This window comes from Rattus rattus, chromosome 5 (genome assembly GCF_011064425.1).
Source record: "Rattus rattus isolate New Zealand chromosome 5, Rrattus_CSIRO_v1, whole genome shotgun sequence".
Classification (NCBI taxonomy): domain Eukaryota; kingdom Metazoa; phylum Chordata; class Mammalia; order Rodentia; family Muridae; genus Rattus; species Rattus rattus.
This window is the reverse complement of record NC_046158.1, coordinates 70,474,155-70,546,243: the sequence shown is the minus strand read 5'-3', so window position 1 is coordinate 70,546,243 and position 72,089 is coordinate 70,474,155. Positions and strand designations below refer to the sequence as shown.

Sequence of the window (72,089 nt, the reverse complement as noted above, 5' to 3'; positions counted from 1 at the left end):
CTCCTTTTCTTTTCCAGAGATGATTTTAAAACTATGAAAAACTAGTTCAAACTTGCATACTGTGGACAGACTACTGTGTTTAATATAGTCATGGGCCTTTCACTTTGTAACTGATGGTGAGAGAGTCACACAAACTCTGGTGCTTAGACTCCTCATTTTTAGATGGATTATATGACCAAGCACAATGGATGCATACAGGAATAAAATGGACACATGGAGCCCAGAGGTCAGCATTTTGTAAGTGTTAAATGTAATGGCTGTTAGAGTGAAAACTGTTCCTTTAATTTCTTCCTTTCTTTCTCTCTTCCTTTTTTCCTTCCTTCCTTCCTTCCTTCCTTCCTTCCTTCCTTCCTTCCTTCCTTCTTTCCTTCCTTCCACCATCAGTTCCTCCCTCTGTCCCTTCCTTCCTTTCTTTCTCCTTCCTCTTTTTTCCTTCCTTTCCTCCATCCCTTTTTGTTTTTTTTTAATCCCTTTTCATACTTCTGAGTATGTTTCTCAAAAGCTCTTCAATTGTTACAAAATTTAAAAAAAAGTTTCTTTTGGCTTAAAACTAGAAAAATTAGAAAATCACTAAATGAATATTTTCTATTTTATCTAAGTAGGACTTTAGGTTTTCCAAACACAATCTCATCGGTCTAGTGTACTAATGTTCTTATCATTCTATTTTTTTAAAAATAAATTTAGTATGCTTTGAGACTGTATAAAATGTATTGACAGGATCATAGAGATGGAAGTGATTCTCCGTCCTACATAGTTATTGCTTGAAAAGATAAAATGTGCTCCATCTACAACCACATCTTGACATACAGCACAGAGAAGAACACTAAATATTAGAGTGACTCAAGCTATTGATCTAATTATGTACTCTATCTGCCACACCTTGACCAAGTTGCATTTCTCTGTGTATCTCTGATTATCCTGGAACTCTCTCCTTAGACCAGACTGGCCTCTCATTCACAGAGATCCATCTGCCTCTGCCTCCCAAGTGCTGGGCTTAAAGTCATAGGTTACTATCACCTGGCAAGACATGGTTCTTTTGGAAACAAAAGTCACAGAATAATTTTCAGGACATATGGACAGATTAAGTTGTTCCACATATGAAAATGTGGATTTGTAATTTTAATCATACATGTATAGTGGAGTTAATGAGAGAAGTTGTGTAGCACTAGCTTTATTTCCATATCTTCTAATCAATTATCTAAAAGCTTAATTTCCTTTCTAAACTTAAAAAAAAGTGCATTTACAGTTTTTATTTAAAAGTTTTGCCTTCAATACATTCTTGATCATATTATTTTACTTTTCCCAGTTCAGCCCAGGTTCTCCCTACTTCCCTGACTATCCAACTGTCTAGGAGAAGGAGAGTTGGTTTTGTGGGTTTTAAAACTAGATTTTCTACTCTAAATTTTTTTGACACTATTAAAAAGACAAATGCTGAAAATAAAACATCTCTACTCACTTCTAGGTTATAAATTACATGTAAAATATCTACATTAATTTTGTTCTACTTCCTCAGAGGTACTTTTAAATGTTTAATCATTCCCTCCTCATAATGTGGATATTTTACTTATACTAATGATTTGTAGTTTAATAAAATTCTTGTTCGATTAGAAATCACTATTATTGAATGCTTAGATATTTCCATTTTCAATGTATTCATGACACAGAATGATATGATATAAAATAATAGAATTTGGGTTACTAATATGAAGAATACAATTGTGTTATGATCATGGAATTATATACTGATAAAGGATCATTTGGATGACACATATTTCATAGTAAGTATAATACTTAAAGTATGATTTTGCAAGAACATATTATCATTTAAATCGTTACATTAGTTTGTATATGCAGGCACTGGGTAAGTAATGTTGACATCAGTATTAATTTGTTCCTTTGGATTGACATTCTTCTGAATGTTATTAAGAAGTATTATGCCCATAACCTTTTCAGAACCAAGGACCTTGAAGTGGAGTAGTTTGTTCACTGATATTAGGCAACATTATTATTTAGTATTTTTTTAAAAAATATAGTTTTATTTTGGGGTATTATAACTGAATTATTTCCCCCCATATACTTCATCCCTCCTAAACCTCCCATAATACCTTGTTTGATCTCTGTCAGATTGATGGCCTTTCCCTCCACTATTGCTGTTTTTTGCTAATATGAAATGAGAACATTTAAATGTTCTCTTCAGTGTTTTTTTTAACTTGGAGGAACATGAATATGATAACATTCCAGCACATTCCCACTGAGCTTCATTCCATAGTGGCATCATACACCATTATAGCACATTTGTCACCATTATGAAATAATATATTTCTCCAAACTAAACATCAAAAGTTGTATTAAGACAAATTTCCACTATTATGTGTATTATTCATGTTTCCTATTTAATTAATTGTTCAATTTCACATTATTTTCAGCAAGTTATGTGACAGTAATTCATATGGACTTATAAGTACTTATACACAGAGTATTATAATATTTCCATCACTGTCTCCTATTCCTTTTAAATCCTGCTGATTCTCCTTGCTTCTGAACTATTATGCTACTACTGTCATCTCTTTTTTTCTCTCATTCTCTCTCTTATTCCTGGTTTTCTTTACTTTTCTTCTTTCCTTTACCTCTCCCTCTTTCCTTTCCAACCTCTCTGTGTTTGCCTACATGCTCCTGTGAGTTTCTGCTTGTATATGTTGCTACTTCAGAACTGTAACTTTGCTACTGCTATGATTCTTACTATAAATATCAGTGTTTTCCAGCGATCTTAGGTGATGCCTATTTAATTCGCCCACCATTTAACCAACAAAGAGGTCCAGACCCACAGGTTGAGAACTATTGCTGTAGGCCATATCTAATTAACTACTGCATTGAAATTTTGTTGTTCTTAGGAAAGGATAGCAATTATTGAAAAATACTATTTACTTTTTTCCAGATTAATATCAGAATTTGGTTTTCTTTTAGCCTCCTACACAATTTTCTTTTTTTCCTTTTTCTTTCTTTCTTTCTTTCTTCTTTGTTAAATAAGTCTATGTCAAACAGTAACAGATGTAGTAGGTATGTGGGTTATAATACTGTATTTGATAACTATATTTGTTAAGGGAATTAAAATGCATTTGTACCTCAATAAAATGCTATTTCTTACTGTAATTATGACAACATATTTTAGATTTGTTAATGGCTATGAAGATAAGTACTCACCAAACTTTTCCATACAAAAACAAGAATTAGAATTAATACATTTTTCTATGTGTCTGGATGCAACAGCTATATCTCAGAATTTGCTATCTGCTTCTATTGGATCTCCTGACTCTACAGGTATATATGATTCTCACTTGAAAGCTAGTGATAATTTTAATGATTAAACCCTTTTGCAAAACTGAAACCTGAGTCTTATCAAATTTGAAGGACCTGAAGTAATATGATACATAATGAACAGTTTACTTTGGACTGAGTTGGGATTAGACTCTGCCAGAAGATAATGTGATCTTTTCTTTAAAAGTAAGTTCATTGCACCCTCATTGTAACATTAACATTGATCATGCTTTGTGATCCTTTTACTTGTCAAAAGTTTTATGTTCTTTTCTTTTTCACTTTTTTCTGTTCTTTCTTCTGAGGCTAAACTGGCCACTGCTAAATTGTATCATGATATTTTTACATTATTACAATGGCTATTTTATGACTTAATAACCTTATAGGGTTTGTTTTATCCTGTTCTTTCAGGTATAAATGGAGAATGGATAAGGATAACTTTGGTTACAGGCAGGGGTTGAGAACTGGTGTTAAGAACACATGGGAATTGCTACATTAAGTTTGCCCTGTAGTTCTATATTCATACAGTAATGTGTTAGCTGTCACTCCTTAAGATCAACTTACATATATATATATATATATATATGTGTGTGTGTGTGTGTGTGTGTGTGTGTATACATATATTCAGTATATATGTATACATTTATACTCCTTTATTCAGACATTTTAACAAAGGCTTATAAAGACATTTATATGTATATAAATAAATGTTAATAAAACTGTATATAATAAATATGTAAAAATATATTATATATGCCTAAAATGGTTTCCCTACTATATTTCAGTTCTCTACATAAGAGAGGACACAGTCACAGTTGAAGCCTATGGAAAATGAACTCAAGAGCTGAAATATTTATCTGGTTACCACACGGAAAAAACTAGCTGCAAAAAAGGGAGCTAAATTTAAAGAGATGAATTATACTTAGAATTGGTAAGGACATTTTATTGTGAGTTGTGCTTTTATATTTTCACATTTGAGCTTTCTGATAAAACTTGTAGTTGAGCAGTTAAGCTACTTACTAATATCATTGTTATAAGGAAGTCATAAAAGTTTTAAATAATATGTACTTTTTTAAACAGATCTCAAATGTATTTGAGAAAAGAAAAAATATTGAGAATAAAATTTCTAAGACATTTGCTATAACTTGAGTATACAGTCCCTAGTACTCGATTATGAGCATTTCTGCAAAATATCTGGAGAATTTAAAAAATATTTTACTTTATCCAAGAGTTTTATAAGTGATTCACTGTTTCAATGACACAGTGATTTTAAAGTTGAAAATACAAATTTCAATAGTTGACAAATATGTGGCAAAAGAGAATGCAATGCTATAGCCACACAAATTTGTATTTTATTATTTGTTTATTTTATTTAATAGTTTCTTTATTTACATTTAATGTTATCCCATTTCTCCCTACCCTTACTTCTGTGAGGGTGCTCCCCTACCCATCCACCCACTCCGTGCCCTAGCACTCTCCTACACTGGGGCATCAAGCCTTCCCAGGACTAAGAGCTTCTTCTCCCATTGATGCCCAAAAAGGCCATCCTCTGCTAAATATGCAACTGGAGCTATGGGTCCCTCCATGTATACTCTTTGATTGGTGGGTTAGCCCCTGAGAGCTATGTGGTGTCTGGTTGGCTGATATCGTTGTTTTTCCAATGGCCTGAAAACCCCTTCAGTTCTGTCTCTAACTCCTCCATTGGAGTCCCAGTGCTCAGTCCAATGGTCGACTGTGAGCATCTGCTGCTATATTTGTCAGGCTCTGGCAGAGCCTCTCAGAAGAAAGCTATATCAGACTCCTGTCAGTAAGCACTTCTTGGCATCCACCATAGTGTCTGGGTTTGATGTCTGTATATGGGATGGATCCCCAGGTGGGGCAGTCTCTCGATGGCCTTTCCTTCAGTCTCTGTTCCACACTTTGTCTCCGTATTTCTTCCTCTGGGTATTCTGTTTCCCCTTCTAAGAAGGACTAAAGTATTCACACTTTGTTCTTCCTTCTTCTTGAGCTGTATATGGTCTGTGAATTATATCTTGGGTATTCTGAGATTTTAAATTAATATCCACATATCAGTGAGTGCAAACCATGTGTTTTCTTTTGTGACTATGTTACCTCACTCAGGATATTTTCTAATTCCATCCATTTGCCCAAGAATTTCATGAAGTCATTGTTTTTGATAGCTCAGTAGAGTTCCATTGTGTACCAGAAAATGTTCCACATTTTCTGTATCCATTTCTCCATTGAAGGACATCTAGGGTTTTCCCAGCTTCCTCTCTAAGGCCTTCTACCTGTTTACCTATGTTGTCCTTTATTGCTTTAGGGAGTTATATATGTCTTTCCTAAAGTCCTCTATCATCATCATGAAATGTGATTTTAAATCCAAATCTTACGTTTTTGGTGTGATGTCATATCCAGGACTTGCTGTATTGGGAGAACTGGGTTCTGATGATGAAAAGTAGCCTTGATTTCTGTTGCTTATATTTTTGAGCTTGCATCTCACCATCTGTTATATCTAGTGCTATCTGCTCTTGCTGTCTCTGACTGGAGCCTGTCCCTCTTGAGATCCTGGTTCTTTCAAAATTCCTCTGAGTCCAGCTGTCTCTGGGATCCTGTGATTCTGGAATCCTGTGATCCTGAGATCCTAGGTGTGTCAGAGCTCCTGGATGTCAAGCTGCCTCCTGGATCCTGAAATCTTGGTGTGACCAAGCTCCTGAGATCCTGCTGTGTGAGTTCTCTAGAGTCAAGCTTTCTCTGGGTGTTGCAGGGATAGGTGGAGAGCCAGAGTGCTGAGTTTGCTCTGGGCACAGATGCAAGCTGGAAGCAACATGTGCTTCTGGCTGGGCAAAGGGTTGTGTTTCCCTGGTTCCTGTGGTGGTGGGGGAGTGTCCCAGTTTTGCTGCGTGTTGGGAAAGATGTTGTGGCTACATCTGTGATCTTGAGTGTGTCAGAGCTCTGGTGCTCTGCTCTTGAGTGGGTCCAATCTCCTGGGAGTTGAACTTCCTTTATGATCCTGTGATCCTGGGCATTTCAGAGCACCTGGGAGTCGGGCTCCCTCTGCGTGTTGTAGGTTTGAGTGCAGAGCCAGCACCTCAGGTCTGCTCTGGGTAGTTTCAAACTGAGATGAAACTGTGCCACTGGCTAGGCAGGGGGTCTTAGGGGGGTGGGAGGGTGGGGGTGGCAGTGCCCCTGAATTCCAGTGCATACCAGTTACTCAGGGTGTTGGGCAGTTATTTATTGTGGCCTCTTCACCTGTGATCCTGGGCATGTTACAGCACCTGGGAGTTGGGCTTCCTCTGACTGTTGTGTGCATGGGTGCAGAACCAGCGCCCAAGGTCTGTTCAAGGCACAGGTTCAGACTAGAAGGTACAAACTTGTATTTTCTTTTCTTTTTTTTGGTGAATGCTATTGAGATATTGGGACAGGAAAATCCCCTCTGACTGCACTGCATCTTAGTAGATTAATAAGAAGAGGAAACAAGTCATACTTGTACTGTCTCTGACCACAGGATGGTCTGAAATTCTTTCATTTTTCTGCAAACAAGAAAACTTTTTTTTCATCTTTGTTAACTTGAGTATTTATTTACATTTTGATTTTTATTCCCCTTCCCGGTTTCCAGGCCAAAATCCCCCTAAACCCTTTTCCTCCCCTTCTATATGGGTGTTCCCCTCCCCATCCTACCCCCATTACCACCCTCCCCCCAACAATCACGTTCACTGGGCCTTCAGTCTTGCAGGACCAAGGGCTTCCCCTTCCACTGGTGCTCTTACTAGGATATTCATTGCTACCTATGAGGTTGGAGTCAGGGTCAGTCCATATATAGGTTTTGGGTAGTGGCTTAGTCCCTGGAAGCTCTGGTTGGTTGGCATAGTTGTTCACATGGAGTCTCAAGCCCCTTCAAGCTCTTTCAGTCCTTTCCCTGATTCCTTCAATGGGGGTCCCGTTCTCAGTTCAGTGGCTTGCTGCTGGCATTCGCCTATGTATTTGCTGTATTCTGGCTGTGTCTCTCAGGAGAGATCTACATCTGGTTCCTGTCAGCCTGCACTTCTTTGCTTCATCCATCTTATCTAGTTTGGTGGCTGTATATGTATGGGCCACATGTAGGGCAGGCTCTGAATAGGTGTTCCTTCCACCTCTGTTCTAAACTTTGCCTCCCTGAACTACCTGAGGACCCAGCTATACCTCTCTTGGGCATATACCCAAAAGATGCCCCAACATATAACCAAGACACATGCTCCACTATGTTCATAGCAGCCTTATTCATAATAGCCAGAAGCTGGAAAGAACCCAGATGCCCTTAAACAGAGGAATGGATACAGAAAATGTGGTACATCTACACAATGGAATACTACTCAGCTGTCAAAAACAATGACTTTATGAAATTCATAGGCAAATGGATGGTACTGGAAAATATCATCCCGAGTGAAGTAAGCCAATCACAGAAAAGCACACATGTTATGCAGACATTAATAAGTGGATATTAGCCCAAATGCTCGAATAACCCTAGATGCACAGAACACATGAAACTCAAGAAGGATGACCAAAATGCGAATGCTTCACTCTTTTTTTAAAAGGGAAACAAGAAATTTGTATTTTCAACTGTGGATTTTCTCCTGAAAATTCAGGCATTAATAATACCTCAGTGCCCACATGCTGAGTTCTTCAATTGATTCATAAAGTAAACAACTTCCTAAGCAGAACATCAATATCTCAGGCATTAAGACCAGCAAGTAGTAAATGGGGCCTAAGGAAACATGTTGGGCTTTAGAAATGTTTATTTTATGAATGTAGGTGCCCTTGCATTTGGAGCATAGGTATCTAGAATTGAGAGTTCATCTTGGTGGGTTTTTCCTTTGATGAATAGGAAGTGTCCTCCCTTATCTCTTTTGATGACTTTTGGTCGAAAGTAAATTTTATTCGATATTGGAATGGCTACTACAGCTTGTTATTTCAGATCATTTTCTTGGAAAGTTGTTTTCCAGCCTTTTACTCTGAGGTAGTTTCTGTCTTTGTTTCTGAGGTGTATTTCCTGTACAGAGTAAAATGCTGGGTTCTCTTTACATATCCAGTCTGTTATTCTACATCTTTTTATTGGGAAATTGAGCCCATTGATGTTGAGAGAGATTAAGGAATAATGAGTGTGGCTTCTGGTTATTTTTGTTGTTAGAGTTGGAATTATGTTTATGTGTCTCTCTTCTTTTTGTTTCGTTACAAGGAGATTAATTTTGTGCTTTTTCTAGGGTTTCCCTCCTTGTGTTGGAGTTTTCCATCTACTATCCTTTGTAGGGCTGGATTTGTAGAAAGATGTTGTGTAAATTTGGATTTGTCATGGAATATCTTGGTTTCTCCATCTATGTTAATTGAGAGTTTTGCTGGATACAGTAACCTGGGCTGGCATTTTTATTCTATTACGATCTGTATGACATCTGTCCAGGATCTTCTGGCTTTCATAGTCTCCAGTGAGAAGTCTAGTGTAATACTTATAGGTCTGCCTTTATATGTTACTTTACCTTTTCCCCTTACTTCTTTTAATATTCTTTCTTTGTTTTGTTGATTTGGTGTTTCGATGATTATGTGATGGGAGGAATTTCTTTTCTCGTCAAATCTCTTTGGAGTTCTGTAGGCTTCTTGTATATTTATGGGCATCACTCTCTTTAGGTTGGAGAAGTTTTCTTCTATAATTATGTCGAAGATATTTACTGGCCCTTTAAGTTGGGAGTCTTCACTCTCTTCTATACTTAATATCCTTAGGTTTGATATTCTCATTGTGTCCTGGATTTCCTGGATGTTTTGAGCTAGGAGCTTTTGGTGTTTTACATTATCTTTGATGGTTGTGTCGATGTATTCTATGGTATCTTCTGCCCCTGAGATTCTCTCTTCTGTCTCTTGTATTCTGTTGGTGATGCTTGCATCTATGACTTCTGATCTTTTCCTTAGGTTTTCTATCTCAGAGGTTGTCTCCCTTTCTGCTTTCTTTACTGTTTCTATTTTCATTTCTCACTCTTGAATAGTTTTGCTCAATTCCTTCACCTGGTTGGTTGTGTTTTTGTGTAATTTTTTCAGAATTTTTGTGTTTCCTCTTTAAGGACTTCTACTTGTTTACTTGTGTTGTCCTGCATTTATTTAAGGGAGTTATTTATGATCTTAGTAGGATCTGATGATTTTTTGAACTTCCTCAGAATCTGTTGTTATATCTCCTTTTCATTTCTGATTTTGTTTATTTGGGTAATCTTAATCTCTCTGTGCTCTCTGGTTAGTCTGGCTAGGGGTTTATCTATATTGTTGATTTTCTTAAAGAACCAGCTTCTGGTTTTATTGATTTTTTGTATAGTCCTTTTGCTTCTACTTGGTTGATCTCAGCCTTGAGTTTGATTATTTCCTACCTTCTACTCCTCTTGCGTGTATTTGTTTCTCGTTGTTCTAGAGCTTTTGTGTGTGCTATCAAGCTGCTGATGTATGCTCTCTCCTGTTTCATTTGGCTGCACTCAGAGCTATGAGTTTTCTTCTTACCATTGATTTCATTGTGTTCCATAAGTTTGTTATGGTATATATTCATTTTCATTAAATTCTAAGAAGTCTTTAATTTCTTTCTTTATTTCTTCCTTGACCAAGTTATCACTGAGTAAAGCATTTGTTCAACTTCATATATATGTGGGCATTCTGTCATTATTATTGTTATTGAGAACCAGTCTTAGTCTGTGGTGATCTGATAGGATGCATGGGATTATTTCTGTCTTCCTGTATCAGGGAGGAGTCTTTTGTGACTGATTATATGGCCAAATTTGGAGAAGGTATTAAAAGTTGCTGAGAAGAAGATAGGTATATCCTTTTGTTTTAGAATGGCATGTGCTATAAATATCTATTAATTCCATTTGGTTTAGAACTTCTGTTAGTTTCTCTATGTCTCGGTTTAATTTATGTTTTGATGATCAGTCCATTGATGAGAGTAGGGTGTTGAAATCTCCTACTATTGTTGCGTAAGGTGCAATGGGTTCTTTGACCTTTAGTAAGGTTTCTTTGCAGTACTACTCAGCAATCAAGAACAATAACTTCATGATTTATAGGCAAATGGAATGAACTAGAAAATATCATCCTCAGTGAGGTAACCCGATCACAGAAAAACAAACATGGTATGTACTTATTGATCAGAGGATATTAGCTGAAATGCTCGAATTACCCAAGATGCAATCCACAAACCACAGGAAGATGAAGAAGAAGGTTGACCAAAATGTGGATGCTTCCACTCCTTCTTAAAAGGGGGAACAAAAGTATTCATAGTAGTGTATAGGGAAGCAAAGTTTAGACTGAAGGAACAGCCATTCTCTCTCTCTCTCTCTCTCTCTCTCTCTCTCTCTCTCTCTCTCTCTCTCTCTCTTCACCAAAACTAAATAAGATTGATGAAGCTAAAAAGTTCATGCTGACAGGAACTGGATATAGATCCCCCCTGAGAGATATAACCTGTGCCTGTCAAAAACAGAGGTGAAACTAAGAACGGGACCTGCTTTGGGGGAATTAGATAAAGGATTGAAAGAGCTGAAGGGGTTTGCAACCCTATAAGAACAATGCCAATCAACCAGAGCTTCCCGACACTAAACCACTACCCAAATAATATATATGGACTAACCCAGGGCTCCAACTGCATAGGTAGCAGAGAATAGCCTTGTTGGGCACCAGTGGAAGAGGAAGCCCTTGCTCCTGCGAAGGTCGCACCCCCAGTGCAGGGGAGTGTCAAGGGGTGCATGGGAGGAGACACCCTTGGGGGGAGGGGGCATGGATAGGGGGCTTATGGACAGGAAACAAAGAAAAGGGAATAACATTTAAAATGTAAATAAAGAAATCTGTCCAATTAAAAAAAAGAAAATAAATAAATAAATAAATAAATAAATAAATAAATAAATAAGGGGAAAAAAAAAAGGAAAGAAACCATAAACTGGTCTTTGAATACATGGGAAAATCCTTTAAAATAGTTTGTGGAATACCAATGAATAATGTCAAGTACATGTACAAATATACCTTGTTAAGAATAATCAAAAGTAATGCGGATGCATTACTCCTTTTTTAAAAGGGGAACAAGAATACCCTTGGGAGGGGATAGGGAGGCAAAGTTTAGAACAGAGACTGAAGGAACACCCATTCAGAGCCTGCCCCACATGTAACCCATACATATACAGCCACCAAACTAGATAAGATGGATGAAGCAAAGAAGTGCAGGCTGACAGGAATCAGATGTAGATCTCTTCTGAGAGACACAATTAGAATACGGCAAATACATAAGTGAATGCCAACAGGAAATCAATGAACTAAGAATGGAACCCCCATTGAAGGATTCAGAGAAAGGACTGAAAGAGCTTGAAGGGGCTTGAGACTCCATGTGAAAAACAATGCTAACCAACCAGAGCTTCCAGGGACTAAGCCACTACCCAAAGACTATACATGGACTGACCCTGGGCTCCAACTGCATAGGTAGCAATGAATAGCATAGTAAGGGCACCAGTGGAAGGGGAAGCCCTTGGTCCTGCCAAGACTAAACCCACAGTGAACGGGATTGTTGGGGGAAGTGCGGTAGTGGGGGAAGGATGGGAAGGGGAACACCCATATAGAAGGGGAGGAGAAGGGGTTAGGGGGATGTTGACCTGGGAATTGGGAAAGGGAATAATAATTGAAATATAAATATGAAACACCCAATTTAATAAAGATGGAAGAAAAAAGAATAATCAAAAATAAAATCAAACAAACAAACAAAAAAGAAACATATTGGGACTTCTCAGCTTGCCTGAGCTCCCCTTACAGCACCCAGGAGTGGCATATAGAAAGTATCAGATAGAAACATTCATGCTACAACTTTTTAAAAGATTGGTCATTTTACTTATTTACATTTCAAATCTTATTCCCCTTTGATCTCTCCTCCATAAACCCCCATCTTGTCTCCTCCCCCCTACCTCAACGAGACAGCCACCCACCCGCCAACTCCGGCCTCACCACCCTAACATTCCTCTACACTTGGGAAATAAGCCTTCACAGAACCAAGGGCCTCCTGTCCTATTGATGCCAGATAAAGACATCCTCTGCTACAAATGCAGTTGGAACCATGGGAATTTCCAAGTGTACTCTTTGATTGGTAGTTTAGTCTCTGGGAGCACTGGGAGGTCTGGTTGGTTGATGTTGTTGTTCTTCCTATGGGGTTGGAAAACCCTTCAATTCCTTCAGTCCTCCTAACTCCTCAGAATATATCTTGAATAATCTGTTTGTATCAACAGGAACAAGATTGAACATATAACTAGTAATTATAATGTTTCAAGATTCTAAAACATTCAGCCTACATTTTCTTCTTATGTAATTCAATTTTTATATGAGGCAGATTGGAATAATGACTTTGAATTCTCTGCCGTTTCTTCTGTTATCTTGCTCAAAATGTGTCTATAATATATTAACAAACAATTTTTGCGTCTGAAAGTAGAGTATAGAAACACCACTACTACTCTATACCCTTGTCTGAAAGGATGAATTTTCTTCTATTATCATCCCAAAGGAAGGATCTTGTACTTTAGAACCAGATAGTCTTTGTTAAAATACCAGGTTAAGGACGTTTGTTAGTTTGAATATAACACATCTTACTAAAATTTTCACCAAGAAAATAAAAATATAATAATAATAATAATAATAATAAACAATAATAATAATAATAACAATAATCCCACTGCTCCTTTTAACTTAAGTTCCTAGCAGTTCCTTAACTTGTATTATCTCTTACCATGACAACAGGTATTACATTTATATCATATTCTGGTCACAGTTTAAAATGATGAATTAAAAGAAAAATTTTGACACATTCACCAAGCACATTACAAATAGAAACAAATATTTCTTGTAGGCCTTTATACCTTTTTAAGGATAAATTAACTCATTTGACATTCCAGTTATCCTCAGACGTTCAAGACAATTTTAATATGTCTTTTAATATGATTAAGATTTTCAATAGCTTCTACAATATATTTTGCAGTTCTTTTGTTGAGTAATAAGATCAGACATGTAATATTATTCATCTCTGTTTCATTCCAAGAATATTGGAGACATGATAAACACATAGTATTTTCTCTATATGTGTAACATGTAAATGGTTTTATAGTGCTTTCAATTATTCTACTTCAGGTCAAAACATGTATTTGTGTTTTACTGATTAAAAATAGCTAGTACTTTAATTTCACATGGTTTTCAAACACTGCCTTCAGGAAATGACTTTTTTTCTTTTATTAAAACCAAATTTGTACATGTATACCTAATCTATATTACTCCCACACTTATCTTCCTTATCTTCTCCGACTCCTACTATATTAATCCTATGCACCTCACAATCTCTTCTTTAACTGCTATTATTATATTTATATTTATGCCTATCACATATATGTCTACCTATCAATCTCTCTATATAAATGCATATGTACAATCTGTATTATATATATATATAATACATATATATTCACATAATGTATGTAGATGTGTTGGACAAAGCCCTGGTTTTCTTCTGCTCTCACTCAAGAAAAATTTGTTTACTACTACCTCAACTTGTTGATGATAATATAAACTTATTCGATGAACTGTTTCCTAATAATTACAGGTTCACATGAACATAGCTGTATTTCACATTCTCCTTCAAATTATGCAAAACCAGAGTTTGGTAACAGAATTCATATTCCTTGGACTTACACAGAACCCTAAATTCCAGAAAATAGTTTTTATTGTATTTTTATTTGTTTACATTGCAACTGTTGGGGGCAACATGATAATTGTGGTGACCATTGTCTGTAGCCCAGCACTGATAGACTGCCCCATGTACTACTTTTTGGCATTCTTGTCGCTATTGGATGCATGCTTCTCTTCTGTCATCACACCAAAGATGGTTGTGGACTCCCTATATGAGAAGAAAACTATTTCCTTTGAAGGATGCATGATACAGCTCTTTGCTGAACACTTCCTTGCAGCAGTAGAAGTGATAGTCTTAACAGCCATGGCCTATGATCGTTATGTAGCCATTTGCAAGCCCTTGCACTACTCTTCCATCATGAATTGGAGGCTCTGTGGTACCCTGATGGGAATAGCATGGACAGGGGGCTTCTTGCATTCTATCATACAAATTATCTTCACACTGCAATTGCCCTTCTGTGGACCCAATGTCATCGATCATTTCATGTGTGACTTGTTCCCATTACTGGAACTTGCCTGCACTGATACACGTATTTTTGGCCTTTTAGTGGTTGCCAACAGTGGGTCTATCTGCATAATAATTTTCTCTATTTTGCTTGTCTCCTATGGTGTCATCCTGTTCTCGCTGAGAGCCCACAGTTCTGAAGGACGATGGAAAGCACTCTCCACCTGTGGATCTCACATAGCAGTTGTGGTTTTGTTCTTTGTTCCATGCATATTTATATATGCACGGCCTCCATCTGCTTTCTCCTTTGATAAAATGGTGGCAATATTTTACACCATCCTAACTCCCTTGCTCAATCCTGTGATTTACACTTTTAGGAATCAGGACATGAAAAATGCCATGAAGAAAGTGTGGAAAAGATTGATGGTGGTATCTGATGGCAAATGAAAGATAGAAAGATACCTGTAAAGAAGTTGAAATGATTTTGATAAAACTTTCTGCTAGAATAGGTCATGACTGTTACTAGCAAAACATCTTAAGAGTCAAAAATGATGTGCTCATGTAATTTCAATGATCAGTTCTTAGTTGGCTACTCATTGTCAAGTGTATATTGAAGAGCTTTGAAATTTGTGTTTGCTTATGTTGTAGTAATTTAAGAATAAACGGGCTGAGAAGGAAATTAGGGAAATGACACCTTTCACAGAAGTCACAAACAATATAAAATACTTTGGTGTAACTCTAACCAAGCAAATGAAGACTTGTATGACAAGAATTTCAAGTCTCTGAAGAAAGAAATTAAAGAAGATCTCAGAAGATGGAAAGATCTCCAATGCTCATGGATTGGCAGGGTTAATATAGAAAAAAATGGCCATTTTGCCAAAAGCAATCTACAGATTCAATGCAATCCCCATCAAACTTCTAACTCAATTCTTCACAGAGTTGAAAAGAGAAGCTCACAAATTCATTTGGAATAACAAAAATTCCAGGAGAGTGAAAACTATTCTCAACAATAAAAGAATAGCTGGGTAATCAATCCCAACCTTAATCTGTGTTACAAGAGCAATCATGATACAAAAAAAAAAAAAAAAAACCAACCAACCAACCAACCAAACAAACAAACAAAAAAAACAAAACAAAAAAAAACCTGTATGGTACAGGTAGAGAGACAGGCAGGTGGATCAAAGGAATAGAATTGAAGACACAGGGATGAATCCATATACATATGGTCACTTGATCTTTGACAAAGGAGTTAAACCATCCAATTGAAAAACAGATAGCATTTTCAATAAATGATGCTGGTTCAACTGGAAGTCAGCATGGAGAAGAATGCAAGTTGATCCATTCCTATCACTTTGTACAAAGCTCAAGTCCAAGTGAATCAAGGACCTCCACATAAAACCTGATACACTGAAACTAATAAAAGAGAAAATGGGGAAGAGCCTTGAATACATAGGCACAGGGGAAAATTTCCTGAACAGAACACCAATGGCATATGCTCTATGATTAAGAATTGACAATTGAGTAAGAGCACTAGTGGAATGGGAAGCCCTTGGTCCTGCCGAGACTGAACCCTAAGTGAACATGATTGTTGGGGGAAGAGCGGTAATGGGGGGAGGAAAGAGAGGGGAACACCCATATAGAATGGAAGGGGGAGAGGTTAGGGGGATGTTGGCCTGGAAATCGAAAAACATAATAACAATTGAAATGTAAATGAGAAAAACCCAATTTAATGAAGATGGAGAAAAAAATTTAAAAATAAAAGAAATTTAAATAAGAAATACCCAAGTTAATAAAGATTAAAAAAAAAAAAGAAAAGAAAACAGACTGCCATCATGTAACCAAACTAACATTGCACTCAGGATCCACTCTGGACTGGATGAATGGATATGGACTTTTACATAGAATCAGTTGTGTATTCCACGAATACCTAGATTCCCCAACACATGACTAGATTTGCCAATGCATGTGTACTTTGTAACATTACAAGTATTTAGTGAATCTTTGAACTGAACTACAGAAAAAAAAAAAGAATTGACAATTGGGACTACATAAAATTACAAAGCTTCTGAAAGGCAAAGTACATTGACAATAGTACAAAATGGCAACCAATAGTTTGGGAAAAGATCTTTACCAATCATCAATCTAATGGAGGACTAATATCTAATATATACAAAGAACTCAAGAAGTTAAACACCAGAGAATCAAGTAACCCTATTAAAAATGGGAGACAGAGCTAAACAAAAAAATTCTCAACTGAGGAACATCAAATGACCAAGAAGCACCTAGAGAAATTTCCATATCCTTAGTCATCACGGAAATGCAAAACAAAACAACCCAGAGATTCTACCTCATGCCAGTCAGAGTGGCTAAGATCAAATACTCAGGTGACAGCAGGTACTGGCAAGGATGTGGAGAAAGAGAAATACTTCTCCATTGTTGGTGAGATTGAAAGCTGGTACACTTTGGAAATCAGTCTGGAGTTTCCTCAGAAAATTAGATATAGTACTACCTGAGGACCCAGCGATATTACTTCTGGGCATATACCCAAAAATGCCCCAAAATATGACAAGGACATATGTTCTACTATTTTTATAGCAGCCTTGTTTATAATAGCCAGAAGCTGGAAAACAACTTAGACATCCCTTAACAGAAGAATGGATACAGAAATTGTGATATATTTCCCCAATTGAGTATTACTCAGCTATTAAAAACAATGGCTTCATGAAATTCTGAGGCAAGTGGATGGAACTAGAAAATATCCTGAGTGAGGTAACCAATCACAAAACATAGTATGCACTCACTGATAAGTGGATATTAGGCCAAAAGCGTAGAATACCAAAGATACAATTCACAGATTATATAAAGATCAAGAAGTTGGAATACTAAATAATGGATTCTCCAGTCCTTCTTAAAAGGGAGAACAAAATCCTCACAGGAGGAAATGCAGAAAATAAGGTTGGAGGAGAGACTAAGGGAAAGGTCATCCAGAGACTGCATCTCCTGGTGATATATTCCATATACTGGTACCAAACCCTGGAAATATTGTGGAAGGTCAAGAAATACATGCTGACAGTAGCCTGATCTAGTTGTCTCCTGATAGACTCTGCCAGAGCCTGATAAATACAGAGCAAACCAACTACTGGACTCTACACGGGGGGGGGGGCAGGGGGCAATTGAGGAGTTAGAAAGAAGGACTAAAGGAGCTAAAGGGGTTGTCAACCCCATAGGAAGAACAACAATATCAACCAACCATAACCTCACCCCCACCTGAGCCCCTAGAGACTAAACCACCAACCAAAGAGTACACATGGAGAGACTCATGGCTCCATCCACATATTTATCAGAGGATGGCCTTATTGGGCATCAATGAGAGGAGAGGAGAGGCTCAATTCTCCCCTGTGTAGGGGGATGCCAGGGCAGGGAGATGGGAGGGAGTGGGTGGGTGGGTGGTTGGGTAGGTGAGGGAATACGCTCATAGAGACAGAGGGAGAGGGAAAGGGAAAGGGGTATTCCAGAGCAGAAATCAGTAAAGGGGACAACATTTGAAATGTAAGTAAAGAAAATATCCAATTTTTAAAAAGGATAACCCCTTCCTCCAAAATGAAGATATTAACACTTATATCTTGTATCTTAGCAGTTTTGTTTAGGCATCCTGCATGTTTTTGAAGGAATAACTACTGTGGTTACTTGAGACAAAGCATGGATGGAGGTTATTAAATAGTTTTATAAATCTATAATTAAAATCATTATTTAGCAAAGTCATTAATCATATTTGACTTGATTGTCTATAGTTAATACAAACTGAAAAGCGATTGGAAGACCGAGACTTGTTAAAGCAACTTAAGTACTACACTGAGCAGTCTCAATACTGTGGGTACGAGTAGCAGTGAAGAATGATTGAAGGTTCATTGCTACAGTAATGTGGTTACAGTGGTTCAAAAATATTTTTGAGAAAATTATTGACTCAGATGCAGTTGTGAGAGATAATATCTCATGCCTGTTATAATTGCTCTGATCGAAACAAATATAATAAGTGCTGTTGAAGATGTGAATAAGAAACAACTTTTATATATTGTTGGGAAAGTGTAAATAAGTCCATTACCGAGAATGTATGATGGGTCATAAAAACTGAAAATGGATTAACATATGGTCTAATTATCCTACTTCTGTGCATAAATTAAAATTAACTGAATAAACACACAAAAGATATACTTGTATCCCCATATTGCAGACTGTAAAAGTATAGAATGAGTTTAGCAAATCATAAACAGATAAGTAAAGAACATTTGTGGAATTGATAGATGTGTCTGTACCCATGAAGCAAGGGCAATAGCCTGAGTATGGATCTCCAGCACCCATGTAAAAACAAGAACGACAAAACGAAACAGAAAAGAAAAGGGAAAAGGAAAGAAAAGAGAATGTATGTATCTGGTTGTTTGTCATTCATTCTGCATTGTGCCATGTTTCAAAACATTTTACAGATTTCAGTGGCTCCTAGAAGTAACCAGAATTTAGGACAGGTGGACAGAAGAACACTCACAAAATCTCAGTTGTAGGTGTTTTTCTGTTCCATATAATGCCAGTATATAGTGTGGGTTAAACAAGAGCAGCTACATAGTATGAGTTACTTTATTGAAATTGTTGAGATATATAATTTGATTAAGTAAATTGGGCATTTTCCTCTAGTGACAGGTGAGGGGCTATTTTATGCTGGTTTATATAGAAATGGATTGGAGCAGAATCCAAAAAGAAAAAAGTCAGGATTGAGTACTTCTTATTCAAGTATTAGAAAGAGAACACTTGAGCAAACTCTACACTAGCAACATGGAAATGGAATGACCTGGTTTTCCCTATTATCCTAATAACAAGTTATCCAGAGCACTGAAAACCCAAAAAGTCAATTTATAAAGTAGGGGTCATTTCATTTTTCTTAGTAGCTTTACTTTTCTTATTTTTTACTTTAGAGGTGAAAATAATTATAATGGAATAGTTATCAGTAAAATGATCTTTCAATTCAGCCACATATCACATATCAACTATCAAGGATAGTTGAGTTTTATACATTTCAGTTAGCTATGTGTTTTCTGAAATAAATGAATTTTCAGAAAATAACTCTAAATTTCCTTGTTCTATCAATGGAGATAAAGTGTCAGTTTATAATGGAATGTGGGAAAAATACCGAAAAATCCATTCCAATCGTTGTTTAATCTTTTACACATATTCAAAGTAAAATAGTGCATTTTGTTTTATTCTTCCTCAAAATGAATTTGGCATAAAATTTCATCAATATCTGGAAAGACAAATTCATGAGACATTGTGATTAATATATGAAACATGCTTGTATATTACATATAAAAACAACTGTAACAAGAGCTCAGGGTGTCTAATGGGGCTTACCTCCGATTTACGTACTCCATCATTTTTTTTCCTCACAACAGGACTGTATTCTTGATATCTTTTTCCTTCAAGAATAAATTTTCCTCTTGATAAGTTCATTTATGGAAAAATTTAATTATATTTCAATTGAATAATGATTTTTTTGGATTCACATTTTGAATTCTAAAACAAAACAAAACCTTATTCAGGCCAGACTATAGTTATGAATACCGATTCATCCTAATGCATATGAAATCAAGTACTGACTTATTCTCTCACACCTCTGTAAAAACTCTGTCAATGATACGGAATTCATAATACTTTCACTAGAATTAACAAATGCCAAGGGAAATTTGCTTAATACTTTCCATTGCTAATAGTTTAGTTAATGCATTCACAAAATTTTCTATAAGAATTACTAATTTAGGGTTTCGTTTTATTCTACCTTGAGTTTTCAATAAACATGGTAAAAACCACTGAAATATTTTTAGCTCTTAGATGCTATAATTTTTGAACTTGCACTAAGTTCATCGTTGTCACTGTAAGTATTTAAATGACTAATGTCCAATTTAATTTAAACTGTAAATTTAAAAATATCTGGAGACATATAAATCTCTAGAATATAAAATATTTGTGTATTATTCAATATGTAATATAGATATATTAACACATTCATGAATCCCTGAATATGGACATACACACACACACACACACACACACACACACACACAATGGGAGAGCAAGAGAGAAATTATGTCTCAAATAACTCAGGTTCATTTTCAGCATTTTAGTTAAATCTGTCCTTGATTCTGATAGCCTTCATCCATTTACAACATGATGAGATTCTTGGTTCTTGAGGTGCTCTCAAACAACCAGGGCTTTGTATATAATAGGCTAGAATTCAGCCATCTGAATTACTAAGTCAAATCTATGAAAGAAAACTATGAAAGAAATCCAAGAGGGAAGGGTGTGAGTGAGTGTGTGTGTGTGTGTGTGTGTGTGTGTGTGTGTGTGTTTGTGTGTGCACTCAAAAGAACAAGCATATACATTTGTGTATGTTTACTTGTTTGCTGGTGTACATGAAAACAGAAATTATCATCAACATTATCAAGTGTTATATCTCAGGAGCCTTCCCCTTTTTTTCCCTTTTTAAAAATTATTATTTTTTATTTTTTTTTTACAGACCAGTCTTTATCCCCTCCCTGTCCTCACACTGACTCTTCCTCATCTCATACCTACTCCCATCCCTGTCTCCAAAAGGACGTTGCCACACCCACCCACCAGACCTCCCTACTCCCTGAGGCCTCAAGGTTCTCAATGATTGGTGCGTCTTCTCTCACTGAGCCCAGACCAGGCAGACCTCTGCTGTATTTGTTTAGGGGCCTTATATCAGCTGGTGTATGCTGCCTGGTTTGTGGCTTAGTGTCTGAGAGATATCTAGAGTTCAGGTGAGTTGAGAATGCTGATCTTTCTATGGGGTTGCCTACCTCCTAATCTTCTTCTAGCATTTCCCTAATAAAACCACAGGAATCCCAGCTTTTGTCCATTGGTTGGGTGAAAGGATCTGCGTCTTACTCTTTCACCTGCTTGTTAAGCCTCTCATAGTGTAGTCATCTCAGCTGCTGTTTGGAAGCATACCATAGCTTCAGTAATAGTGTCAGGCCCTGGGCCCTCTCCTTGAGTTGGATCCCAAGTTGGGTCTATTACTGAATCTCATTTTCCTCAAGATTTTTTTCATTTTTGTCCCTGCAGTTCTTTGACACAGGAAAAATTCTGAGTCAGAGTTTTAGACTGTGGCATGGCGACCCCATCCCACCATTTAATATCGTGTCCTTCTATTGAAGGTAGACTTTACAAGTTCGTCTCTCCACTGTAGAGCATTTCATCTAAGGTCCCTCCCTTTCAGTCCTGAGAGTCTCTCACTTCAAAGGTCTTTGGTACTAGAGAACGCCCCCTTCTTCTTCCTCCTGAGGTAGCCTGTTTTCATTCTTTCGCTAGCCCTCAGGGCTTCTCTCCTAATTCCCTCAATACCTGATCATGTTCCCCTTTTCCCCCTCCTGTCCCTTCTTCCACACAGGTCCCTCCCTCCCTCCCTCTGCTCCCATATGATTTATCTTCTTTCTCCCATGTGTCTTTGAGACAATCTCACTTGGACCCTTCTGCTTATTATCCTTCTTAAGTTCTGTGGATTGAATCCTGGATTTTCTGTACATATTTGGCTAACATTAACTTATTAGTCAGTACATACCATGCATGTCCTTTTGAATCTGAGTTGCCTCACTCAGGATGATATTTTCTACTTCCATACATTTGCCTGTAAAACGTATTGTGTCCTCGTTCTTAACAACTTAGTAGTATTCTTTCATGTAAATGAACAAAATTTTCTTCTGTATCCATTCTTCTGTTGTGGGACATTGGGGTTGGTTCCACTTTCTGGCAATTACAAACAAGGCTGCTATGAACAGAGTGGAACATGGGCCACTGTGGCCTGGTGGGGCACCTTTGGGATATATTCTCAAGAGTGGTTTAGCTGGGTTTTCAAGTAGATATATTTCCAATTTTCTGAGGAACCTCCAGATTGATTTCCAGTTTGCAGTCGAACAAGCAATGGAGGAGTGTTTCTAGTTCTCTACTTCCTCAACAACATGTGCTTTCATGTGAGTTTTTGATCTTAGCTATTCTGAGTGGTGTAAGGTGGAATTTCAGGGGTGTTCTGATTTTCATTTCCCTGATCACTAAGGACTTTGACCATTTCATTAGTGCTTCTCAGCCATCCTCTGCTGTAAATTCTCTGTTTAGTTCCCATTTTTTGTTTGGGTTGTTTGGTATTTTGGTGGTTAGCTTCTTACTATTTTTTTGTATTTTTGTATTTTTATTGGATATTTTATGTATTTACATTTCCCTCATCTCCTATCACCTCTCCCCTCTCCTATGCTTCTATGAAGGTGTTCCCACTCCCACCTACACACTCCCACCTCAACACCCTGGCATTCCCCAATACTGGGGAAATGAACCTTCCCAGGAACAAGGGCTTCTCCTCCTATTGATGCAAGACAATGCCATCCTCTGCTACATATGTGGCTAGAGCCATGAATCCCTTCATTTGTACTCTTTGGTTTGTGGTTTAGGCCATGAGAGCTCTGAGGGGTCCGGTTGATCGATATTGTTGTTCTTCCTATGGGGCTGCGATACCCTTGAGCTACTTCAGTCCTTTCTCTAACTCCTCCATTGGGGTCCTTGTGCTCAGCCTAATGGTTGGCTGTGGGCATTTGCCTCTGTATTTGTCAGACTCTGCCATCTACATGCCATGTAACATCTATATCAGGCTCCTGTCTGCAAGCCCTTCTTGGAATCAGTAATAGTGACTGGGTTTGGAGGTTGCACGTGGGATAGATCTCTTGTTGGGAAGTTTCTGGATGACATTTCTTTCTGTCACTGCTTCACTCTTTGTATTTCCTCTGGAGAGTATTTTGTTTCCCCTTCTAAGATGGACTAAAGCATCGCCATTTTAGTTTTCCTTCTTCTTGAGCTTCAGGTGGTCTGTGAATTGTTTTTTTGGGTATTCTGAGCTTTTGAACTAATATCCACTTATCAGTGAGTGCATATCATGTATGTACTTTTGTGACTAGGTTACCTCACTTAGGATATTTTCTAGTTCCATCCATTTGCCTAATGGATGGTATTGTAGCCATTGTTTTTAATAGCTGAGTAGTACTCCATTGTGTAGATGTACCATATTTTCTGTGTCCATTCCTCTGTTGAAGGACATCTGGGTTCTTTCCAGCTTCTGGCTATTATAAATAAGTCTGGTATGAAAATAGTGGAGCATGTGTCCTTGGTACAGTTTGGAGCATCTTTGCAGTATATGTCCAGGAATGGTATAGCTGTGTTCTCATGTATTACTATGTCCAATTCTCTAAAGAACCTCCAGAGTGATTTCCAGAGTGGTTGTACAAGTTTGTAATCCCACCAACAATGGAGGAGTGTTCCTCTTTCTCCAAATCCTCATCAGCATCTGCTCTCACCTGAGGTTTTCATCTTAGCCATTCTGCCTGCTGTGAGGTGGAATCTCAGGGTTGTTTTGATTTGCATTTTCCTGATGACTAAGGATGTTGAACATTTCTTTAGGTGTTTCTCAATCATTTGATAATTCTCACTTGAAAATTCTTTATTTAGCTCTATACCCCATTTTTTCCCTTCTGTCAGCTTTATTCCTAAAGAAAACATTCAAAAGAAAGAAAGGGAAAGGAAGAGAACTATGGTTCAAAAATAGGAGGCCTTTGGAGCCCAAGAGATCTCCGATGGAAGTTCTCTTAGCTGAGATCCAGAAGACTTGACTGACATGCCTGACATGCCCACAGGAACCGCTCCAGAAGACTTGACTGACACGCCCACAGGAACCTTCAGGCAGGAAAGCACTGGAAGAAGCACCCACACATAAAGAGAGAACAAATTGTTTTCATCACAGTGAAAACGTGTCACAATAAACAGTGAGGCAGAAATCTCTATGATAGCTGAATGTCAGAAGTCCACAGAGAAGAGGAAAGGGCTCTGACTGACGGAGGTCAATTTATACATAAATATTTCATGTGCCTCACCTGCCTTGGTAGCACCATTTCCTTTCTCTTTCTTTATTTTTCTTCCATCATTATTAAATTGGGTATTTCTTATTTACACTTCAAATGTTATTCCCTTTCCTGGTTTCCAGGCAAAATCTCCCTAATCCCTTCACCTCCCCTTCTATATGGGTGTTCCCCTCCCCATCCATCCCCCATTACCACCCTCTCCCCAACAATCCTGTTCTCTGGGGGTCCAGCCATGGCAGGACCCAGGGATTCATTCCATTGGCGCCCCTACTAGGCTATTTATTGCGACCTATGAATTTGGAGACCAGAGTCAGTCCATGTATAGTCTTTGGGTACTGGCTAAGTCCCTGGAAGATCTAGTTTATTGGCATTGTTGTTTATGTGGGGTCTCAAGCATCTTCAGCTCTTTCAATTCTTTCTCTGATTCCTTCAATGGGCTCCATTCTCAGTTCAGTGGTTTTTTGCTGCTGACATTCCACCTATATTTACCATATTCTGGCTATGTCTCTTGGGGAGGCTCTACATCTGGTTCTGACAACCTGCACTTCAGTTTCATCCATCTTATCTAGTTTGGTGGCTGTATATGTATGGACCACATGTGGGGCAGGCTCTGAATGGACATTCCTTCAGTCTCTGTTCTAAACTTTGCCTGCCTATCCCCTCCTATGGGTATTCTTGCTCCAGTTTTGAAGAAGGAGTGAAGCATCCGCATTTTGATCATCCTTCTTGAGTTTCATGTAGTCTGTGCACCTTGGGTAATTCAAGCATTTGGGCTAATATCCACTTATCAATGAATGCATACCATGTGTATTTTTCTGTGATTGGGTTACCTCACTCAGAATGATATTTTCTAGTTCCATTCATTTGCCTAAGAATTTCATGAAGTCATTGTTTTTGATAGTTGTGTAGTACTCCATTGTGTAGATATACCACTTTTCTGTATCCATTCCTTTGTTGAACAACATCTGGGATATTTCCTGCTTCTAACATTATAAATAAGGCTGCTATGAACATAGTATAGCATGTGTCTTTGTTGTATGTTGGTGCATATTTTGTTATATGCCCAAGAGAGGTATAGCTGGGTCCTAAGGTATTGCAATGTCCAATTTTCTGAGAAACCTCCAGTCTGATTTAGAGTGGTTGTACCAGTTTGCAATCCCAGCAACAATGATGAAGTAAGTGATCCTCCTTCTCCACATCCTTGCCAGCATCTGCTGTCACCAGAGTTTTTTATCTGAGTCATTCTGACTGGTGTGAGGTGGAATCTAAGGGTTGTTTTGATTTGCATTTCCCTTATGGCTAAAGATGTTGAACATTTCTTTAGGTGCTTCTCAGCCATTCGATATTCCTCAACTGCCAATTCTTTGTTTAGCTCTGAAACCCATTTTTAATAGGGTTATTTGTCTCCCTGCCACCTTACTTTGGGAGTTCTTTGTATATTTCGGATATAAACCATCTATAAGTTCTAGGATTGGTAAAGATCTTTTCTCAATCTGTTGGATGCCATTTTTTTCCTACAGAGAGTGCCCTTTGCCTTACAGAAGCTTTGTACTTTTGTGAGATCCCATTTGTCGATTCGTGATATTAGAGCATAAACCATTGGTGTTTTGTTGAGGAAATTTTCTCCAGTGCCCATGTGTTTGAGATTCTTCCCCACTTTTTCTTCTACTAGTTTCAGTGTATCTGGTTTGATGTGGTGGTCCTTGATCCACTTGGACTTAAGCTTTGTACAGGGTGATAAGAATGGATCGATCTGCATTCTACGTGCTGACCTCCAGTTGAACCAGCACAATTTGCTTTAAGTGCTATCTTTTTTCCATTGGATGGTTTTGGCTCCTTTGTCAAAAATCAAGTGACTATAGGTGTGTGTGTTCATTTCTTATTCTTCAATTCTATTCCACTGGTCTACTTGCCTGTCTCTGTGCCAATACCATACAGCTTTTATCACTATTGCTCTGTAATACTGCTTGAGTTCAGGGATAGTGATTCCCCCTGAAGTCCTTTTATTGTTGAGGGTAGTTTTAGCTATCCTGGTTTTTTTGTTATTCCAGATGAATTTGCAAATTTTTCTGTCTAACTTTCTGAAGAATTGGATTGGAAGTTTGATGGGGATAGCATTGAATCTGTAGATTGCTTTTGGTAAAATGGTCATTTTTACTATATTAATCTTGCCAATCCATGAGCATTGGAGATCATTCCATCTTCTGAGATCTTCAATTTCTTTCTCCAGACTTGAAGTTCTTATCATACATATATTTCACTTGCTTGGTTAAAGTCACACTGGGGTATTTTATATTATTTGGGACTATTATGAAGGTTGTTGTTTCCCTAATTTCTTTCTCAGTCTGTTTATCCTTTGAGTAGAGGAAGGTTATGATTTATTTGAGCTAATTTTATAGCCAGTCATTTTGCTGAAGTTGTTTATCAGGCTTAGTAGTTCTCTGGTGGGCAGCCTTGTCTTGTTCCTTATTTTAGTGGGATTGTTTCACGTTTCTGTCCATTTAGTTTGATGTTAGCTACTGGTTTGCCGTATATAGCTTTTACTATATTTATTCTCATCTCCAAATATGAAAATAACAAGAAACAACAACCACTATTCCTAATATCTCACAACATCAATGGACTCAATTCCTCAATAAAGAGACACAGATTAACAAAGTGGATAGGTAATGAGCTCTCAGCATTTTGTTGCCTACAGGAAACACACCTCAGAGACAAAGACAAACACTACCTCAGAGTAAAATGCTGGAAAACCACTTACAAACAAATGGTCTGAAGAAGAAAGCTGGAGTAATAATATTGAATAAAATTGACTTGCAACCAAAAGTCATCAAAAAAGATAAGGACGGACACTTCATATTCATCAAAGGAAAAATCTACCAAGATGAATTCTCAATCTTTAATAACTCTGTTCCAAATACAAGGGCACCAACATACCTAAGAGAAACCTTACTAAAGCTCAAAGCACACATTATACCTCACACAATAATAGTAGGAGATTTCAACATCCCATTCTCATCAATGGACAGATCATCGAAACAGAAATTAAACAGAGACATAGACAGACAGACAAAGTTAACAAAAGTTAAGAACCAAATGTACTTAACAGATATTTATAGAATATTCTATCCTAAAACAAAAGGATATACCTTTTTCTCACCACCTCATGGTACTTTCTCCAAAACTGACCATATAATCAATCACAAAAGAGGCCTGAACAGATACAGAAATATAGAAATAATCCCATTTGTCCTATCAGACCACCACGGGTTAAAGCTGGTCTTCAATAACAATTAGGAAAGAACACCTACATATACATGGAAGTTGAACAATGCTCTGCTCAATAATAACCTGGTCAAGGAAGAAATAAAGAAAGAAATTAAAGACTTCCTAGAATTTAATGAAAATGAATGTACAACATACCCAAACTTATGGGACACAATGAAAGCTATGCTAAGAGGAAAACTCTGAGTGCCTGCAGAAAGAAACAGGAGAAAGCTTTTATCAGCAGCTTGACAGCACACCAAAATCTCTAGAACAAAAAGAAGCAAATATACTCAGGAGGAGTAGAAGGCAGGAAATAAACAAACTCAGAGCTGAAATCAACCAAGTAGAAACAAAAAGAACTTTACAAAGAATCAACAGAACCAAAAGTTGGTTCTTTGAGAAAGTCAACAAGATAGATAAACCCTTAGCCAGACTAATGAGAGGACACAGAGAGTGTGTCCAAATTAACCCAATCTCTTCTCTTTGTTTTGTTGCAAAAAGATTAGTTTCTTGCTTTTTCTAAGGTATAGCTTGCTTCCTTGTGTTGGGCTTTGCCATTTATTATCCTTTGTAGGGCTGAATTTGTAGAAAGATATTGTGTAAATTTGGTTTTGTCATGGAATATCTTGGTTTCTCCATCTGTGTTAATTGAGAGTTTTGCTGAATACAGTAACCTGGGCTGCCATTTCTGTTCTCTTAGGGTCTTTATGATATCTGTCCAGGATATTCTGGCTTTCATAGTCTCTGATAAGATGTCTGGTGTAATTCTGATAGTTCTGCTTTTATACTTGACCTTCTTCCCTTACTGCTTTAATATTCTTTCTTTGTTTTGTGCACTTGGTGTTTTGACTATTACGTGATCAAGGAGTTTCTTTTCTGGTCCGATCTATTTGGAGTTCTGTAGGCTTCTTGTATGTTTATGGGCATCTCTTTCTTTAAGATAGGGAAGTTTTCTTCTATGATTTTGTTGAAGATATTTACTGGCCCTTTAAGTTGGGAGTCTTCACTCTCCTCTATACCCATTTCCCTTAGGTTTGATCTTCTCGTTGTGTCCTTGATTTCCTTTATGTTTTGGGCTAGGAGATATTTGTGTTTTACATTATCTTTGATAGTTGCGTTGATGTTTTCTGTGGAATCTTCTGCTCCTGAGTTTCTCTCTTCTATCTCTTGTATTCTGTTGGTGATGCTCACATCTATGACTTCTGATCACTTCCCTAGGTTTTCTGTCTCCTGGGTTGTCTCCCTTTGTGCTTTCTTTATTGTCTCTATTTCCATTTTTTTTTTTTTTTAGTGGATTCGTTGATGGTTTTTCTTTCTTTTTTTTTTATTAACTTGAATATTTCTTATATACATCCGAGTGTTATTCCTTTCCGGTTCGGGCAAACATCCCTCCCCCTCCCTTCCTTGTAGGTGTTCCCCTCCCACCCCCCCATTGCCGCCCTCCCCCAACAGTCTAGTTCACTGGGGTTCAGTCTTAGCAGGACCCAGGGCTTCCCCTTCCACTGGTGCTCTTACTAGGATATTCATTGCTACCTATGAGGTCAGAGTCAGGGTCAGTCCATGTATAGTCTTTAGGTAGTGGCTTAGTCCCTGGAAGCTCTGGTTGCTTGGCATTGTTGTACATATGGGGTCTCAAGCCCCTTCAAGCTCTTCAGTTCTTTCTCTGATTCCTTCAGCAGGGGTCCTATTCTCAGTTCAGTGGTTTTGCTGCTGGCATTCGCCTCTGTATTTGCTGTATTCTGGCTGTGTCTCTCAGGGCGATCTACACTTCTGCACTTCTTTGCTTCATCCATCTTGTCTAATTGGGTGGCTGTATATATATGGGCCACATGTGGGGCAGGCTCTGAATGGGTGTTCCTTCAGTCTCTGTTTTAATCTTTGCCTCTCTCTTCCCTGCCAAGGGTATTCTTGTTCCCCTTTTAAAGAAGGAGTGAAGCATTCACATTTTGATCATCCGTCTTGAGTTTCATTTGTTCTAGGCATCTAGGGTAATTCAGGCATTTGGGCTAATAGCCACTTATCAATGAGTGCATACCATGTATGTCTTTCTGTGATTGGGTTAGCTCACTCAGGATGATATTTTCCAGTTCAACCATTTGCCTACAAATTTCATAAACTTCGTTGTTTTTGATAGCTGAGTAATATTCCATTGTGTAGATGTACCACATTTTCTGTATCCATTCCTCTGTTGAAGGGCATCTGGGTTCTTTCCAGCTTCTGGCTATTATAAATAAGGCTGCTATGAACATAGTGGAGCACGTGTCTTTTTATATGTTGGGGCATCTTTTGGGTATATGCCCAAGAGAGGTATAGCTGGATCCTCAGGCAGTTTAATGTCCAATTTTCTGAGGAACCTCCAGACTGATTTCCAGAATGGTTGTACCAGTCTGCAATCCCACCAACAATGGAGGAGTGTTCCTCTTTCTCCACATCCTCGCCAGCATTTGCTGTCACCTGAGTTTTTGATCTTAGCCATTCTCACTGGTGTGAGGTGAAATCTCAGGGTTGTTTTGATTTGCATTTCCCTGATGACTAAAGATGTTGAACATTTCTTTAGGTGTTTCTCAGCCATTCGGCATTCCTCAGCTGTGAATTCTTTGTTTAGCTCTGAACCCCATTTTTTAATAGGGTTATTTGTCTCCCTCTTGGTCTAACTTTTTGAGTTCTTTGTATATTTTGGATATAAGGCCTCTATCTGTTGTAGGATTGGTAAAGATCTTTTCCCAATCTGTTGGTTGCCGTTTTGTCCTAACCACAGTGTCCTTTGCCTTACAGAAGCTTTGCAGTTTTATGAGATCCCATTTGTCGATTCTTGATCTTAGAGCATAAGCCATTGGTGTTTTGTTCAGGAAATTTTTTCCAGTGCCCATGTGTTCCAGATGCTTCCCTAGTTTTTCTTCTATTAGTTTGAGTGTGTCTGGTTTGATGTGGAGGTCCTTGATCCACTTGGACTTAAGCTTTGTACAGGGTGATAAGCATGGATCGATCTGCATTCTTCTACATGTTGACCTCCAGTTGAACCAGCACCATTTGCTGAAAATGCTATCTTTTTTCCATTGGATGGATTTGGCTCCTTTGTCAAAAATCAAGTGACCATAGGTGTGTGGGTTCATTTCTGGGTCTTCAATTCTGTTCCATTGGTCTATCTGTCTGTCTCTGTACCAATACCATGCAGTTTTATCACTATTGCTCTGTAATACTGCTTGAGTTCAGGGATAGTGATTCCCCTGAAGTCCTTTTATTGTTGAGGATAGTTTTAGCTATCCTGGGTTTTGTTATTCAGATGAATTTGCAAATTGTTCTGTCTAACTCTTTGAAAATTGGATTGGTATTTTGATGGGGATTGCATTGAATCTGTAGATCGCTTTTGGTAAAATGGCCATTTTTACTATATTAATCCTGCCAATCCATGAGCATGGGAGATCTTTCCACCTTCTGAGGTCTTCTTCAATTTCTTTCTTCAGTGTCTTGAAGTTCTTATTGTACAGATCTTTTACTTGCTTGGTTAAAGTCACACGAGGTATTTTATATTATTTGGGTCTATTATGAAGGTGTCGTTTCCCTAATTTCTTTCTCGGCTTGTTTCTCTTTTGTGTAGAGGAAGGCTACTGATTTATTTGAGTTAATTTTATACCCAGCCACTTTGCTGAAGTTGTTTATCAGCTTTAGTAGTTCTCTGAGTGGAACTTTTGGGATCACTTAAATATACTATCATATCATCTGCAAATAGTGATATTTTGACTTCTTCTTTTTCGATCTGTATCCCTTGACCTCCTTTTGTTGTCTGATTGCTCTGGCTAGAACTTCAAGAACTATATTGAATAAGTAGGGAGAGAGTGGGCAGCCTTGTCTAGTCCCTGATTTTAGTGGGATTGCTTCAAGTTTCTCTCCATTTAGTTTAATGTTAGCCACTGGTTTGCTGTATATGGCTTTTACTATGTTTAGGTATGGGCCTTGAATTCCTATTCTTTCCAGGACTTTTATCATGAAGGGTGTTGAATTTTGTCAAATGCTTTCTCAGCATCTAATGAAATGATCATGTGGTTTTGTTCTTTCAGTTTGTTTTATATAATGGATCACGTTGATGGTTTTCCGTATATTAAACCATCCCTGCATGCCTGGGATGAAGCCTACTTGATCATGGTGGATGATTGTTTTGATGTGCTCTTGGATTGGTTTGCCAGAATTTTGTTGAGTATTTTTGCATCGATGTTCATAAGGGAAATTGGTCTGAAGTTCTCTTTCTTTGTTGGGTCTTTGTGTGGTTTAGGTATAAGAGTAATTGTGGCTTCATAGAAGGAGTTTGGTAGTGCTCCATCTGTTTCAATTTTGTGGAATAGTTTGGATAATATTGGTATGAGGGTCTGATAGAATTCTGCACTAAACCCGTCTGGACCTGGGCTCTTTTTGGTTGGGAGACCTTTAATGACTGCTTCTATTTCCTTAGGAGTTATGGGGTTGTTTAACTGGTTTATCTGTTCCTGATTTAACTTCGGTACCTGGTATCTGTCTAGGAAATTGTCCATTTCCTGCAGATTTTCAAGTTTTGTTGAATATAGGCTTTTATAGTAAGATCTGATGATTTTTTGAATTTCCTCTGAATCTGTAGTTATGTCTCCCTTTTCATTTCTGATTTTGTTAATTTGGACACACTCTCTGTGTCCTCTCGTTAATCTGGCTAGGGTTTATCTATCTTGTTGATTTTCTCAAAGAACCAACTTTTGGTTCTGTTGATTCTTTCTATGGTCCTTTTTGTTTCTACTTGGTTGATTTCAGCTCTGAGTTTGATTATTTCCTGCCTTCTACTCCTCCTGGGTGTATTTGCTTCTTTTTGTTCTAGAGCTTTTAGGTGTGCTGTCAAGCTGCTGACATATGCTCTTTCCTGTTTCTTTCTGCAGGCACTCAGCGCTATGAGTTTTCCTCTTAGCACAGCTTTCATTGTGTCCCATAAGTTTGGGTATGTTGTACCTTCATTTTCATTAAATTCTAAAAGTTTTTTAATTTCTTTCTTTATTTCTTCCTTGACCAGGTTATCATTGGTAGAGCATTGTTCAATTTCCACGTATATGTGGGCATTCTTCCCTTATTGTTATTGAAGACCAGCTTTAGGCGTGGTGGTCCGATAGCGCATGGGATTATTTCTATCTTTCTGTACCTGTTGAGGCCCGTTTTTGACCAATTATATGGTCAATTTTGGGAAAAGTACCATGAGGAGCTGAGAAGAAGGTATATCCTTTTGCTTTAGGGTAGAGCGTTCTATAAATATCCGTTAAGTCCATTTGGCTCATGACTTCTCTTAGTCTGTCTCGTCTCTGTTTAATTTCTGTTTCCATGATCTGTCCATTGATGAGAGTGGGGTGTTGAAATCTCCTACTATTATTGTGTGAGGTGCAATGTGTGTTTTGAGCTTTAGTAAGGTTTCTTTTTACGTATGTAGGTGCCCTTGTATTTGGGGCATAGATATTTAGGATTGAGAGTTCATCTTGGTGGATTTTTCCTTTGATGAATATAAAGTGTCCTTCCTTATCTTTTTTGATGACTTTTAGTTGAAAATTGATTTTATTTGATATTAGAATGGCTACTCCAGCTTGCTTCTTCGACCATTTGCTTGGAAAGTTGTTTCCCAGCCTTTCACTCTGAGGTAGTGTCTGTCTTTGTCTCTGAGGTGTGTTTCCTGTAGGCAGCAGAATGCAGGGTCCTCGTTCGTATCAGTTTGTTAATCTATGTCTTTTTATTGGGAGTTGAGGCCATTGATGTTGAGAGATATTAAGGAATAGTGATTATTGCTTCCTGTTATATTCATATTTGGATGTGAGTTTGTGTTTGTGTGCTTTTCTTCTCTTTGTTTTGTTGCCAAGGCGATTAGTTTCTTGCCTCTTCTTGGGTATAGCTTGCCTCCTTATGTTGGGCTTTACCATTTATTATCCTTTGTAGTGCTGGATTTGTAGAAAGATATTGTGTAAATTTGGTTTTGTCATGGAATATCTTGGTTTCTCCATCTATATTAATTGAGAGTTTTGCAGGATACAGTAGCCTGGGCTGGCATTTGTGTTCTCTTAGGGTCTGTATGACATCAGTCCAGGATCTTCTGGCCTTCATAGTTTCTGGCGAAAAGTCTGGTGTGATTCTGATAGGTCTGCCTTTATATGTTACTTGACCTTTTTCCCTTACTGCTTTTAATATTCTTTCTTTATTTTTGTGCGTTTAGTGTTTTGACTATTATGTGACGGGAGGTGTTTCTTTTCTGGTCAATCTATTTGGAGTTCTGTAGGCTTCTTGTATGCCTATGGGTATCTCTTTTTTAGGTTAGGGAAGTTTTTCTTCTATGATTTTGTTGAAGATATTTACTGGTCCTTTGAGCTGGGAGTCTTCACTCTCTTCTATACCTATTATCCTTAGGTTTGATCTTCTCATTGAGTCCTGGATTTTCCTGTATGTTTTTTGGACCAGTAGCTTTTTTCGCTTTACATTATCTTTGACAGTTAGTCAATGATTTCTATGGAATCTTCTGCTCCTGAGATTCTCTCTTCCATCTCTTGTATTCTGTTGGTGAAGCTTGTATCTACAGCTCCTTGTCTCTTCTTTTGGTTTTCTATATCAGGGTTATTTCCATGTGTTCTTTCTTGATTGCTTCTATTTCCATTTTAATTCCTTCAACTGTTTGATTGTGTTTTCCTGGAATTCTTTCAGGGATTTTTCTTTTTTTGCGATTCCTCTCTGTGGCTTCTACTTGTTCTCTAAAGGGAGTTCTTCGTCTTTCTTGAAGTCCTCAGCATCATGATCAAATATGATTTTGAAACTAGATCTTGCTTTTCTGGTGTGTTTGGATATTCCATGTTTGTTTTGGTGGGAGAATTGGGCTCCGATGATGCCATGTAGTCTTGGTTTCTGTTGCTTGTGTTCCTGCGCTTGCCTCTCGCCATCAGATTATCTCTAGTGTTACTTTGTTCTGCTAATTCTGACAGTGGCTAGACTGTCCTATAAGCCTGTGTGTCAGGAGTGCTGTAGACCTGTTTTACTGTTTTCTTTCAGCCAGTTATGGGGACAGAGTGTTCTGCTTTTCGTGTGTGTTTTCCCTCTACAGGTCTTCAGCTGTTCCTGTGGGCCTGTGTCTTGAGTTCACCAGGCAGGTCACTTGCAGCAGAAAAGTTGGTCTTACCTGTGGTCCCGAGGCTCAAGTTCGCTTTCTCGGGGTGCTGCCCACAGGTCTCTCTGCAGTGGCAGCAACCGGGAAGATCTCGCCCGCCCCTTCCGGGAGCCTCCGTGCACCAGGGTTCCAGATGGCCTCGGTGTTTTCCTCTGGAATCAGTAATGTGTGCAGAGAGCAGTCTCTTCTGGTTTCCCAGGCGTGTCTGCCTCTCTGAAGGTTTAGCTCTCCCTCCCACAGGATTTGGGTGCAGAGAACTGTTTATCCGGTCTGTTTCCTTCAGGTTCTGGCGGTGTCTCAGGCAGGGCTCCTGCCTCTCCTGGGCCCTCCCACGGGGAACCCAGGGCCTTATACAGTTTCCTCTTGGGCCAGGGATGTGGGCAGGGGTGGGCAGTGTTGGTGGTCTCTTCGCTCTGCAGCCTCAGGGTGGGTTCCTGTGCTTGCCTCTTGCCATCAGGTTGTCTCTAGCTTATCTTGCTGTTTCCGACAGTGGCTTGACTGTCCTGTAGGCCTGTGTGTCAGGACTGCTGTAGACCTATTTTCCTGTTTTCTTTCAGCCATTTATGAGAAGAGTGTGTTCTGGTCTCAGGTGTGTAGCTGTTCCTGTTTGCTGGCTTTCAGCTCTCCCTGTGTGCAGGTACCATATGTTATTTGAAACTATTGTAAAAGGCGTGGTTTTCCTGACATGTTGTTCAGTTCATTTAACACTTAGAGGAGTACTGATTTTTGTGAGTTAATTTTGCATGCAGCTAATTTGCTGGAAATTTTTATCAACTGTAGTTATTCCCAGTGAACAGGTTAAGGCTATCTATGTAGACTATCATATCATGTGTTAATAGTGATACTCTGACTTCTTCCTTCCCCATATGTGTTCTATTCGTCTCTTTGAGTTATCTTCTTTATATGGATAAACTTCAAGTTCTATATTGAATAGTTATAGAGTGGAAAACCCTGTATTTTTCCTGATTTTGTGAAATAGCTTTGAGTTTCTCTCCATCAAATTTGATGTTGGCTGTTAGCTTGCACTATACTACTTTTTACTTTATTTAAGAATATTCTTTATAACCCTAACTTTTCCAGGGCTGTTATCATGAAGAGGTATTGGATTTTATCAGTGGCAATTCCTATACCTACTGAGAGGATCATATGGTCTTCTTACTTCATTTGTTTGTATAGTAGAAGTATAAAATAATGTAGGACTTGTCTTTGTCCTCTTTATTTCTATGCCTTACCTTGAAAACAATTTTACATAATATTATTTGAGAAATAATAGGCCCCCTTTAATGTCTCTCGTTTTTCTCAAAACACACAAAAATATTATTACAGTATAAATTTTATATTTTTGAAGAGATTTTATGTGTGTGTACATTCATATATATGGATAAGTGCACGTGGTAATAAACTGCATTACATTGCCAAAATGTCCAAGACTAACAAATGGAAGAAAACCTTACATTGGTACATGGTTTACAGGTTTACCATCGTGTTTTCTTGGCTATCTTGCTTTGGGCATATAACAGAACAGCAAATTACATTGAAATTATTAATATAGCGATCAAATAGGTGTATTTAATTCTTGAAACATGAAGACAGATAGGTAGATAGAAAGATAGATCAATAGTTAAAACCTGGTAAAAAACAATAATTTCTTCGAGGCTATATATGCATGAAACAATTTCCTTCTACAACATGATTTACCTTCTAAAAGTTCTGTGATTTCCATTAATGTCACAGGCTGATGATCAACCTTTTGTGCAGGCATTTGAGAAAACATTCCTGCTCTAAATTTTAACAGACCAGTATCATAATTCTACTTTAGTCTCCCTAGAGCCTTTTATTAATTAGCCTATGCCAGGAACATGAAACTGTATTCTGGTGTTTCTCAACATTGTATTGTTTTAAAACTGAAGGGAAGAAAGCTTGTACAATTTCCTTTTCCATATTACTCTGTTAAGATTTGGCATTGATCTGATTTTTTGTCAGGTGCAACTATATTCATCTTGATTGTGCTTCAGTGTTGGAAATCTGAATAATTAATGCTATTGTTATTCATATTATACAAATATCAATCTGGTTAATGCTTGGTGTAGAACCACATTGAAGAAATATTAAAAAACATTCAACTTAGAAGTAGGTTGTTTATCAATATTACAGAATACATATTTATAGAGTGACAACAAATCAAATCAGTATGACTAGTATGAATAGTGCTATTTATTTTGAATTATGGAAATGATAGTAAAATGTGCAGTTGTTTTGTTGAAGACAGCGAAATATAAATGGCAGTCACGTGGGCATTTCAATTTCAACCTATCAAATGTTCAAGTCAAGATTGATAATTGATCAAGGTGAAGTTTCATGATATTCCTATTTAAAAGACTTCAGTGTGCGAGGAAAGGAATTGCCCTTAAAATAGTTCTGGAGAAGATTAGAGTCCTTCAAAAAACCAAGCAACATAATCAAGAACACACTGTATAAAAGTGCAAAACACAGAAACCTTCTCCATTTCTACCTGTATGCATCTGGAAAGTCTTTGGGCATCAGCCTTAGCAAGCCTTTCCCAGGCCCAGGAGAAGACTAGTGACAGAGAAGTCTGTATTTACAAATGGGCAGGTCACTAGAAGCTCACCATACCATTCTCCATCCAGAGGAAGACTGTGTTGGAGTTTGCATAGCGCAGTCATTGGAAAGGGAAGATTGACAACAGAGGCTAAGGTTGAACAGAAAGAGAGAGTGAAGGTTCTTCTCACTATTCGCCCCAAGCCCTCAGTGGAACTGTGAACAAAAGTTGGAAGAGTCTTGTAAAATTGGAATGATGGAGCTCCCTGCTCAGATATGATGGCAGCACTGAGAAAAGCAGCCAGTGTGGGATGCTATCGGTGAAAGGGCTACAGACTGTTGGCCAATTGCTTTGGAGAACTTGCCATTGACTGATGTCTTCTAAGGAGAAAGATTTTTCCACCAGAGCTGAATCTAGCAATTCTGAGGCCATTTTGTGGTCTCCAGCCAGACTTTAGCACAATGGACCTTCTGGCTTTGTTCTCTGTGAAGTTGGAAGCTCTTGGGGGTAGGGGTGGGGAGGAGTGGGGAAGGGTCAACTATGCACCTTGTCATTCATACTTGTTTTCTGGAATGGAGAAGCCTGTGTTTTTGTTTGTTTGTTTGTTTGTTTGTTGCAATGCATGATTGTGCTTGTTGAGCTACACAAGCCTGGAGATTGAAGTTGATTCACCTCAAAACAAAGTTGGAATTCTGCATTGTTTTTCAGATTGTCGTGTAGCAACTATGTATTCAACACCTGTAGTTTTTCTCCCTGGGGCACAGAATAGAAGTTGATGTGGACTCTAAACTGTACTTTTCTTGTAACTATTTTGGAATGACATGCATTTATAATGTCTGTTATACTTGTACAGTGTATTGATGTTGGTTGCTTTTTTTTTTAAAGGAAAAAATGGCCTGAAAAACTTTTTAAAAAATTGAAAAACTTCAGTAACAACTCAAGTTTGAGGAAAAAAATGTGTATAAATCACAAGATATTATTAGTTGTCTTGAATATATATATATATATATATATATGTGTGTGTGTGTGTGTGTGTGTGTGTGTGTGTGTGTATGCATATGTGTGTGTGTGTGTGAGATAGTCCCAGGAATAAACAGGTTTCGAATGTTTTGAAAGAGCGTGGTGAAGCACCATGTTCTGAATGAGAGGAGAGGAAAAAAATTCATCTCAGGAAGCAGTTGTTATAAAAACAGGGTTGGCATGGTTTCATGAATAGGGTGAAAGGAAAGAGGTAAATTGCATTGATGTTAGAGCTGACAAGAGACGGCACCAGAGTCGCCACACCATACAAGTCTCCGAACATAATGAGCTCAGAGAATCTTTTATTATGTTTGGGGAATTGGCCCTGTTTGTAGGAGTCATTTTTAGTAGCCCAACTCTGATTCTTCCTGCCAAAAACTACTGGCTGCAAGAAGATATCATTGGGGAGTTGATAAGCAACAGTGGCTGTTAGGGGATGAATAGTTTTGGCACCAAGCATTGCAAGCAATTAAATTATTGCATCAGCGTTGGAGACCCATGTTGGAAGAAGATACTGACCACAGTGTGCTGTACATCTCTGGGGATGATCTGTCCCCTCTCTGCTGCATATGCCAAAAGCTGAAGCATGTATTCAAAGATTTCTGGGCATAGGATTGGTTTGAAGATTGTATCTTCATGAGCATCATATGCATATAGTTTAGAGGCCCAGTAAATAATGCCACTGAGAAATAACTGGCACATGATTACTTAATTTTGATCGTCTGAAAATTAGTGGAATTTAAATTATAGTTTAAATTGGAAGTAATTCTTTTACTAGGGAGCTCCTAATTATGCATACAGATTAAAGATTTTACATTCAGAGTCTGACTTTAAAAAGTTTTTTAAAGCACAGGTTTATTAAAGATATGGTTAGAGAGAGCCATCTGTTCGTCCTTTTTATGTTCCCAAGTGACATTCTAGCCAAGACAGTACTATGATGCTTGAAACAGAACTTTAACAGTTTCATTTTTATACATCTGGTTGCTTTGGCAATTTATCTGTAATTAATGTACATTTTTAAGATTGTAACACAATTTTTAAGTAAATATTTTCAGTCACATAACTATAATACATGAAATCCAATTTAACTTTCTGGATCACATGTTTATATTTTTATGAATATAGTAAGGCTTTGAGTCACAAAGAAACTAATTTGTTCAAGGATATTAGTCTATTTTTGCGCTTCAGAAACGTTACAAATGTGATGGCTTTGATCAATTCAAATTAAAAATATATCTGAAAATACAAATTCAAGATTGTTATATGTGTTTAATTCGTCTATTCACCTATTTAGAACAGCAAAAAATGCAATATGGCATTCATCAAGTCACTCATTTCTTCATAGTACACAAATTACCAAATTGGTTTCCAAATATTCCATAGTTTTTTTCCTTCTTACTGATAGATGCAATTTCCTTGATTTTGTGTGAAATATATGATTATCATCTTAAGCAGGTGAATATTGCCATGTATTGCAGCCTAGGAATTCCATTCTAATGAGATACATTTTAAAATGCTTATGATTATGCTATTCATATTAATCAAATGTTTCTTGCCAGAAAATTGTTTTGAAATAATCAAAATGCAACAAATAAACAAGCAGTGAAAAAATGCTAAATGATTTCAAATATTCAAATTGAAATGAAAACTAATCTAATTGTTAGAGGTGAACAATTAGAATCTATTGAAACATCTCTGTGAAATCTTATTATCACCATCATTAAACAGGCTATGCATAACTACAAAAATATTTAAATACGATGTGCAAAAACTACAAATGCCCTCAATAATTGAAGTAAGTACATTTTCTTTGGGGATACTTCCATCCACTGTACATCATTAGGAAGTTCCCATTTATCATGGGGACATTCCAATATTTCCATTATACCATCATGATTTTTAATCATGATTCTTCTTTTTAAACTTTATTTTTCAATATATAATTTACTATTGTTTTTCACTCATTGGTGTTCTCCCTGGATACATATCTGTGAGGATGTTAGAAGTCTGGGAATTGGAGTTACAGACAGCTATGATCTGCCATGTATGTGTTCATCCTCTGTAAGAGCAGTCAGTGCTCTTAACAACTGAACAATCTTTCCAACCCCTATCACAATCCCAATTCTCTAACACAACTCTTGTGCCCATTTAGAAATGCTTTAAATGTTAGTAAAAGCTGACAGATCATTTTTGGTTCACTCTTTCTGTAACTCTTTTATTTGAGAGACATTGCCCCATCTCATGTTATTCAGCACTGACTGGAAAATTATACTTTAGACCTTTATGTATTTATTCTCTCTCTCTCTCTCTCTCTCTCTCTCTCTCTCTCTCTCTCTCTCTCTCTCTCTGTGTGTGTGTGTGTGCGTGTGTGTGTGTGTGTATGTGTGTGTGTGTGCTTGAGAGAGTAGGGAGAGTGTGTCACAAATAATTCCACAAATATGTAAGTCAAAGAATGACATTTCAGGAGACAACTCTTTGCTTCTACCATTTGGATCTCAGGGATCAAACAGATTTTCAAGCTTGGTGGCAAACTCTTTTATTGCTAAGCCATTGTATCTGCAGGAAAGTTACAATTTTAAACATGTTTAGCTGTCTACTAAATATTTTTGTTTGTGAGTGACATAGGTTTTTAAGGCTGTATTGCCTTATGATTATTTAACCTGAGATACCATATTAAAGTAGTTATCAAAAGAAATGAAATTAAATAGAAAAGGTACAAAATTAGATGCTGCTTTATTGTGCATGTTGTTCTTCAGAATAATTTTAAGTATAAATCTTGATGCCCTTAGGATATGTGTTCAAATGAGGGAATGGATTTTACTTTTATACTATCACTTCCCTTTCTGTACAAGTACAATAATAGTCCATATGTTGTTGGATTAACCAATTACTTTTTTAAATAAAAAAAAATAGGTAAGGCACACTCCATATAATGAAGCTCATATTTGACAGTAGTAAAACGACTAAGAACCTGAGGGTAGTAGGCCATAGGCCATGAGAAAAACCTAGCAATGTTATTATGCTAAAGCAACCTAGGAATTAAATGATTCCTGATAACCTATTATGTACTCATAGAGAGTGCCTTGCTCAACCTTCATTAGAGAAGCTATATTTTGCAATAAATGAAAATCAAGACAGAGACTCACCACTGCAAAAAATACAGAGTGAAAATATTTGAACACTTACTCTGAAACATTTCCCCTCAAGGTCAGAGATCTATAAAGAAAAAGAGGAGGAAAAATTGTAGATGCCAGAAATGGTAGATGAATCCAAGGTTACCATGTCTTTCAGAAACCATAGGACTGATCAACATATAAACTCACAGAGGTTATAAGAGATTGCTTATGACCTGCACAGGTTCAAACCAGATGTGGTCTCAGCACTAAGTAGATACTGGTTCCTATTCCTAACTAAGAATCTATATATAACTTATACCAATCGGAAAATGGATAATTTGTTTACTCAAGTAGAGTGTCATTGTATATCAACCACACCTTATGGCAAGCATCATTCTCAGAAAGTAGTTGACCAATTCAAGAACTCTCTAATTGAAGAAAAAGTGGGAAAGAGCTTCAAACTCATTGTCACAGGGGGAATTTTCCTAAACTCCAATGGCTCAGGCGTTAAGATCAACAATGGATAAATGGGACTTCATGAAACTGAAAACTTCTGTAAGGCAAAGAGCACCATCGATAACACAAATCAGCAACCTACAAATTAGGAAAAAGCCATCACTATCCCTACATCTGACAAGGTCTCATAACTAAAATATAAAGGGAACTTAAAAAATTAACCTCCAAAAGCCAAATATCCCAATTAAAAATGGGGTATAGAATTGTAGGGTTGTGGGCCTGAGTCTGCTCCATCACTAGGGATGGCTACTTAGGGAAGTGGAATGCAGAGAGTTTGGCAGCACTTAAACCATGCAGAGGACAGGGCAGTTGCTGGAGCATAGGAAAGCATCCAAGGGTCGAGATCTGAAGGGGCTTGCAACCCCATAAGAACAACAATGCCAACCAACCAGAGCTTCCAGATACTAAACCACTACCTAAACACCATACATGGACCGACCCATGGCTCCAGCTGCATATGTAACAGAGGATGGCCTTTTGGGGCACCAGTGGAAGGAGAAGCCCTTGGTTCTGCCAAGTTGGAACCCCAATGCAGGGGAATGTCGTGGGAGGGGGTGGTAAGGAGGGGTTGAATGGGGGTGGGAACGCCCTTATGTGGGAGGGGATAAGGATTTATGGACAGGAAACCGGGAAAGGGAATAATATTTGAAATGTAAATAAAGAAATATATCCAATTTAAAAAAACAACAACAAGGGAAGCACAATCTGAAAACCGGGACTGGTTTGGGGATCCCCAGTTATAGGTTTCTATGGATCTTGAACATTTCAGTCTCAGAAGACCTGAGCAAGAGGTCTGGCCTGCAGGCTATGTCAAGCCCAGGGTTCGGGATGAAGGTTAGGAGAACTCTGGCTAGTCCCAGAGGTGAAAGTTCTTGGCTTGATGGCAGCAGCTTTGGTGGACCATAAGAGGAAGCCTGGTAAGGTTGAGCTAAAGGTGAGAAGCCCTGGAGACCCTAAAGGGATGATTGAGCTTTGCCTGCCTCTGGAATCAGGCCCCTATCACATACCAAAGCCCACCACCCCCCATAAGTTAGTAGCCATCAGTTACATAAGGACTATAAACTTCCCTTCCTCCCTGAAAAAGGCATTTAATCTCAGGCCCACACTGAGTTGTGGGTATGGTTTTATCCATCCACTTTCCACCATGATAATAATAAACTGTTTGGAACCATGGTCTGCCTCTTTTCATCGAGATGCACTGGGGATCTAAGGAGAAGGCCTTTGTTTACAATCTAGTCTCTCTGCATTCCCAGTCATAATGAAATGTCTAACAGTGGGGAGGGGGAATTCAAAGAGCCCACCTCTAGAAGACAGGGTGTCAAGTGGAGAGAAAGGGTTACTAAGATACAGTCAAAACTTCTGACCTAGAACTCTTCCTCTCTAAAAGACAGGGACAAAAATGGAGAAAAGAATGAAGGAATGTGGTTCAATGACCCATCCAACTTGAGATCTATTTTATGGGATGGCACCAAGGCCTAACACTATTTCTGATGCTATGATATCCTTACAGAGAGGATCCTGGCATGACTGTCTCCTGAGAGGCACTACTAGCACCTGACTGAGACAGAAGCAAATACTTACATTTAACCATTGAACTGAAGTTGTGGACCCCTATTGTTGAATTAGAAGAAGGATTGAAGAATCTGAAGGTGGGAGCAACCCCAGCAGTCTCAACTTACCCAGTCTCTGGGGAGCTCCCAGAGACTGAGCCACCAACTAGGAGCATACACAGGCCAATCCAATGCCCCTGGCACAAATATAGCACAGGTCTACCTTTGAAATAAAATTTAAAAAATGAAGATATGTGTTCTGGGGGATTTTGACAATTTTTATATTATTTAATTTTTGATTATTTTTTATTTTTATTGTTGAAAGAGAAAGTGAGAACATGAAGCTGATTAGAAGTTTGGTAGGATCTATGAGGATTTTGTGGCGAGAAAATGTAATCAAATGTATATTGTATAAAAATTAAGTAAGCAACAAAATAAATTAAAGGAGACAGCATTAAACATTATAGGAGCTCAAGATTTTATCTACTAAAACTTTGAATGATAGCTTAAGGTATTTGTGGAGCAGTTATATTCTTTTACTATCCACTTATTTCACTAACCACTTTATTATCTACTTACAATTGTGTGTATATGTGTGTGTGCATGTACGCATGTGTTTGTTTTTATGTGTATTTGTGCATTTACGTCTGAAGCTTCTACCCCCATACTTTGCTTTCCATTTTGTTCCTGGGTGAGATAAATGTTATTGTGGGCTAAATAGAATTCAAAATTGAATTTATGATATCACTCAGATGTCTTATCTAAAAATAATGATAACTTTAGGGACTAATTTCTTTTAGAATATTGATATGCTATATCATTATGTGTTAAAAATTCCCTCTGGGACACTAAAATAAATTTAGTTTTCCACTACTCTGAGGAAGACTGCCTTCAAAAGGTGATGGACAGACAGTGGTGTTAATTTGCTGAGCCCTCCAGCTGGTAAGTTATAGATTTTTGCTTTTTGAGCTCAGACCCTTGTAACAAGTTAATTCAATGTATTTTAAAACACATTTGGAGCCTTAAATATGAATTAGTCTGACATCCTCTGAGCAAGGTATAGAAAAACATAGCCCAATACTTTAAAACTTTATTGCTATAATGAAAATGAATTAAGCTAAATACAAACAATTGGACAAAAGTACTACACTGATGTTAGCAAAAGCTTTTGGCAAACATCACTTGAGTGAAAAGTCATTATGGTGAGGAGACAAGGATGTGTTCCATCAGTTAAAGTTGACCATAGTTTATTGACACAGGAGTATGTTGAATAATTCCAAAATATTTTACTTTTGAGGTGGTGGCATAAGATGGGATATTACTAAGGGCTATAGATACCAGAAATTGAGGAGAGATTTTGTGCATTGTCAACAGTCAGAGGAAGGTGAACAAAGACTACTGATGAACAGTCTTCTGGAAGATGCTAATTTTCCCATCTCTAACTGACAAACCTGAATAGAATACTCTACTTTTACAGTTCTTCTCCAATATCATGAGACTGCAATTTGTAGTTCATTCGTATCCAAGATTTCTCTGGAAAATGAACAACTAAATTTCAGAGAATGTTCAGAATTAATATAAATATAATATAAATAAAAATATAAATAAAAAGACTAACATGCACAATATGGAATCCATTTCAAAATTACATGAATTAATGATATGTGATGAATATATACTAATGGTGAGAGAAAAGTGCTGTGACAATAGCAAGGGAAATACTGAAAATATTTTGGGGTAAGAATCTTTATTTTCCTTCTCAGTATTTGTCCCCAGTTAATCTTTATTTATGTTTGGTTTTTTGTTTTGTTGTTTTTATTTCATTTTTCTTTTTTTTCCTTTTCTTTTTTTCAGAGCTGGGGACCGAACCCAAGGCCTTGCGCTTGCTAGTATTTCATTTTTCATATATTACATCAGATTCTGCACTCTCCTCTCCTCCTAGTCCCTCCTAGCCCCATAGACTCTTTCTCTGTTTCCCTTTATAAAAGAGATATTAACCAAATATGGCATGTCAAATAGAAATAAAACTAGGTACCTTCATGCATATTATGCCTGGATGAGGCAACCTAGTAGGAGAAATAGAGACGTCAAAGCAGACAAAAGCACCAGAGACAGTTCCTGAGCCCATTGTTAAGAAATCTACAAGAAGTCCAAGATGCACAACCATAAAGTACATATAGGTGGAGGGCCTAGGTCACAGACCCATTCAGTCTCCCCGATGGTTGGTTTTCTCTCTGTGAGCCCAGGTTAGATGATTTCATCCGTTTTCTTTTGGAGTTCTTGGTTCCTTGTATTTTTGTTTGTTTAACTGTTTGTTTGTATTTTTTTTCTATTGAAAACACTCCCCTATGATACACTCTTGGCCACACAAAGTGATTATGTCTTCGGCTTAGTAATATTTGAAAGGAAGAATAGCTAGATATAAATTTTATACTATTTAAGAAACCTAGTATATGATGACTAGGTTAGAGCCCAGGAAAACATGAGTCCTCAGGCAAGTTGATTTCCACTTATAATTTCACTACAAGAGAAGAAACTCACTGTTCTTTGCTGTGGGGAAAATTAAAACTCCCAGAGACATAATCTGCTATTCTATGAATAAGTAAAGAGCTGTTTTTCTTTTCAATGAGAATGGTTATCCTTTCATGAAAGTAAAAAGAGTGTAGGATTTCCCTAGGAGATAGAAAAGCAGTATCACTGAATCAGAAATCATAGGGACCTGGACAGTGTTGATGCATCTAATGGGGAATCTGCAGTGCAGCATCGAGCTATGGGAAGAGTCACAACACATTCTAGTCTAGTCCCTCTTCTGGGTTGTTTTTTATTCAGCTCTTTCCTAACAACTACAACATCATCAGCTCATCATCTGTTTACTGTTTTGCAGATCTCATAGAGCCACCCTAGAGTCTCTCTAGTATCTCTACAGCACTGTTGTTTTCAGGCCAGTGTAACAGATTTTTACATTAGATGCTTTTCAGAACCTGTTGAAAAACCTGTGATAGTTCTGGAGAGGAAATGGACATAGGGTTATATGTAAAGACATGCAGAATAGATTTTTATTAGGGGGATCTGAAAATATCAAGGTTAAGCATGCAAACCCTACAGCAGATTCTGAAAATGTTCATTTTGTAGATGGCAGAGCCATTTAAAACACAACATACCATGTTACATTCCTTACTGCTAATCCACCATTTAAGTATTAGAGCTTTCTAAAAAATAAATAATGATCTTAATTTTCTTCTTTTCATATACAGTAGATGGGAGCTTTAAGCAAAGTCATGATTTCAGTATGATTTCTAGTTAGAAAATCACTAAAATAATCAGATGAATATTAATTCTAGGTGTCAGTGTAGACAGTGATGTATTTACCCATACGTAGAGGCCAGAAATTTATATCAGGATGTCTTCCTCAATTCTCCTCCTCCTCCTCCTCCTCCTCTTTCCTCCTCCTCCTCCTCCTCCTCCTCCTCCTCCTCCTCCTCCTCCTCCTCCTCCTCCTCCTCCTCCTCCTCCTCCTCCTCCTCCTCCTCCTCCTCCTTCTCCTTCTCTCTGGGCTTTAAGTGCAGTTCATCATGCTGAGTTTTTACATGGCAGAGATTGGAACTCAGATAATCTTACCCAGCAAGCACTTCTCCCACTGAGCCAACATATCAGTTCCAAGATAAGCATGGCATTTTAAGAAGAATGTGATAATGCTCAATATAAACTTTTAGATATTCATATGTACAGGATGTTGAGTTTGCTAGAGTGGAGTGTGATATCTTATGAGCATGGATTTTCTACATATTTATTCCAGGAAGGAAACTAAAGAAACATTCAAATAATTACATTACATTACATTATATTAGTACATTACTATAAGAAATCCTATGAGGAAAAGCCTTTCATAAATCAGAAATCATTTTCCTTATTGCAAAAAATCATTAAAATATTCTTTGCATGTTCTTTAAATTTGAGTTTCAAAATGTCAAAATGGTCATAAGAGCTATAAGTTCAAGAGCCGAGGATGATTTTGACTGTGGATGAAAATAATGAAAATATTATTGAAAATAAATGTTTGATATAGAAGTATAACCTTTACCAAGTTTATTAAATCCAGTAATTTAAATTTTCTTATATAAAAATTTTGTGCAAGTGTTTGAAGACAATGAACTTGCTTCAGAAATGAATGAACTAAGGAGATTTCATAGCAAACACCTAAAACATTATATTCTCAAAGGAGTGATGAAAATGATTTGAGGTGAATGCATTTTTTCCATCAACATATCCACAAAATACATGTCATTTTCATGTACAAACATGCCATGGAAGAATCTAGTGCAACAATTAAAAGTATGGAGTCAGTTTAATAATTGATAAAATAATTCACTTCTCTTTTAGTCTAAGATTGTTGCCAAATTTATAGAAGCTACAATGAAAACTATCTGGCAATTTCCCACAAGTATTTTTGATTTATAGAAAGGAAAAAAACATCACAAGCTTATGATAGAGAAGAAAATTTGTTGAGAGTAACCTAAATGCATATAAACATAATTTTGTGTCTCTCTTCTCCGTTATATCCTTGCTTTGACTAATAGCTTCCAAAATCATGCAGTGACTATGTGGGTGGGATATATAAGCTTTCCATGTAGCTTATAAATAGATATCACTTCAATTTAAGTATAACTGATTATATGTGTAATATATCATTATTTTGAGGACAAATAATTGGGGGAAAAGGCTTTTAGTTTAAAAGCAAAAATCATGAAAATATAATATTCCATGTTAATTTTTAATTGAAAGTTCTGGTATTGAAAATGAGTAAATGACTTTTGAGGTAGAAACAAACTGAATCAAGAGTCAATCACTGACTATTTACTTTTTATCTTCTGCAAAACCATACCTTCATTTGGATTCTGCATTACTTCTCTATTCTAAGAATATAGTGTTTATTAAAAACTACTGGGGATTACATTTATTCTCTAGTCCTCTGTCAGTTGATTTTAACACATGTGAATAAAAATGTTTATCATGAAAACAATGGAACCATGATATCCACCATTTTAATTTTATTTAATCATAACCACTAGACTTTGAATGCGCTAAAACATCATCCAATACAAGAAAGAATTAAAAGTGGTAATATTAATGCTATTTGTAGCCAGCAAGAACTATTATTCTGAAACATTGTGTTAGGTAAGATGTACCTCAAAATTTTCAGATTATTTGGAAATTAGAAATATTTATTTTCCTCATGTTTATATTCAAATATCTGGAAGATTTTTGTAGGATTTTTGAAATATTACATATATTATCATTTCTTCAAAATGTACATAATGATATGTCAAAAATATATGATATTCTTCATGGTTTGGTACTAAGAGGCAACTTCCTATTTGTTTCACTAAACACCAAGGCAATCAAATTATGTTAAATGCTAAGTTCAAATATATGTTAAATATTAAGTTGACTATGTTCTTTGCTGTTAATTAAGTGTGAAAAATTAAAGTTGATGATAAAAGTAGCATAGATCACATATAGTAACTTTATATTCATTGAGTTGTAATATTAACTATAATTGCGATAACAGGGATCTGTGTTTGAAAAGTTTACATCAAACCATTCCTAACCATATTTGGGACTGACAACAGTGGAGATAAATGGTCACTAAAATTCAGGAAGAAGTGCTGAATCACTTATTAAAAAGTAACAGACAGGGGGCTGGAGAAATGGCTCAGAGGTTAAGAGCACTAACTGCTCTTCCAGAGATCCTGAGTTCAATTCCAAGCAACCACATCTTGGCTCACAGTCATCTGTAATGGGATCTGATGCCCTCTCCGGGTGTGTCTGAAAACATCAACAGTGTACTTGTACACTTACAGAAAACAAATAAATAAATCTTTTAAAAAATAACAGACAGAATATCCTTAATGAGGGCTACTTTTGCTTAAAATGCTCCATAACATCATATGCCAACCTCAAAATGAATGTCTTTTTCTTTTTTCAGATAAGGTGTTTTACATTAATGATATCTGATCACTAATGAGAAACAATGTGGCTGAATAACAATGTGACTGAGTTCATTCTACTTGGTTTGACGCAGGATCCTTTTAGGAAGAAAGTCCTATTTGTTGTATTTTTGCTTTTTTACATGGGGACATTACTGGGTAACTTGCTGATCATTGCTACCATCAAGACAAGCCAGGCCCTTGGGAGTCCCATGTACTTCTTCTTGTTCTACTTATCCTTGTCTGACACTTGCTTCTCTACAACCATAGCCCCTAGAACAATTGTGGACTCCCTTCTGAAACAAGCCTCTATCTCTTTCACTGAGTGCATAATCCAAGTCTTTACATTTCATTTCTTTGGCTGTCTGGAAATCTTTATCCTCATTCTCATGGCTGTGGATCGCTATGTGGCCATCTGCAAGCCCCTACATTATATGACCATCATGAGCCGCCGGGTCTGTGGAATGCTGGTGGCCATAGCCTGGGTGGGATCCTGTGTGCATTCTTTAGTGCAGATATTTCTGGCCTTGAGTTTGCCCTTTTGTGGTCCCAATGAGATTGATCATTATTTTTGTGACTTGCAGCCACTATTGAAACTTGCCTGTTCAGACACATACATGATCAACCTGCTTCTGGTGTCCAACAGTGGAGCCATTTGTACAGTGAGTTTCCTCATGCTGATGGTCTCCTATGTCATTATTCTTCGTTCCCTAAGAAACCACAGTGCTGAGGGGAGGAGGAAAGCCCTATCCACCTGCATATCCCACATTATTGTGGTCATTCTTTTCTTTGGACCTTGTATCTTTATATACACACGCCCTGCAACAACATTTCCTATGGACAAGATGATAGCTACATTTTATTCAATTGGGACACCTTTGCTTAACCCTCTGATTTACACACTGAGGAATGCAGAGGTGAAAAATGCCATGAAGAAATTATGGAGAAAGAGAGTGGTCTCAGAGAATAGAAAGTAAATGAGGTCTCCAGTCTATTTTCATAATTTGCATTAAATTAGAAGTTAATAACATTGTTTTTATTAATGTTTAATATACTAACTTCTTAGGGCATGAGGATTATAAGTTCATATAGTAAAGAGACAAAATGAAACACAGTTTTGAGTTAATTTTGAGTCATGGGATAAAGCATGAAATATAGGTAGATATGAAGACACTTGATTTTTTTGTTCATGTTTTATTCTGTGTTTCTCACTCTCCATCCTTTCTGTTCTAACACACTTGTGTCTGTAATTGTATTATTTGCCCTTCTTCCTGTTGCCTTCTGAAGTTCTCTCCTAATAATTATCTATCTATATAATCACTTCCTGTATTCAAAGTCTCATGAGTTTTACATCTTCCAGTTAGTTACTTTTTATTTTGGTGATGATAATATATGTACAACATTCTTCCCTTTCCTCTCTAAGAACCTTCCAATTTACACCTTCTTTTTCTTCAAATTCACTACCTCTATTTTTTTACGTTATTGCATTCATGCTTGTATATACACACATATATTTCAATTATATATTATTTTATTAAGATATTTTAATAATATCATAATTTATTTTATTCTCTAGACTCAGCAAATTGTGGCAGATTTCAAATAACTGAAGCAGGTGCTAGTATAGAAGAAAATGCATACACTTGAAGAAATCTCTCTTCTATTTAATGATAGATTCAGAATTTTTCCCATGTGTTCTCTGTGATAAAATACTAGAAGACTAACAGAATGCAGAAAGAAGAGCTTACTCCTGAGAATCTCTCATATTCTGCTCTCAATATTGGGGTTGTAGTCCCAATTTTTCTTCTTTAATACTTATACCCTTCTACTGATTGCTATCTTCTAACTTCATTAATAAGCTTACTCTTGCACGCATTAATTATAGTGTTTTCTTTATAAAAACAGTGTTCAACTAAATGAGGCATATGTAGGTTAATTTAAAGTAGATGTCTATATTGGTTAGAATAAAGAGAACAATCGCTTTAAAAATGTATGTGGACATATTGACAGATTAAGCAAAAGCAGGATGACCCAAAGGAGTATTTCAGTTTAAAACCAAAATATTACATTTCAAATATAAATTACTTTAGTGAAATTTGAATCTAATTTGGGAAATAATATTATTAGTAAAGGAGAAATGGAAATTTTTACAGTAGAACAGAATATTAATTTAATCATTATTTATTACTATACTAACGTTGAAAAGTATTAGTGCTAAGAATATTTGTAATTTCAATGATTTCCTGTGTGTTATTGTTCATAGAAAATACTAAGTATGAATTCTTTTACCCTGAGACTTTTATTGCTTTCATAAACTGGTAAATCAGAAAATAAAATTTATATCAATTTTTTTTCTATTTCTGTTCCTTTAATTTTTATTTTTCTCTAGTGCCTGGTATTGAACCTAGATCCTCACTCATTCCAGTCATGAGACATAATCCAAACTTAGAAATTCGCCAAAAGACTGATGATAATTACTATGTTTGTGTTTCTGTATTGGTAATAGAAATCTGTACAATCTAAAACAGAGTATAAAGATAAGTGTATTATATATCTCTTCTTTTTAAATTCTTTGCATTTAAGTCTCAATCTTAACCATGTTGTCCTCATGTAGCTACAACTTGATCCTGTTCTTCCTGGATTTTCAGTTTTAGATTCTCGTTGACAGAATCATAATTAGTTTCTTCTCTTTTTTAAGACAAAGAAAATTATGCACATTGAAAGTAGGTCCATCATTTCATTTATTTCACTTTAGTATTTGAGTGTTAATATTTAATGCATATCTGTGTAACATGTTTGTGCCTGGTATCCACACAGATATCAGATGGGAAAATTGGATTTCTAGAATTGTTGTTAAGGATGGTATTGAACTTTAGTGTGGATGATGAGAATTATATCTAGGTCTTCTGCAAAAACAACGTGGGCTTTTAACCATTGAATCATCTCTGAGCCCTCTAGGTACATTTTGAGTCCCATATTACCTTCAAACATATAAAGAACATAGCATCCACATTTTTGCTGTCACACAGCTCCTGTAGACTGTGTCCTATATAAACCATTTCCAGTGTTTTGCAATAAGACACATTGTACAACTTCTGTGGATATATTGGCTGAAATAAACACTTCAGTACAGAAAAGAATGGAAATCCAAGTAATATAATGTAAACTTTAGTGAGGGGAAGTGATGAATTTCACCTGATTATCTAATCCATTGGGTTGTCACTAACAGATTTTTCTTCCTTGAAAAAGAAATATGTTTTTCACATCTAGACAATGTGGTTGCCTCTGAAAAGAGCATGTCACTCTTGCTCTTGCTCTTGTTCTCTTGCTCTTCCCCTCTTCTTCTTTGTCCCTTCTCTCTCCAATCCTCCCTCCCCCTTTCTCTCCAAGTGCTCATGGCCAGCATCTACACTTTCCTTTTCTACTCTTCTTCTCTCTCTTGTCCCTCTCCTTTGTCTCATCCTTACATTAAGCCTCTCCACTTGGAAAGAAAAAAAGAGCATGTCATTCAGTCATGTTTGCTTTCTACATGAGAATACACCTTATTGCTTCCAACTCAGTGAAACATCTCAAGAAAGCCTGTGTAGGAAAGTAGAGACCTCCCTTATAAAGATATAAGCCATGACATGAAATAATAGGAGATTTTTTTTTTTGGAGCTGAGAACCGAACCCAGGGCCTTGAATAGGAGATTTCTAGTAAGTGCAGAAAAGAACCTGATAGAACTACAGTATCAGAGTGAGTTATGAAGATTTTCATAGAAGTTGTCAGAATACAATTCCAGGGAGTAGAAATTGACACAAAACACCCTATCATGGTTTAAGAGTGGGTATTCCTGTATTTCTCTTGCTTGTCCAACAGAAAACAATGGTATGAATCCTTATTCTCTTTACCTCAGATTGTACTTTATTTAGACATAGAGATAATAATGATAAAATAGTTCATGAGGTGAACTCTTTATAAAGATAACTTAAGAAATAAAGATAAGCACACACAGAGAAATGCTATGTGAAAGTGATGGCCAATTGAATTGAGATTTTTACAAACCAAAGAGCTTTCACAAAGGCCTATAAACTCAGGATCTAGATGGTGCATGGTACAGATTCTCTTCAGAGTCCTTAGCAAGTAGTTATCCCATCACTAGTGTGATCTCAAACTTTAGCCTTTGAAAATGTAAAAAAATAAATTATTATCCACCAAGTCACCCACCATGTGACACGACAACTCATTGGTACCTAGGAAACACATCTGAAAAATTCTTTTTAAATTCCACCTCACACCAATCAAAATGGCTAAGATTAAAATATAGTGAAGCTGTGGAGAAAGAGGAACAATCCTCTACTGCTGGTAGGATTTCAAACTGGTACAACCACTCTGGAAAATCAATTTGGTGGTTTGTCAGAAAATTTGAGATAGTTCTACCTGAAGAACCAGCTATAACACTCTTGGGCATATACCCAAAAGACACCCTACCATACCACAGAGATGTGTGCTATATCATGTTCATAGAAGTCTTATTTGTAATAACCAGAAGCTGGGAAAACCCAGATGTACCTCAAGGGATGGATGAACACAGAGAATGTGGTTCATTTAACCAATGGAATACTATTCAAATATTAAAAATGATGAAATTATGAATGTTGCAGATAAATGGATGGAACTAGAAAATATCATCCTCAGAGAGGTAGCTCAGAACCAAAAGATCATGCATGGTATGGACTTGCAGATAAGTGGATATTAGCCAAAAAGTACAGAATACCTAGGATACAACCTACAGACAGACCATAAGAAGTGTATCAAGCAGAAATGCCCAAGTGAGGAGGATTCACTTCCACTTAGAAGGGGGCAGGAAATAATCATGGAGGGCAGAAGACGGAGGGACATGAGTAGGAGAAGGGACTGGGAGGGGAAAGGGACAGGAAAGAAGCCCAGTGGGCCAAGAGAATGCAGGCATATAAGCAGCCTCAGGGAGTTGGGGGTAGGTGGACTCTCTAGAAAGTATCAGAGACCTGGGAGTTGAGACACTCTCAGGACTATTTGGGGGTGACTCAAGTCAAAATTCCCAGCACTGGGGAAAGGGAACTTGAAGAATCCCCCTCCAGTAGATAGGCATGGCCACGAGTGGAAGGACAGGTTTAGCAAACTACAGTCAAATTCCTGATTCAGAATAGTTCTTGTCTAAAAGAACTGCAGGCACAAAAATGGAGAAGAGACTAAAGGAAAGGATTTCCAAAGAATGGACCAACTTGGGATCCATATCATGGGGTGGGGCAGGCACCAACACTTGGCATTTCTATGCTATGATGTGTTTGCACTCAGGAGCCTGGCATGGCTGTCCTCCTAGAGGCCGTATGAACAGCTGACTGAGACAGATACTTACACTCAACTATTGGACTGAAGGCAGGGACTTCTATGGTTGAATTAGGGGAAGGATTGAAAAAGCTGAAAAGGAGAGCAACGCCATAGGAAGACCAGCAGTCTCAGCTAACCCAGATTCCATAGAGCTCCCAGAGACTGAGACAATAACCAGGAGCATACACAGTTCTCTGGCACATATGTAGCAGAGGTCCACGTGGAGGAAGATGTGCTTAATCCTGGAGAGCCTTGAGGCCACAGGGAAGGGAGAACCCTGGTGGGGTGGCTTGGAGTACCCCCTTGGAGCTAAGGCGGAGGAGAAATGGGATGATGAACTGTATGAGAGAGGACCAAGTGGGGGCAATGATGAGAATGTAAATATTATAAAATAATTTTAAAAAGAACCAAATAAGTTAGTTCTAACAAAACCACATGAGTAAGTTCTTTAAAAAGAGCCTGGATATAAACAACAACAAAAGTGTATCATGTCCCTCTTTAAATCAAAGTATATAGATTTACTAAAAATTTCTGGTAAAATCCAACCACACATTCATATTGCGGTGGGTCCTTAAATATCTTTCATTTTTGCCAATACATTCTTTGATAATCTTAATAATTTCCTAGAAAAGCATGGAAAAATCAATAAGATGACTGTTAAAAATCCTGGAAATTAAGAAGTACTGGAAGGGAAGAAAGAGTGAACCCTAAGTAAGACTACTGTAAATTATACCATACCAAATGGTCAGTCTGGATACATAAATACAACTAACTGTATACAGACTGATCAGGTTATAGTTATGTATTTAGTATTATGTGTGTGTATACACACACACAGACACACACACACAGACACACACACACACATACACACACACTGCATATATATATATATATATGAAATGTATTTAACACGTTAATCATAAAAAGTAGCCATAACTTTGAAAGAGAACAAGGATGGGTATATAGGAGGGTTTGGAGAGAGAAAGTAAAAGTGAGAAATGGTGTCATTACCATCTCAAACAATAAGAGAAATAATTAAAAATAAAAATTTAAGAAAATCATAGTATTAAGCAAAATGAAATAGAAAATAACACACTAAAAAACTTACATAGTATGAGAAAAGTTAGGTAGTATAAACCTGATGACATACCTTGGGGCATGGAATGACATTGTAAAAGGTGCATCTTATAAGGAGTTTGAAATGAGGTCATCTAAATTTGACCCTTATTACATTAAGGAACTTACAATTTTGTTTTTTATTAATAGACTTTAAGCCTTTATAGTTAAGAAGACGGTCAAGATGTAATGAGTATGTAAATACTTAATTCCTGTGTAGAAAGTGGTAAATATTTTAGAATACATTTTTCCGATAACATAAACCTTGTGTAATGGTATGTCATATGGTAGCTTAAGCCATTTAAAATACTTTTAAAGGACACATGAAAAGCTAAACATGGATAGGTAAAATAAACACACATTTATTTTTGACATATTGCTCCCAGAATTTCCTTGGGGAGTGTTCAGGTGAGATTTCATCCAAGTCTCTTCAGTGCCCTTAAATTCTCTTCTACTGGACTGCAGTTTCTCCAGAAACGTGCCCTGCAGGATTGGATTTGAAACTTCATCATCACAGAGAAGGAAGGAAGTCAACGTCAAGGAGTCGGGATGCAACTCCCATTTGTCACATGAATCTGATGGGCCTCTTGTTTTCATATTCAGTATTCACAGAGTAAGTGCTAAATGCCCCATTTATTTTAATTACAATTCCACAAATACACAGAGCATACTGCTTATTTGATTTCAGTTTTACCACTTGAAATATCTACTAGTTATTTTGTGTCAGAGTGTATTTTTAAAGTTTATTGTCACGAGTTGAAATTACTTCAAATGCTGATAGGAATTGGCCAACATGAAAGTGTAAGCTTTTTAATTTTACATTTTTTATGTCATCCTTTTTTTCCCATTACTTAAAATAAATCTTTACTGTAAATACAAATCATAGAATAATCCATTCTTATTTTCTTGTTTTCTAGCAGAATGGTAATTCTCAGGAACCATGTATTCTGATAATATAGCTGCTTGCTAATTGATTTTGATAACTTAAATTCATTCTGTTCATATCCTAATTTCATATTTAATATTTGTGACAAATTTTTAGAGGATGTTTTCCAATAGAAAAATCTGTCAGGGATATTTTGTTGAAGTCTTAATTTTAAATTCTGTAATGGGAAATGCTGGAACAGAATAAGAAGGGAAGTAAGGATAGAGTCTTAATTACTTACGGTAGAAAAATGATGATGAAATCAAACATTTGAAAATTACATAAACAAATAAACAATAAGCAAATGTACACAGTAAATTTCAGAAATCTGTTAATAATTATATATATGTCACAGTACAGGGAGAAAATTTTATTTTCTGCAAGGTGTTTGGTTTGATTATTCTGCGTAAGGAGGATTTTCTTTTGTAGGCATTATATTCAATTTTCTTGAGTAAATTTGTCACCTGATTTCTGCCCCTCTATCAGTGACTTCATGTAGTACTGTCCCCTCTTTGTTCATATTAATGCAAGCCTTATTAATGCAGAATTAGTTTTCAAATTAGCTTGTAACTTCTACTCAAATCCATATTTAAGGTCACATAAAATTGCTGAAGGAAAATATCCTCAGCGCTCCCCTTGTTTTACAAATGCCTTAGAAATGTTCAGAAATTATTTCCTTTTAAAAATAAGCCAATTAAACAAGATGAAGTTTCACCCCCTCACACTCAAAAATAGCTAATTTTAGTTAGTTATTACCCCATATTAGAGATATATGTCTATACAAGATTGTTTGGATATTTATGAGATGAATACCCTGTGGTGGAAAATATTATCTAGTACACATCTGCATGAGAACAATCAAAGCTTAACATCATATATGGTATGCAGTGATTTTGAGAAAATCAAAGCCAATTCTATGCAAAGGAGAAGCACAATGATAATGCTGGCATTTCTTCCTTGTAGACACAGCTAGAGATTGTGTCTTAGGAATTATTTGACAAACATTTTTCCTGAAGAGAATAATTTATGTGAGTCAAAAAAATCAACAAGAATATGGAAGCCTAAAGCTGAGTATCTTCCTCTTTTCATTATGTCTTGAATCCTCAATGTCAACTTTATATCTAAGAAATCATGTATTTTATTCGAATTCTATTGACAATTTAAAAATAGAGGGGAATGCTAGGCTGCTGAGGCAGGAGTGAGTGGATATATGAGGGAACTCCCTCATAAAAGCAGTGGGGAGAGGGGATGGGATAGGTGTTTGGGGAGAGGAAACCAGGAAGGGAAATAACAATTGAAATGTGAATAAATAAAATAACCAAGTTACAAAATGGAAATGACATTGAATTTTCCTCATCCTGAGAGAAAATGAAGAACTGGGGATATTTATTTAAATGTTGGTGGTGATTAAATGTATTCCCTGTTTCTTTGTTTGTTTGTTAGTTTTTGAGGAATATTTCTTTGGACATGCATATGAGGGACAGGAGTATGTCTACTTATATTTGCATCATATTTGATGATTTGCAGATTATAGTGCATAGGTTGTTCCTTCTGCAACTACCTTTACCTCAGTGAAGGAAGAAATAACAGGTTAATCATGAGCTTAAGTTTTTCATTAAAGAAGTAAGGAAAATCTCACTGGTAAGGAAATCAGCATTTAGTTTGATTATAGAATCTTTTGATCATCACCTACTTTATTTCTTAGATATAAGCATGTGATTCCACATCTTTTAAAATTCATTTAATCACTCAAGTACACATAGATATCAGTTTGGTATGATGTATTACATAATCATTATTAAATTTGGGTTATCTTTGAAACTATATGTTTCAAAGTTTATGGTTTATATCATATGTGACAACTTGCAGATTATTATGCCGAAGGTGTTCTTTCTATTATTATATCTACCTTAGTAAAGAAAGAAATAATATATTAGATAATAACATGCTTGTCTTTGCACTACATGATTTTCCTTATTGTCATATAGATCCATTTAATGTATTGAAGTATCTATTATGTATTCCACAGTAATAATATATCATACTCTATTTCTGCTTTGTTACTTGTATGTATTTAGACCTTTTCCTGTTTCGAACATTAAAAATGTAGCAATGCGTGTATTTTTTGTCCTTTTAGTGGAGTCCTTTTAACAGAATAAATACTAATCTATAATTATTTTGAATTATATGTGCAAAATGGCAAGAACTCAGAGTAACATGACATTATTATTTAATTTTCATTTCCCTGCTTTTAGATTTAACTGTACCCTTTCTCATATGACACTTTCATAAAATTGGGGAATAATCAAATGAGTGTATTAACTTGAGATGAATGGGTAGATTATGAATAGATCCATAAGATTCTATCCATTAACTCTTTCTGTGTCAAATGTACTTTTCCTGATGATTTATCTGTAATGCCACATAGGGCAAAGTGCATAGATCACTCAGCATTCTAACTCTTTATAGTAGGTGACATTTTCATTCATGGATAAGGTTGATTAATTGATTTACTTCTGTAAAGCTTCTTGAATTGAGCATCTGGGTGACACATTTTATACCAGCTATTGCATTTACAGAAAATACATAAGAAAAGAAGGAAAATATTTTTTCTTTTCACTCACATATTTTAAGAATTTTCATCATGCACATGCAGAGAATCTTGTAAAGTAAAAACATGTAGTTCAATCTAAAGATGCATGTTGTTTAAACAGGTGACCAGAAGGCAGTCCTCTGGATGTATACTGTGTCCCTGCAGGAGCTAACATCCAAGGCAATGCCAGAATAGGAACAATTGATGACAACATCTGGGCCTCCGGATGTGATTGGAAAATGAACTGGAAAATGAAGTGAAATAGAGAAAATCATAGTCTCTCTGGAACCCAGACAAGACTCCATCATGTTCTCTAAAATTTTGTCAGTTGCTCTTTATCACATTTATTATTTTTATCATAGGTTTTAATATCAATTGTGAGGTTGCTATGAAGAGTGTAATGTGACATATTGAATCCACTTGTATCTTAGTTTTGAACTTAGAATATGTGTTTAACTTTTAAAGTATCTGTCTTGTTCTTACCAAGTGTAAAGTTTTGGAATTTCTCCAGCAACTAAAATTAATTTATTATTTGAACTACATTTGCTTTATCAGTGTCACTCTACACATCTGTTCTTGTGAATGAATTTACCATACTTTCAATTATTTCATGCATCTTAAACAAAAGTCTATTTACAGTAACAGACTTACAATTTAATTATCCCAAACAGTCAATACATATACTTATTGGTTAAAATGACTCTGAAAATAAATCAAAGATATCAATCACACATACTTTCCCTCTAAATAATCAAACACACAGAAGCAATGGGATATGGGAACATCACAGAATTTATCTTACTGGGGCTTTTCCATAATGAGGATGTCAAGGCAATATGTGCTGTGTTATTCTTACTATGCTATCTTGCAATTCTCTGTGGAAACTTGATTGTTCTTCTCACTATCAAGGGCAGTCAGCTTAGTGAGCAGCCGATGTACTTTTTTCTCAGCTATCTGTCTTTCATGGATGTCTGCTTCACTTCCACAGTAGCCCCAAAATTTATTATAGGCCTATTGGTACAATGTAACACAATTTCCTACAATGCCTGCATAGCACAAATGTTTTATGCCCACTTCTTTGGTGCCACTGAGATATTTATATTGGTGGTCATGGCCTATGATCGCTATGTAGCAATTTGCAGACCTCTTTACTACATGATCACGATGAGCAGACAGGTATGCTACATTCTTGTGATAGGCTCAGTTTTTGGTGCTTTTATACACTCACTTGTGCATGTATTAGTTATTATCAGACTTCCTTTCTGTGGCACCAATGAAATAGACCACTACTTCTGTGATATATTCCCTCTGCTGAAGCTGGCCTGCACTGAGACAAGACTTCTGGTTATTGTAATCATTACCACTACAGGGGTGATGTCCATTTTGACCTTTGTTGCATTGGTCATTTCTTACATCATCATTTTGTCCATCTTGAGGACCAGGTCATCAGAAGGCCGTCGCAAAGCTCTTTCTACCTGTGGCTCACATATCACCGTAGTGTTCATGTTCTTCTTGCCACTCATCTTTACCTATGTTCCAATGGGTGATTCTGTTGGGGATGACAAGGTGTTTGCTCTGTTTTACACCATGATTGCACCATTGTTCAACCCTCTCATCTACACACTGAGGAATACAGACATGAAGAATGCCATGAGGAAGGTGTGGTGCCAAGACAAACTGTTTGAAGGAAAGTGAAGCCTCTGCTGGTGAAGCTTTTTTCCCAACCATGTACTATCTACAGAACAAATGTGAGCTATGTAGTAAGATAGCAGGATGATGATTAGCCAAGAGAAGTTTTAAGGCCCACTCCCCAAATAAGATTCAAATCAATGGGCACTATGTATATAGTTGAATCAAGTAACTATTTTCTCCTTCACCAACCCAAATATAGTTGATATTATTTTGTTTTTATTGGTAGAAAGTATAAAAACTATATAATTTTACAATTTTATTTTATTTTAGGAAATTAATGTTTTGTTAGAGAAAGCCATCATAGAGAAGTCCAAATCACATTCTTTCTTCTGTTCTTACTATAGATAACAAAATAAAAATGGGAAAAGAACCAATATTGCATTTAAGTTGTTCATTTGTGTCTTTTTACCTCATGTTTCTCAATCATGTTGGAAAACCTTTATGAATATAGCTTCTTATGTTATTAAAAGATACCATCTTGCGGTATACTTTTTGATCCTCTCACTCTCACGGTTGTTTCTCCCTTTCTCCTGAAATATTTCCAGAGCCTTAGCTGTGGGAATTTTTGTAGATATATTTCTAGAAACCGATCCCACAATTTTGAATTTTCATTGTTGTTATTTTCTGTATGGTCTCCATCTGTTACAAAGAGAAGATTCCTGGTTGAGGGATGGAGAGTACACTTATCTGTGATTATTAGGACAATTAATCAATTAATATTGATTTCAGGGTTCATGTTTAGTAGGATAGTGTTTGTAGATTCTCTTCTAATAAGCATGACTTCACTAGGACTAGTAGTTAACTACATTTCCATTAATAAGCCCAATTTCCCTCTTCTTAAGTGTGTCTTCAGTCCAATGAGAGAGCTGTTAACTACTACCAATGAATTTGTGCCACTATTGTACCCCTTAGGATTATTAGGCCTGGCTGGTTTTTCATGTGGTTTATAGGTGTTGTAGCTGAGTAAGACTGTTACCTTCCTCCTGTGGGAGTGGGGAAAGTGATATTCCCCACCAAAGAGCATATTTATTTGTTGCTCAGAGTCAAATAGTCAACTCTCAAAACATATAAAAGTGACATTACATGACTGACTAGAGGATGTAGACAAGCATATACATAGACATTTATACATAGACATTTTAGCTTCTGAACTTTTATTGTATAAAATTTATAATAGGCAATAAATGGTCTTTCAGAAGTGACCTCATATAATACTCGGCCTAGTAGATGAGAAAGAAACTTCTTTTTTACCTGAAGGCAATGTAAACCAGTTTCCTTATATATTTCAGGAGAATGGTATGTCTGTCTGTCTATCTATCTATCTATCTATCTATCTATCTATCTATCTATCTACATATTTATGTATATACATACATATGTATGTGAATATATGTGTGTAGGTCTGTGATTCCAAATTCACCAGTACAAGCCTCAAATGTGTACTGCTGCTCCTGTCAATAACCATTCTCATGATGACACATGAAGGAAAATATCCACCATCACAGTCTTCCAAACTGATCTCAGGAAAGAGAGTTGCACAATGGGTGGTGACTTTCTGAGTGACATTGATTAAGGCCACTCAGAGCTTATTGCAACAATATAAATATTTTAATTATATACATATCTATATATATATGTGTGTGTGTATGTATATATATGATAGATAGATTATTCAAATAGAACATGTACTGATTATAAATTATTTTAAATTATTATAAATTGTTTTCAATTAGTGTGTTAACACACTAGTATCATTTATTAGCAATTTTCTAGACACTGTTATAAACTGTCAGAAGTTTAAGGTTAATACATACCTAGTAAGATATACAATGTCACGGGATTCAGAAAATGAACGACTTGCAGGTCTCTGGAACTTCGTAAACAAACAGGATTCATAAAATGTCCCCCACAAGAGTATGAGCTCAGTAAATGATTACTGGAGGAAGAGACAGATTAAACAGCCAACCTGCCTTGATGAGAACTACAAACTTGTGGGCTGGCTGACCAGGATTGCAGCTTTCCTGGATCATCCCACACAGCCAGTTTGCTTTCCAGAGATATAGATACACTTGAGTCATCCTGTAAGTAACCCCTTACACACAATGTATCCTCTCTCAGTATATCTGAATGAACTTTGCTGGAGTAATTACTTTGGTCTGTTGTAGCTGATTTCCTGAATAGATATTTGATTGCATCTCCTCAGAAATGTATCAAAGTCTCACAGTGCCTATAGTAACAGGGATCCTCCAATCTCCACTTCTATAGTTCTTGGATTATAGATATTGCCACTGTATCCATTGATTTAAGCCTATAGTCATGAGGACTTGAACTTTGGTCTTCATATTTGTGTAACGAGCTCTTAATGAGTCCTTTTGACCATATCAAAGAATATATTTTAATAAAATATTTTAATTTCAGAAAAATATATATTTTATTCTAGTATATTTTAAGTTAACAATATATAACATATATGTTTGCATCTTGAACATATGAACTGACAGAGAAATGCCCGCATACATAGCTCCTGCACAGGTTCAAGTCAGTTAGGTCTCAGAACTGTGATGGAGATATGGACACAGAATCTCACCCCAGCCAATGATTACAGTTGTTTGCAAAAGAAATTTTAGTTTTTCCCCAGTGGTGTGAAATTAGGTATTTCAGCCACACTTCAGGATAGACCCCATTCCCAGAAGTAAACACAAAATAAACTTTATGGTATTTCATAGGCTTTTGGTGCATATTCATATTATGGGGAGCATTTTTGTCTTATTGTACATTTACTTATATAGTTTGATTTTAGATTTTGGGGATATGTGGGGCTGTGCATGCATGCTTCTTATTTTATCTTTTCTTTTCTATATTTCTGATTGATTTTCACAAAGACAGGGAAAAAAAGAATGTATTTGGATGGGTGGCAAAGTGTGAAGTATCTGTGAGGAATTAGGAGAGATGATATGTTTGAGAATAATATATTATAAAATTTTCTCAATTAAACATACTATCTATTACTTTACATACATATTTAATTTAATTATACTGTGAATATTGCAATAATAATTCTATTCACATGAGAGGAAACAAACTCAGAAAAATATCCAATTCAGGTTATGTACTTTCAATTGGGCTCTTTGACTCCCATGCATCCTATACATGCATGCAAAAAATAAAAGGAAAGATTAAATAAATAATTAAAACTAATGTTAAATTAAAGCTGTTGGTAATATGGCCATTTTTACTATGTTAATTGGGCCAATCCATGAGCATGGAAGATCTTTCCATCTTCTGAGGTCTTCTTTGATTTCTTTCTTCAGAGACTAGAAGTTCTTGTCATACAGATGTTTCACTTGCTTGGTTAGTGTCACAACAAAGTATTTTATATTATTTGTGACTATTGAAAAGAGTGTCATTTCCCTAATTTCTTTGTCAGCTCATTTATCCTTTGAGTAGAGGAAGGCTACTGATTTGTTTGAGTTAACTTTATATCTAGCCACTGTTGAAGCTCTTTATCAACTGTAGGAGTACTCTGGTGGATTTTTAGTGGTTGCTTTCTCTGTATCCCACAGTTAGGGGTATGTTGCAACTTCATTTTTATTAAATTCTAAAAGAGGTCTTTTGTTTCTCTCCTTATATCTTCCTTGACCAGTTATCATTGAACAGAGTACTCAGATTATCCACAGTAGTGATACCTTGACTTGTTGCTTTCTAATTTGTATCCCTTTGATGTTCATTTGTTGTAAAATAGCTCTGGGTAGAATTTCCAGTACTATATTGAATAGATAGGGTGAGTGAACAGCCTTGTCTAATTCCTTATTTTATGTAGGATTGCTTCAACTTTCTCTCCATTTAGTTTGATGTTGGTTATTTTTATGCTTTATATTGCTTTTATTGTGTTGAGTTACAGAATGTGAATTCCTGATCTCTCTAATACTTTTGACATGAATGAGTGTTGCATTTTGTCAATGGCTTTTGCAGCATCTAATGAGATGATCATGTGGGGTTTTGTTTGGTTGTTTGTTTGTTTGTTTGCTTGGGTTTTTTTTTTTTTGCAGTTTGTTTATATAGTGGATTATTTTGATGCATTTCCATCTATTGAACCATCCCTGCATCCCGGGGGTAAAGCCTACTTGATCATGCTGAATGATTGTTTTGGTGTGTTCTTGGATTCGGTTTGGGAGAATTTTGTTAAGTCTTTTTGCATCAATATTCATAAGGGAAACTAGTTGAAGTTCTTTTTCTTTGTTAGGTCTTTGTGCGTTTTAGGTATCAGTGTAACTATGGTTATATAGAACGTAATGTGTAGCGTTCTTTCCATTTCTATTTTGTTAAATAGGTTGAGAAGTATTGGCATTAGGTGTTCTTTGAAGGTTTGATAGAATTCTGCTCTAAAACCATCTGGACCTGGGCTTCCTTTGGTTGGGAGACTTAATGAGTGTTTCTATTTCTTTAGGAGTTATGGGACTATTTAGATGGTTTATATGAGCCTGATTTAACTTTGATACCTGGTATCTATCTAGAAAACCATCCATTTCATCTAGGTTTTCCAGCTGTGATGAGTATAGGCTTTTGTAGTAGGATCTGATGATTTGTTTGAATTTGTTCAATTTTGTTGTTATGTCTCTCTTTGATTTCCTCTTTTGTTTATTTGGACCTGTTTCTGGATAATGTTTCTGTGCCCTCTGGTCAGTCTGGTGAAGAGTCTATCTATCTTGTTTATTTTCTCAAAGACCCAGCTTTTGGTTTTGTTGATTCTTTGAATAGTTCTTTTTTATCCTACTTTGTTGATTTTAGCCCTAAGTATGATTGGTTTCTGAAATCTGTTCCTCCTTGGTGTATTTCCTTCTTTTTGTTCTAGAGCTTTCAAAAGTGCTTTTAAGCTGCTACTCTATTCTCTTGCCAATGTCTTAATGAAGGTGCTCAGACTAGGAGTTCTTTTCTTAGTACTGCTTTCAGTGTATCCCATAAGTTTTGGTATGTTAATTAAATTCTAAAATATCTTTAATTTCTCTCTTTATTTCTTCCCTGATCAAGTTATCATTAATTAGAGAGTACTCAATTCTTCAGAGCTATTCTCAAATTCATCTAGAATAACAAAAAAACTTAGGATAAAGAAAACCATACTCAATAATAAAAGAACTTCTGGGGGAATCAAAATCTCTGACCTCAAACTACATTACAAAGCAATAGTGATAAAAAAAAAAAACTCAATGGTATTGGCACAGAGACAGGCAGTATGATTAATGCAATAGAATTGAAGACCCAGAAATAAATCCACTCACCTATGGTTACTTTTGATTTTTGACAAAGAAGGCAAAACCATCCAGTGGAAGAACTTAAAGAACTGTTCAGCATCCTTAGTAATAGGGGAAATACAAATCAAATGACCCTGAGATTCTACCTTACATCAATCAAAATGGCTAAGTTCAAAAACTCTGGCAACAGAAGATACTGATGAGGATGTGGAGAAAGAGAAACCCATCTCCATTGCTGGTGGGACTGGCAGCTGGGAAAACTACTTTGAAAATCTATCTGGTGGTTCATCAGAAAAATGGAAATAGTTCTACCTGAAGACCCAGTCATACCACTCCTGGGCATGTACCCAAAAAATGCTCCAATATTTTTATAGCAGCCTTATTTATAGTAGCCAGAACCTGGAAAACAATTGAGATGTCCCTCAACAGAAGAAACTATGGTACATTTCTCCAATGGAGTACTACTCAGCTATTAAAAACAATATCTTCATGAAATTCACAGGAAAATGAGTGGAACTAGAAAGTATCATCATGAGTAAGGTAGCCCAAGAACAAAATACACGACTTGGTTTGTACTAATTAAATGGATTTTAACCCAAAAGCTCATAATATCTATGATACAATCCACTCACCATATGCAGCTTAAGAAGAAGGAAGACCAAATGTAGATACTTCAATCCTACATAGAGCATGAAACAAACCAAACCAAAAAATAAAACCAAAAACAAACAAACAAAAAAAACAGGAGTTAGAAGGAGGGAGGAACCTGGTATAGAGAGAGGAGGGGGATGGAAATTGGGGCAGGATCGGGTATTGGAAGGAACAGGAGAGAAAGTACAGAGGATCAGGAAATTGAATATAAACATGGTGCAGAAGGATATGATGAACTGGGGGTAGCCAGTCCCAGACTTCAGGGAAACAGGTTCCCAGGAGCCAGTGGAGATGACTTTAGCTGAAATACCCAACAAAGTGGAGATATAACCTGTAGAGATCACTTTCAGTAGATAGGCATGGTTCTCAATAGAGGGATGGGAGTACGCACTCAAAATTGTACCCCAGATATATTCCTGTCCAAAAGAACGAAAGCAAAGAAATGAAACAGATACTGAAGGAAAGACCATCCAGAGACTGCACTTAGGGATCTAATCAAACTTCACACACCAAATTTTCACACTATTGCTAATACCAAGAAACACTTGATGAAAGGAGTCTGGTATGGCTATTTCCTGTGAGGCTGAGGCACTTGCTGACTGACAGGAGGCTGGTATGGCTACTCCCTGAGAGGCTCTACCTGCAACTGACCAATACAAATACAGATACTTATAGCCAACCATTTGACTAAGCCTGGGGACCCCAATAGAAGAGTGGGGGGAAGGACCAAAAAAGCTGAAGGGGATTACAGCCCCATAAGAAGAACAATGTCAACTAATCTGACCAGCCAGAGTTCCCAGGAACTACATAAATGGAAGGAGCCAGGACTTGGATACATATGTAGCAGAGTATAGCCTTATCTGACATTAATGGGAGAGGAGGGAGGCAATACCTAGAAAATAATTCTCAAAAGATGCTGGAAAGATGGCACCATAGTTGAGAATGCTTGCTACTATGTCCAATACGGAGGTCAACGTTAGCAGCAAACAACTGAACTGAGAACAGGAACCCCTTGTGGGGAATTAGAGGAAGTATTGAAAGAGTTGAGGAGCTTGCAACCCTATAAAAACAACAATGCCAACCAACCAGAGCTTTCAGGAACTAAACCACCAGTGAAAAATTGTACATGGACTGATCCAGGGCTCCAACTGCATATATAGCAGAGAATAGCCTTGTTGGGGCACCAGTGGAAGGGGAAGCCCTCAGTCTTGCCAGGGTAGGACCCCCAGTGCAGGGGAATATGGGGGACAGTAAGGGGGCTGTATAGGGTTAATACCCATATGGGGGAGGGGGAGGGCAGGGGATGGGAGCTTATGGACAGGAAACCAGGAAGTGGAATAATATTTGAAATGTAAGTAAAGAAATATATCTAATAAAAATTATAAAAAAATAAAGAAAGAAAGAATGCTTGCTTCTCTTATAGAGAAGGATTGGTTTCCAGTACCCTCAAGGTATAGGTGTTTGTTTGTACAGCAAGATCCACAGGGATCTGACACTCTCTTTTTTTGTCTGCATGGATTAAGCATGCATACAACGTACTCACATATATGCAAGCAAGAACATATATACATATGTATATATATACATATATGCTTATATGTGTAGATGCACAGATGTGTAGACTTGTAGAAGCATAGATGGATTATGTATAGATGCATATACATGTCATATTCATACACATTACATAAAAGTAAATGAAATCTTAAATAAATTTCTTCAAAATTGCTTGATAACATTGAAAAGGAGAATGGAAGAATTAAATATTGAAAATATACATTACTTCACATAAATATAAAGATCAAATAGAAAACATAACTAATGAAATGGTGGTATGAACTCAGTCAACTCTGTAAAAATTAGCAGATAAAATGTTACAAGTGGATTGGGAAAGTGGATTGTGGAAGTTTTTGGTTACTGTCTGCATAATGGATCTTTCAATAAGAGTAATTACCATTTCCAATGAAGAAAACATTAATCTTTTACAATTTTATGTACCTGTCACTCTCTTTCCATATGTTAATACCTAAATTTGTACTTGCTCATATTGTATATTAATTAGTAAATTTTTGATTTTATAGTTATAATCATTACAATTATAGTTATTAATAGATTATACTAATATCTATTAATTCTTTGTATTCTGTCTTTTACACTAATTGATTTATATCTTTATTCTCTAATATGCTGTTAGTGTTTTATTATTTGCATCTGTCTTATTTATGACTTAGCATCTCTTTTTGCATAACTTAAGGTAATCTTTTAAAAAACACAATTTGCTATGACCTGACAAACAAATAGAATAGTGATAAACTGATTCTTTAGAAAAGTCATTGTGAGATTCAAACATAATGACTATGGCTGCCTTAAGGGAAACACCAGGTAACTGGGACTTTCCATTATCAGAAACAGAGAGAGTTTCCAGAGAAATTAGAATAACACCCTGTTCCAGGAAATGAGCTAACCACAGAGAGGGAAGGACCCTTAGTAGTTTCCCATCAGAGTGCCAAAGATATCTCGCCATTGAGGAACATAAGGGTCAATGTGTGTCATGAAGGACCAACTCATGTTGTTACCAAAAGCTGTCGTCCTCCACAAGTGTGTAAAAAGTGTGTCCTTTTGTTACTCAGGGTCACCTCTATCCCCATTACAGGGATACCCCAGCACACTGGATCATTAAACCTCTTACTTGATTGAATCGCTCTCTGTCTCCATGTTGCTGTGGGTGGTACCTCCCATATGTAGGGCTCATCAGGTCCCACATCATAACAACATGATCAGTTAGTTTGTTTGTTTAATTATTTATTTATCGAGATGAGGTTTCTCTGCCTAAGCCTGGCTGTCCTGAACTTCTCTCTATAGAACAGGCTGGCCTTGAACTCACAGAGGTCCCATTGTCTCTGCCACCCAAATACAGAAAATAAAGGCCTGTCCTTAATTCTGTCTTTTACACTAATTGATTTATACCTTTAATCTCTAACACATTATTAGTGTTTTATTATTTGCATCTGTCTTATCTATGACATAGCATCTCTTTTTGCATAACATAAGATAATCTTTTAAAAAACACAATTTGCTATGACCTTGTGGTAACATTGGTTTTAAAAGTCTATTTTTCTAGGAATTGAACAGACATTAAAAACCACTATACACATCTTGAGAAAGACCTGCTGTATCTGACTTTAGTCATCCACATCAGACAACTCATAATCACTTTAGCCACCTGGGATTCATCTGGCACCCACTTCTGGTGTCTGAAGTCACTGTGCTAACATCACAATGAACACACACACACACACACACACACACACACACACACACACACACACACACGGACAAGTTCACTCACACTCGAACACACTGTGAAGACCCTACCCATAGGTTAGGCAAGGCCCCCGTTTGGGGATAAGGCCACCCACTCATATCTCAAAATTTTTAACACAGAATTGCTCCTGTCTAAAGGAAATACGGGGACAAAGTGTGGAGCAGAATCTGAAGGAAAGGTTGTCCAGAGACTGATCCACCTGGGGATCTATTCCATACACACACAACAAACCCAGACACACTTTCATTTGCCTAGAAGTGCTTACTGACAGGAGCCTAATATATCTATCTCCAGAGATGCTCTGCCAGAGCCTGAAGGATACTAAGGCAGATGCTCATTGGACCAAGCATGGGGTCCCCAATAGAGGAGTTAGAGAAAGGACTGAAGGAGCTGAAGGGGCTTGCAACCCCATAAGAATAACAACAATATCAACCAACCAGACCTCCCAGAGCTCCCTGGGACTAAATCACTGTCTGAAGAGAACACAGGGATGGAGCCATAGGCCCATGTAGCAAAGGATTCCCTTTATGGGCATGAATGGTCCAGTCAAGGCTCAATGCCCCAGTGTAGGGAAAGGACAGGGTAGGGAGGTGGGGGGAAGTTGGTGGATGGGGGAACACTCCCATAGAAGCAAGGGGAGGGGGATGGGATGGGGGTTTGCAGAGGGAAAATCAGGAAAGGGGATAACATTTGAAATGTAAGTAAATAAAATATCCAGTAAAAAATAACAATAAATGTGGAGAGCCTTTTCGGGCCACTTGTTTCTAGATGCTTAGCTGGAATTTGACCAGGACAAGAGAAATAAGCTCAAGGCAGGAATACGACTTTGGGCCAGGATTTAGGAAATAGGCCCAATTAAGAACATTTACATTTGAGCTAATGCAAAGCTCAGAGCTGGCTCAGTGGAGACTTATATGGCATTCCTTTTGTCTCGATCATCCTGACTAGACCCTAAAAATGTGTTCATAGTATTTTGTTTACTACCTTACATGTTCTTTGACCCAGAACTGATCTTAATCATTTTGCATGTACTTAAAGTGCTATAAAAGCAGACTAGAAAATAATAAACCAGATTCAGCGTCAGAACTGGCTGGAGTCATGTTCTCTAATTTTCTTTTTTCTTCTAAATCCTCATTCCTGCCCTGGAGAACCTGTTCATTGGCTGAGCTGACTTGGTCAAAATAAAATAAAATCTATTAAGTGTTATTCCAAATATGATATTCTGTAATGCCAATCTTATTATTTGAATGTATGTCACTCATGTCATTCAGCTTTCTACTCACATATTTGCTAGTAGTCTTCGGATAGCTTCCTTGCAGGTGACAAGTTTGTCTATCTCTGTTTTACAAAAAGATTTCAACAGAAGAAAAGGCCCAAATTGCTTAGAAGAGGAAGGACAATGGCACACTTGAGGGGAAATCTATACTCTCCAGAGAACAAACAAAAGACTCACTTTGCCAAATACACAAATGGACTCATTTAGGGGATAAGAAGCTTATCTAAGTAGTTAAGGTATATGTAATAGAGACAATAGAAAGGTATAAGTTATGTCAGCAAGTGAATGCTTAGCAAGGCAAAGAAACCTAGAGACTTTAGAGGGAAGTCTCA

At 36.8% G+C, this 72,089-nt stretch overlaps 3 protein-coding genes across 3 annotated transcripts; all 3 read left to right on the top strand.

Annotated features, from left to right (window-relative positions):
• The first annotated feature begins 13,930 nt into the window (after nucleotides 1–13,930).
• Nucleotides 13,931–14,902, top strand: LOC116900425 (olfactory receptor 4C15-like). The gene has a single exon (XM_032902167.1). It carries the CDS (start codon nucleotides 13,931–13,933, stop codon nucleotides 14,900–14,902), a length of 972 nt encoding a protein of 323 aa, XP_032758058.1.
• A 34,722-nt stretch (nucleotides 14,903–49,624) lies between these two features.
• On the top strand, nucleotides 49,625–50,557 carry LOC116900424 (olfactory receptor 4C16-like). The gene has a single exon (XM_032902166.1). The coding sequence runs from the start codon at nucleotides 49,625–49,627 to the stop codon at nucleotides 50,555–50,557; it is 933 nt and encodes a 310-aa protein (XP_032758057.1).
• A 9,778-nt stretch (nucleotides 50,558–60,335) lies between these two features.
• Nucleotides 60,336–61,262, top strand: LOC116900422 (olfactory receptor 4P4-like). Its single transcript, XM_032902165.1, has one exon. The coding sequence runs from the start codon at nucleotides 60,336–60,338 to the stop codon at nucleotides 61,260–61,262; it is 927 nt and encodes a 308-aa protein (XP_032758056.1).
• Nucleotides 61,263–72,089: the final 10,827 nt, after the last annotated feature.

Bases quoted from the DNA above. Each gene is read 5' to 3' on its own strand.
- LOC116900425 (XM_032902167.1), top strand. From the start codon at position 13,931: ATGAACATAGCTGTATTTCACATTCTCCTTCAAATTATGCAAAACCAG.
- LOC116900422 (XM_032902165.1), top strand. From the start codon at position 60,336: ATGGGATATGGGAACATCACAGAATTTATCTTACTGGGGCTTTTCCAT.
- LOC116900424 (XM_032902166.1), top strand. From the start codon at position 49,625: ATGTGGCTGAATAACAATGTGACTGAGTTCATTCTACTTGGTTTGACG.